The 72,089-nt window shown below is 36.6% G+C and overlaps 2 protein-coding genes and 1 long non-coding RNA gene across 3 annotated transcripts in view; 2 read left to right on the top strand and 1 right to left on the bottom strand.

Annotated features, from left to right (window-relative positions):
* The window catches only part of LOC144346059 (arylsulfatase B-like), an 8,773-nt gene extending 6,017 nt beyond the window's left edge, over positions 1–2,756 (top strand). Inside the window, exons 8-15 of the mRNA XM_078007075.1 lie at positions 4–63; positions 177–274; positions 375–511; positions 875–933; positions 1,072–1,189; positions 1,443–1,513; positions 1,648–1,740; positions 2,268–2,756. Coding sequence (XP_077863201.1) covers positions 4–63; positions 177–274; positions 375–511; positions 875–933; positions 1,072–1,189; positions 1,443–1,513; positions 1,648–1,740; positions 2,268–2,440 — 809 coding nt within the window. The 3' untranslated portion in view covers positions 2,441–2,756. The remainder of the gene's footprint in view (positions 1–3; positions 64–176; positions 275–374; positions 512–874; positions 934–1,071; positions 1,190–1,442; positions 1,514–1,647; positions 1,741–2,267) is intronic.
* LOC146738064 (uncharacterized) lies at positions 1,291–2,452 on the bottom strand. Its single transcript, XR_014930489.1, has 2 exons — positions 2,364–2,452; positions 1,291–1,733 (listed from the first exon to the last, which is right to left on the bottom strand). It is a non-coding gene; the product is annotated as an uncharacterized LOC146738064 (long non-coding RNA).
* An 8,361-nt stretch (positions 2,757–11,117) lies between the features above and the next one.
* On the top strand, positions 11,118–51,612 carry LOC100329036 (jumonji domain containing 2c). Its single transcript, XM_006813305.3, has 18 exons — positions 11,118–11,211; positions 12,944–13,102; positions 14,380–14,555; positions 15,047–15,355; positions 16,097–16,146; positions 17,649–17,752; positions 21,225–21,362; positions 41,582–41,763; positions 42,106–42,953; positions 43,617–43,772; positions 46,015–46,178; positions 46,497–46,683; positions 47,302–47,378; positions 48,204–48,368; positions 48,453–48,641; positions 48,900–49,070; positions 49,439–49,651; positions 50,143–51,612. The coding sequence occupies exons 2-18, from the start codon at positions 12,971–12,973 to the stop codon at positions 50,407–50,409; spliced, it is 3,528 nt and encodes a 1,175-aa protein (XP_006813368.3). The 5' UTR covers positions 11,118–11,211; positions 12,944–12,970; the 3' UTR covers positions 50,410–51,612.
* The last annotated feature ends 20,477 nt before the right edge of the window (positions 51,613–72,089 follow it).

Raw genomic sequence — 72,089 nt, forward strand, 5'->3', positions numbered from 1 at the left:
CAGATGAAAAATATACAGCTCTTTATCCCAATGTCACGGATGACCAAGTCAGGCAATGGTATGGTACGTTGTGCTAGTTGTTTTACACATTTCATCACCCTTGTGCTACATGTTCCTGGGTAATCATGCTGATTGTGGTGCCCTAATAGTTGTTATCATTTTATCTGTATCTGTAGCTACACTATCGTTGATGGATGATGCAGTGGGGCACGTGATCGACGCACTGAAATCACGTGGTATGTGGGAAGAGACTTTATTGATATTCATCAGTGATGTGAGTACACTCTGTCTTTCAACCTTTAACCCTAACATATCTTTGACTTTTATATCGCATATATTATTACATGCCTTCCCTGTGTCGCTTTACTTTTCAGAATGGTGCCTTTGATTTCATGGAGGGAACGAATCTACCTTTGCGTGGAGCAGGAACGACGTTGTTTGAAGGAGGAATGAGGGTACCGGCTATAGCACATGGCAAAATGATCAAAAAGACTGGATACATAAACAACGAGTAAGTGTTACGGTCGTCATATGTCATCTGTATCATAAAACCTGGCGTATTAATCTACTGGAATTGTTTTCTTGTGAACGCTTCACATTAGAATAGGCAAAAGCTTTATAAATCAATGTTGAAACATTTACAATTAATGAATGTTACATTTCTGTAAAGTGACAAATGAAAGTAAAATCGGGAACACCAGTTTTCTATGCTCATGTTACCATTCTACGTGCACGACTTCCTATACAACACATTGAAATATAATCCATGACCGTCTCTGTTATGTTGTAAATTGAGAGAGTAGTTCTACTCATACCCTGAAATATCGCACTACTATACATATCATTTTATTCGATATTATATTTCAATGTTTAGGTTAAATCATATTACAGACTGGCATAGTACTATACTATCACTTGCTGGTATACAACCAGGTAATGTATATAGTGTTAGTAAAGACGAGATAGTTCACAATACAAGTATTCTGACCAGGGTATGTGCATATCCTGATCTTATCCACACATGCAGGAACAGTCACTAATTTGAACGATTTTATTGTTTTCTCCGATCAGAACCCGATCTGGATGGAATTAATATTTGGGGTACAGTTTCTGAAGGGAAAGCATCTGCTAGAAATGAAATAGTGTACAACATTGACGAAATTGACGAGTGTCGGGGTGCGGCATTAAGGTATGGAATTGAGATTAAAATCTGTATTTTGTTTTGTTTCCGATCCATTAGATTTTCTGGTATGTCCCATGCTGTTCAATTAAAAAAACAATCAATCCTGATTTATTCTTCATGTACTTTTATTGCATTACAAGATTATCGATGTATGTATATGATACAATAGAACATAACAAATTAATCTCACCATACTCCCTGTTATACAACGTTACTGCCCGTGCTTACATTCCCATATATTGATTTTATTTCTCAAAAGGTTAGGTGACTGGAAAGTAATAACTGGTAATCCTGGGTTAATGTGTCGTTTTCTGGATCTAAACAAACAAGGTAAATTTTGTCATTTGTCAGAGGTGGGTCAGCTAAATTTTTAAACAAAATCGTTCACTATATGCCACGTGTTTGATATATTTGCATCTAACATTTCCTTTCGTACATAAGACATGTTACTTTGACATTTACAGATGGATGGCTGCAATCTGGAAGACACTCAGATAATCAAGCAATAACAGATTTCCAATCGATATCGAATGTATCTTATCTGTTCAACCTGAAAGGTAAGGGTTCAAAGTTAAGGCGAAACTGAATTATGATATTGTTCAACAATATAATTCACCATTGGAACAAAAAACTTTCATCAAGTTAAGTTTGTGTTTTTCAAATCGATTTTGATGTGCTGTACTGGTTTCGCAGACAAACGTATGCACTACTCGTAATTAAAAGCCATTGTAACCATGACAATACATCAGTGTCGTTGTTGTAACAACGTCAACGCTATCGTCACGCCCCTTGGTTAATGCGCATGTGTAGTAACTCAAATATTACGAAACAGTAACAACCCCATATTGATATATCATCTATGATTACTCATTCCACAACTTATGTCGTCATGGTTATCACAGCGACATGTTTCTTTTGTATATGCAAACCCTCACATTACTAAATGACGATCACATTCCAGTTTCTATTTTGTTTATATGGACACAAGGCATACAACTTATTTTGAAACTCATTTTAGCATTCAGCGTAAAAGGAAACACAATCAATGTATTCATATATTGTCAAACATATCTGAATCTTTCAGAGGACCCAGAGGAGCGTCACAATGTGGCTGAAAAGTATCCGGAAGTATTCAGTGCTCTTTTGGATCGTCTTAATGAATACAGGAAGAATGTTGTACCTGCAATTGATACTTCTCTAGTCAAAGAGGGAAATCCGGAAAACTATGGTGGCGTGCTTACACCGGGCTGGTGTTAATGTATTGATACGTGTTTCCTGGAAAAGATTTACACATTGGTTAATTGGGAGTTAATTGATGGTGGCTTGAATGATCAATATGTCAACATTTTATCCGTTGATATGTGAATGTACATTTGTTTATTTAATTGTTCTAATCGTATGTGAACTTTTAAGATGACATGACCCTTATTTTATGTGAAACAACTTCAATCTGTATAAAAATCAAATTATTTAGTCCGTCACTTGGCCTTATGTAAATGTACCTATTAGGAATTTGACAGTTTTATACTCATTTTTTATTGTCATGATCTTGCAGTCAATGAAGGCAATGTTTTTTTTTATTAAAAAAATAAATAAAAAAATTAAAAGATATAGGTGACTTGAATTGTGTATTGGTTACTTCTTTGGTGTTTGCGACTGTTACTGTTAAGCCCGCCGCACACTAACTGACACACGTCCCGACTCATTGCATCTGAATATGCACACAATCTACGCTCATAGCGTTTAATAGTTCCGGTCTTACGACTGAACACATCTTATTTGCATTCAACTTTCTCACCCTCTAACATTTCTCCCAGCATGCAACATGCCGAATGGCATTTACTTAGGATCACTCTCTGCTTCCTAAATAGCGTTACATTGCCGTGGCGTTAAAAATGGTAGATCTGTGCATTTTGTAATAATTTGTTTTGTTATGTTATACAAACGACATAACATAAAATACCTAAAAAATGTGAAGGAGATAGTAATCATGCTACTCTGATGAGGGCCATGAAAATAGTTCGGAGAATTTAACCATGTCCACAGCTCTTATAAGATTAATATTTAATCATAAACAAAGTTCTACATTTGTAACATGAAATTACATAACAGTAATAAATATATCTGAAATTAATTAGTTGGAAATAATAGCTGTAATTAATGATAAATTAATTAGTATATAGGTTGCCATGAAAAGAATGATTTTGATGATGATCGACTGTAACAGTTGACATAATCTTATTATTGGCGAATTGTTTGAAATTGAAATGTTCGATTTTTGAAATCGAAGATGCAACGGCAAGTATGGAGTATAGATAGTTTATTTAGTTCAATCATGATGATGCCAAGTTGTCAGAATAGTGGTGCAGAGCGGGCCTAAAAATCAGAGAATGTGATAAGTCGGGCACTCTTTTCTTGCAACCGATAAGTAAAGTTGGATAAGTATTTCCCTGGATTCGACGAAGTATATGATGTAAGCAAGTATTAATGTATTGTATAGTAAAACTTGAACAAATCCCGGAACGTAGAGGGCGGATACGTGAAAATCTTACCAAATTTGGGGCAAATTGTCTTACTTTTCTATGTGTGATTTCCACATCATAGACGGCCAATTGCACGTAAACCACGCAGGCGCCCTCAATAGTCCAACTAATCTGGAATCTCATTGTAGAGTTTCTTGTATAGAAGTTGGTTTTGAAAAATTCTTAAAGATCATATAATTTGTTTTCTCTAAGCTCATCGCATATTTGCCTTGCACCAGTCAGAAATTGTTGTTGTTGTACGACTTTACAGCATACAGACGACTTTACAGCATACAGACGACTTTACAGCATACAGACAACATTACAGCACGCAGACGACTTTACAGCACACAGAGGACATTACAGCACACATACGACTTTACAGCACACATACGACATTACAGCATACAGACGACTTTACAACATACAGACGACTTTATAGCATACATACGACTTTACACTACAGATACGACATTACAGCATACAGAAGACTTTACAACATACAGACGACTTTACAACATACAGACGACTTTACAGCATACAGACGACTTTACAGCATACATACGACTTTACAGCACACATACGACATTACAGCATACAGACGACTTTACAGCACACATACAACATTACAGCATACAGAAGACTTTACAACACACATACGACTTTACAACACACATACGACTTTACAACACACATACGACTTTACAACACACAGACGACTTTACAACACACAGACGACTTTACAGCACGCAGACGACTTTACAGCACGCAGACGACTTTACAGCACGCAGACGACTTTACAGCACGCAGACGACTTTACAGCACACAGACGACTTTACAGCACACAGACGACTTTACAGCACACAGACGACTTTACAGCACACAGACGACTTTACACTACAGATACGACATTACAGCATACAGACGACCTTACAGCACACATACGACCTTACAGCATACAGACAACTTTACAGTACACATACGACTTTACAGCACACAAACGACTTTACAGCACACAAACGACGTTACAGCACACATACGACTTTACAGCACACATACGACTTTACAGCGTACATACGACTTTACAGCATACATACGACTTTACAGCATACATACGACTTTACAGCATGCATACGACTTTACAGCACACATACGACTTTACAGCACACATACGACTTTACAGCATACATACGAGTTTACAGCATACATAAGACTTTACAGCACACATAAGACTTTACAGCACACAGACGACTTTACAGCATACATACGACTTTACAGCACACAGACGACTTTACAGCATACATACGACTTTACAGCACACAGACGACTTTACAGCATACATACGACTTTACAGCACACAGAGGACTTTACAACATACAGACGACTTTACAGCACACAGAAGACTTTACAACACACAGACGACTTTACAGCACACCGAAGACTTTACAACATACAGACGACTTTACAGCACACAGAAGACTTTACAACATACAGACGACTTTACAGCACACAGAAGACTTTACAACATACAGACGACTTTACAGCACACCGAAGACTTTACAACATACAGACGACTTTACAGCACACCGAAGACTTTACAACATACAGACGACTTTACAGCACACAAAAGACTTTACAACATACAGACGACTTTACAGCACACAAAAGACTTTACAGCATACAGACGACTTTACAGCATACAGACGACTTTACAGCATACAGACGACTTTACAGCATACAGACGACTTTACAGCACACAGAAGACTTTACAGCACACAGAAGACTTTACAACACACAAGACTTTACAACATACAGAAGACTTTACAACATACAGAAAACTCTACAGCATACGGAAGACTTTACAGCATACAGAAGACTTTACAGCATACAGACGACTTTACAGCATACAGACGACTTTACAGCATACAGACGACTTTACAGCACACATACGACTTTACAGCACACAGACGACTTTACAACACACAGAAGACTTTACAGCATACAGAAGACTTTACAGCACACAGACGACTTTACAGCATACAGACGACTTTACAGCATACATACGACTTTACAGCATACATACGACTTTACAGCATACAGACGACTTTACAGCAAACAGACGACTTTACAGCACACCTACGACTTTACATCACACAGACGACTTTACAGCACACAGAAGACTTTACAGCATACAGAAGACTTTACAGCACACAGACGACTTTACAGCACACAGACGACTTTACAGCATACAGACGACTTTACAGCTATCAGGGGGTAATTCTTCTCCTCGGGGGTTCTCCACACGTGCCAGGGGGAATCTCGTCTCGTCTCTATATCTCGTCCCCTTGAGATGCGGGATCGGGGAAGTCACTTATACTTTACAGTCAAATAAGACACACACAACGAAATACGTTTCAGCTCTCGTCTTAGTCGATCTGTGGAGCACTCTATAAGCCACAGCGCCCTGGGGAAAAATCCCCAAGACTATCGCAAGGCTGACCCAAGACTCTTTTAAACTGCGTCAAGGCTCGCCCCAAGTCTCTCCAGGACTGCGTCTGTTCTGCTGTACTCCCCAAGACCAACTCAAACTCTCTTTATTCATTTTCAAAACTCTAACCAATTACAAAACAGTAAAAAGACTCTAGGGCGTAACCTTCAATCATAAGGCCAATCACACTAAGTACTGAATACGTCATATCTTTGATTAATCGTTCACTACATTAATAACTACGGATACCAACTGACAGAATTAATAGTCAGAATAGCGACGGTTATCTCGTAATTAGTTCCAAATCACTGAGCCAAGTTCCGTCCAAAACTTTTGGAATAGAAACAAAATTTTGAATCTGTATATTTGATCAATAAAAAAATGTTGAAGACGATACGCTCAAACGCCACTTTATCGTCTTCCAGCGACCATTCAACATACATTTTATAACACACACAATGCAAAGTTCATGCCTTTATTCACAATTCTGATTAAGTATTTTAAATTAATGCTAAATGTTATAATTCGATGTGTATTTGACGACTGAATACTACTTTTCTGTCAGACAAAAATATTGACATTTAATTTAGTTTCATTTATGATAGTATAGTTTCACGTTATATACAATGAGTTCTCTCCCATAATGCACTGCGTATCTGATATTATTATTATTATTAATAATAAAGTTTTATTACTCCGTAGTGAAATTACAATTATATATTTTTTTTTTTTTTTGGCTGAAAGTAATAAAAAGAAAGATAACAAGCAGTCGAACGATCGTTCGTACAACTCTCCTGGGATTTCACAAACAGAAATAATAGCATCTTTAAATCGCACAAAAACAAGAGTACATGGTGCCATTTTATTGTCGCGTAGTAGCTTTAACATTTTATATACGAAACATTGCGTTTTTTTAGAGAAACATGCGTGCAGTACACAGTCAATGGTGGTATTATCGCACTACGATAATTGTGAAATATTTGCTTGATGTGTTACCTGAAAACAAATGTGAAACTCCGCTGCGGCACATCTGTCAGATGTGGTTAATCCCGAGTCACTAAACCAGGAGTTTCGAAACTGTGGCGTTTAGCTGAGCGTTCAATCACACCGGTCAAGCACACTGTGGCGTTTAGCTGAGCGTTCAATCACACCGGTCAAGCACACTGTGCGCGGCGCCTATTCGTGATCGTACTTCATAACATTTTGACCCCCCCTCCTCGTCGCATGCGTCACTCACACTCGTTTGGAATTCTGGGAGATTGTATTATGTAATATGTTTATATTGTGTTTGCTATTACACCATAGCAAAACATATATAATTTATCGTTAAAGGGGCACTTCCAATTAATCCTAATCTCACAATGAATTTACTTTCTGGATTAAAATTACAATGGATATCAAAAGATAGATTAACTTTGTAAACAACATAAACAATAGTGTCCAATGATTCTTTGGTGCAATCCATAGGATTGAGCGGTTCCCCTTAAATAAAATAAAACATGGGTTTACTGAGAACACAACATTATTCGTTTCATGAAATACTGCGAACATGACCACATTAGGGAATTTATATATTCTATTGGATGATATACTGCTTAGACATTACTAAAAATGGTTATTATCTGGGGAAAAAAGTTGAAAATTTACTATCGAAATAAAAAAAATCGTCATTCAAACTATAAAACAGTGATTGATGAGTAAATTCATTCAAGCATATGTAGAAATGGTTTAAGTAGATTTGAAACCAAAATCTAAATAATCACAAATTCACTTACTTAATATTTGAGAATTGGTTATTCAATGAAACCAATGATTATGTGTGTCGAGGAATCCTTTTTACCAGAACATTTACGTTGAAATACACAGTCAAAGCATAATACTACATATGCGACTGTAGGCGGAACAGTCTTGGCCGGGCAGTGTACTAGGTACGTGTACTACACACGCGCAAAAATAGAAAACGTGATTTTTGAATATATCACTGTTTACGTACATTGACGGTAGCAACGGCTTCTGCAGTTTTAAAAATTCTCAAAGAACTGAGTGAATAATGTTATTCTGGAGGGCACCGCTGAAAGCAATAGATCGCTGTGCAGTTCATACAATTCTCATAGAATGATGATTGTATCCTGTATCACTCGTCTTACAATATCACAGCAGCTACACACAGGGTACTCAGTTGAAAAGATAGACCCAACTGTCCACAGTCTAGCCTATTTATAGGCATAAATGGCCCAGATTTGGGGACACCACCTGGGTTTCCACATTAGCCAATCAGAATTGGTCTTGCTTGCAACTGTCTCACGCAGGCAAATCAGTAGATCGCAAACATCCTTTGTTATGTAAATCACAAGCACACCTGGTTGATTCAAATTGTCCTTCCAGAGTGGTAAACAAGTATGACCTGTCAATCAACTTTGTGAAAGTTATGACATGGCAATGCACACCGTTTCTTCCCATGATTCCATGCCACATAAATCCTCATAAATTGTGCTCGATTCATTCCATAATTTGGGCTGGGTCTGGATGAAATAGAAAGAATTGCGAAATCTGTTCAGATAGTATCGATGATGAGCTTCATTTGGTATGTCAGTTTATATCAATGGTTACGTATGTCGTCCATAATAAAACATCACTGGTGATATTGTAAGAATGAACCTCTCGTTCCTAGAATGGTGAACATAACTTGCCGATAATTCAGACACGTTTGTAACCGAAGCACGCCGACTGCAAGTAACATTAGAGGCGGCGGCACGAAAATGTGCATGGAGGGGCGAGATCTGCTCACCAGCCTCGCACCGAAGGCGCGACCTTACTAGGGGTCAGGGGGCATACCCCCCCTTAGAAACGCTATTTCCTGCATTTTGATGGGCCAAATGCTGCTGACACAAAAGGTTTAAACTTGATTTTGGAGGGGCGACGTCCCCTCTCCCCCCGTTTCGCTGCCACTGAACATGCAAAGTTATAGATAATTTATACTGTCAAAACTTCAGTATAAATTCAAGGTATGGATATTTTGCATGTTGTGGCTGTTTTTAAATAAATTTAGATCTACATGCAAGAATCGAAACCCCGGGTATATATTGTTACAATCATGCCCCAGACACGTATCTCATATAGCACAGGCAGATATATACAGGTATATAAATAGAGGGCACCAAGGGATTCATTTGGCATAAAGTGTTATGTCCAGTGCCAAAACATCAACTTTGATGCAGTAGTGGGCACGATACGAACTAAACCGAGTCGTGTACGAACTAACTTGACCACATTTCCAGTATGTGCAAGTGTTAATTGAAAACGACACATGTATTGTCAACGTTAGTTGAGTAAAATACTCTATACACTTATATAAGCGAATAACAAACACGTTAACACTGTAAGCGACATAAACAAATAGTAATATTTCATGATTCGTCTGTGCAAGCCCGGTAATGGCGTTCTTTGGTAAATTGGTACACTTGAATCTGATTTTTTTCAAAATATTACCATTTTCTCATATATTTTCACCTTACGTAGTGATCTTTGATAGACAAATAGATCGTAGTTTTATAGAGCACGAAATGATATCGACTGTATCCCAAAATAACTAGTAATTCATTGATACCACAACGAAAAGACTTTTTAAGACGTTTACGACAATGTTTTTACAGTGTTTATACCGAGTAAAATTCTATTTTATTTATTTATTAATTTATTAATTTATTAATTTATTAATTTATTTATTTATTTATTTATTTATTTATTTATTTATTTATTTATTTATTTATTTATTTATTTATTTATTTATTTATTTATTTATTTATTGTTATAGGTTATTGTTCATGCATAAGTTATTTAACACACTAGATGTTTTGGGATTTCATTCACTTGCTTTCAGCCACATACTCAATATATTTCGTTATGAATGAATTTTAATGAATAAATCTTAATTTTAGGATTTTTTCACACAAAAAAAAAAACGAAAGAATTTCACAATGTTGTGTTTTCTCAAGCACAAAGAAACATATTATAACATTGCCCGGAAAAGCACCTCTTAGAAACTGATTATTAGAAAGTCTGGAGTTAAGAGGAAAATTTAGTATATATGTAAGAATTAATTTGAAATTGTCACCACTGAGATACAATCCCTGGTTTAACAGATTCCCCTTGATTTGTCCCCCACTTCATCAGAGTCATGCGTTTGTTTTTAACGGTTATGTGTAAACCACAAGTGTGTATTTTTGAAATGAACATAGTCCGGATGAAAACAAGCGCTACTTCACGCGTGACTGTGATTACAATTTTACGCTGATAAAAAATGGGTTTAACTTTTACCTTTATTGAAACACGTACTTAAAATAAAATAAAATAAAATGGTGATTGTAATGGTAATGGTAAAAAAATAGTATAGGCTCATGGATTGGATGTCTGTCACGGTGATGTCTGCTTGGACAATGTGTTGTATAAGTGATGCGTTTTACTTGCTGTATATATAGCCCCGTCTATTGTTTGTTTGTTTGTTTTTTCATTGGATAAAATATAAATTCACATCCAAAAACATTGCTTGCGATGTACATACCCTGAATGGGCTCTTTATTCTTTAGCAGTTCGATCACTAAAAATTACAAAACAGTGCGCTCAATTTGCCTAACTTATCAAATGTTGCCGAGTTAGGCAATTGAATAGAGTTCCAGATCACCTCAATACATTGCTGTTGTTATGAAAGTAGTCCGCGAGTGGCGAGTGTCTACTTAATGTTATAATTAATAAAGACAAAGCGTAAACGCTTTCTATGGGTAAATATGCTAGATTAGATGTGAATCCAAAACATATCCTTAAACATAAAGTGAATATTGTATTGAAGAATATTCTTTTGTTATTCGAACTATTTTGTTCAAGCTAATTTACAAAATATTTTCTTAGTGTGTGATTTGTCTCTGTGGGAACAAAAAATATCACAGACCTGGCGTTTGCTGCTTTCCGATTTCGAGACAACGTTGGCTGCCGTGAAATTATTTTGTCATATAGAGTTGTGGGTACGTAAGTTGTTTAGTCAATTTTGGTTGGCGTATTTGTTCACGAGATGGGTACACTAGCCACGGGTTTAGCTGGTGATGAGCGACAATGCTTCAACGATCGTACTGTGTCCGTCACGTACGCACGGTTATTACGGGGCTTCACTTTTTGTCAGACCGAAATCCCAACTAAAATCATTGACATTTCGTATTTTATACTGTTTTGCTACTAATATATAGCAAGCACTATTTGTGGCAGCGAATGATTTTAACATTTGCAATGAAAATTTGTGCTATTTGATGGCAATGTTGATGTTTACGGTAGTGTTGTTGTGTCCATTCTGTCCTCCGCTTGCGAGTACTTCTTCCTTGGTCGTACGTCTCTGTTTACATCATATGTTGTCGGCGACTATTGCAGTTGCGATCACATAAAACGATGTTATCGCCATATGTTCGTCGTTCTGACAAATTATTTTGGAATAATAGATTGGTGCTACAAAAAAAATCACTAGAATAGACTTCTGTAGCTGAAATGTGTACGTTTTTACGGTAAGAAATCCGTGTTGTGCTATTCGAGTTGACCTACCAATGGCGGACGCCATGTTGGATTTTGCACAATAAACTTTAATGCAAATGCGAACAACTTCCGCTGATTATATAACTGTAGCTGATGAATGTATTTTGGGTTGCATTGTTTTTTTCCGTAAATGATTCTTGATGTATGATCATTTCTACTTCATTTCGATCGACATCACAAGATATTCGACTCCAGGGTTATATTTTGAAATAGTACATTGGACCAGACCAGGAAATAATACGCACTCCTATCCACGACTGCTTAGTGCTAACATGGAGGTATGCTAAGATAGTCGGGATCATAGTCCTCATTCATTGAAATTCATTGGTTACATGGGAATAGTGAGTATTGTATGTATTATAAAAAATTATTATGTTTATATACGTTTGCTGAGAATTATTTGGAGCTATTTCTGCTTGTTATTGTGTTGTCACACTTGACTCTCGTAGGGCTGCATTCTTGTTGTTGTTGGTAATCGCATGTACCAATTATTAGTAATTCATGCCTGGACGATACATACTCATGTACAAACTAACTGCTTCATGAATTTATTGTAGATGCTTTTGATAAATAAATATTTTTGTTTACTGTTGACTACTCAGTAATGTCCTTATAGCTTTATTCACATCAGTAAAATATTCAAACAAGTATCAAAGTAACCCATAGTAGTGAATGGATGAATTTGATGGAAAAATGAATGATATGAATGACCTGTTAAGATATTAATTACAGTGCCTTGTGTTCATATAAATTATGTCCTCAATTTCCATTGTTGCTGTTTGTATGCATACACATGTGTTATTGTGATGGGGCTCCATTGTATTGATCTCCACTCAGGAAACTTAGTAATAATACATCTACATTCTGCGAATTGATTTGTTTTAAAAAAAATAGTGTACTATATATAAAATATGTACTATATAGTATACTATTTCTGTAGGAACTATCCTTTTTACAAAGGATACATCTGATGAATATGTTCTGTAAGAACAAATATTTACTTCCTATGACCTGTCTCATTCTAATTTGCCATATGAAAATTGTAATCTCAGACCTTTTAATAGTACCACAGTTGAACTCAATCACTTGAGATATTATGTGATAGATTAAGTTAATTTAATGTTTTACAGGTATTATGAATAATGTTATAAATAATTACCTTTTTCTGTGTTGCAGGCCTAGTGCTCCCATTAGGCACCCAACATGACAACGCACGGGTCTTCATCAATACCCCCAATTATGGTTTTTCGACCAACCCTAGAAGAAATGAAAGATTTTGGGGCCTATATTGAATATATAGAGTCTCTGGGAGCTCATAAAGCTGGGCTTGCAAAGGTAAGACAATTCAATATTGTTACATAAAGCCATATTTCTATTCTCTGTACCTGCCAAACTGAACAATTGCATGTTTAGCAGTTACAGATATAGGAATGGGGTTGCTTTCATTGTGAAAATAAACCATGTCAGCTGTGTCATGCTAGGTATGGCTGGCTAGGTCTGTTTTTCGTTTTTCGTTTCGTGTTATTTTACTCATGATTTAAACATGTACACTGTTATTATACACAAAAATAGTAAGACAATAGCTGGCACAATGAAAGTCATTATGAATGCTAAGAACGTGACTAGCTTAGATGTATACGAGACCAGACTGAACATCGCTCTCCATTTAAGGGCCATCAAAATAAAGCAAATTAATTACTAAACATCACAGAGACATGTAGACTGTGATACAGGCAGGTAGTAAGTTATCACACCTTCCAATCTAAGACTGTAAGCAGACTGTGATACAGGCAGGTAGTAAGTTATCACACCTTCCAATCTAAGACTGTAAGCAGACTGTGATACAGGCAGGTAGTAAGTTATCAAACCTTCCAATCTAAGACTGTAGACAGACTGTGATACAGGCAGGTAGTAAGTTATCAAACCTTCCAATCTAAGACTGTAGACAGACTGTGATACAGGCAGGTAGTAAGTTATCAAACCTTCCAATCTAAGACTGTAGACAGACTGTGATACAGGCAGGTAGTAAGTTATCAAACCTTCCAATCTAAGACTACGCAGACTGTGATACAGGCAGGTAGTAAGTTATCAAACCTTCCAATCTAAGACTGTAAGCAGACTGTGATACAGGCAGGTAGTAAGTTATCAAACCTTCCAATCTAAGACTGTAGACAGACTGTGATACAGGCAGGTAGTAAGTTATCAAACCTTCCAATCTAAGACTGTAAGCAGACTGTGATACAGGCAGGTAGTAAGTTATCAAACCTTCCAATCTAAGACTGTAAGCAGACTGTGATACAGGCAGGTAGTAAGTTATCAAACCTTCCAATCTAAGACTGTAAGCAGACTGTGATACAGGCAGGTAGTAAGTTATCAAACCTTCCAATCTAAGACTGTAGACAGACTGTGATACAGGCAGGTAGTAAGTTATCAAACCTTCCAATCTAAGACTGTAGACAGACTGTGATACAGGCAGGTAGTAAGTTATCAAACCTTCCAATCTAAGACTGTAAGCAGACTGTGATACAGGCAGGTAGTAAGTTATCAAACCTCCTATCAAAGACTTTATTAGCAAATTTGATCTACTTATACATAAGTGAATTATTTTACAGGTGATACCACCTAAAGATTATATACCAGCTAGGAGCTATAAAACAGTAGAAGATATCGTAATTCCTGCTCCCATCTCTCAGTTTGTGTCTGGATCTCAAGGATTATATACACAATACAACATACAGAAGAAACCCATGACTGTACGAGAATACAGATTGATGGCAGAAAGTGATAAGTAACTAACTTTTTGTACTTCTATTGTTAAGCTGTTAACTGTTAAATCTGTGCAACCAAATTACAGTTCATGAACATGGGATTTTCTCTGCTTGGAACTATTCCTAGTGGGTATAATCACAACACTCAGCTTTTGGAAAAGATAAATGATTTTTTTGAATAATAGGAAATAGAACTAGTCTATGCAAATTACCAGTATTTGTTAAGCAATGATCAAAAACCAATTTTTAAATTAGTGTCATTTTGAAAGGGGTGGGCACTTTGCCAAATATGACCCGAATATAACAATTTCGCAAAAGTGGGTGGTGGGTGCTTGACCGGGCATGGGCAGTAACATGGTCTAGTACAGTACATCATGTTCACACTTGAGTAATAATTGTTTGTAATTGCATGGCCATTTTTAATGAAATATCAGGGCCAGTGCTTGACTCCAATATGTTCCACTTTGCTAGTTTGTTGTAGTACATATAGCTCACTGTGTTTCATCTATAGATACCGTGCTCCTAAGCACACAGACTTTGAAGACTTGGAGCGAAAGTACTGGAAAAATATCACATATAATTCTCCAATCTATGGAGCTGATATATCAGGATCAGTAACAGACAAAGATCAGCATGTCTGGAACATAAATAATTTGAATACAGTATTAGATGTTGTAGAAGAAAGGCAAGGAATTAAGATAGAGGGTGTTAATACTGCCTATTTGTATTTTGGTATGTGGAAGACTACCTTTGCTTGGCATACTGAAGACATGGATCTTTATAGTATTAATTACTTGCACTTTGGTGAACCAAAATCATGGTAAGACATCATATTGCGAAGTTCATATTGTTCAACTGTTCTTACAAAAAGTATATAATAAATATCACGAATTGTACAGCTATAGGATTGCATCAATCTTTGCTTTATAGCTGATATGATCACTATATTTTAATATATATACTATATTTGTGATGTAAGTTAGAAGCTTGATAGGACTATCACATTGTTTTAATAGGCAAATTTGGGCATAGCTGCTTTTGCCCAAACTATTCTATTGTGGGTATTTTTCTGGGCAAAGTTAAGCGTTGTCTGCTATTGCTTGTGTGATTTGGCTGAAAAAAACACGATCTGGTTAACAATTAAACAGTTACCGGTATGCTGAATGCGATACTATCCTTAGAAAGGACTAACTGTAAAATACCTTATTTTAGGTAGAAAGAAGAGTTTATTTTCAAAATGTAAAATGTAGGCAAAAAGGTATATTCGCTAGATATTGTTTTCACAGAGTCATTCCACCAGCGAAAATAGCAAGGATAAATTCCCGGTGAAAAATAACTATTTTTAAGTATTCAGTCACTCTGCTAAAGGGATTATAAGTCAGATGAGACCAGTGCCTTCAGTTGGAATAACTTAGCAAAGCATCAGAGGATATTACACAGTGATATTGCATGCATTCAAATAAGCAAGTCACTGTTGATAAGTTTTCCAATGTACATTCTGTTCAGAATTCAAGCTCCAAATGAATGAAATTTTATAACTGTTAATTTTTGTATTTGTCAGGTATACTATACCACCAACACATGGAAAGCGATTGGAAAGACTTGCTTCTGGTAAGAGCTATACATTTGTCTAATCACAATTCTGAACAAAGCTGGAAGATGTTTCCATTACAATAATTACAATTGGACTTAAATGAAAATGTTGACTTGTTTTGCAACATTGTAGACAATTGGTTGACTTGGTGTCATCGAAATAGACATCACATACCAGTGTGTGGTTACTTAGGTAACTGTAGGTGATCAAAGTTTTAGACTCCTGACATGTTGTACATTGTTAATTATCTAAAAACATGGAATATGCATTTAATTTAAAGTCATCAAATTTATTAGTCCCCGTTCAGACGAAGTCCGAAAACGGAGACTTATAATTCGGTCTCTGTCCGTCCGTGCGTCATATCTCAGAATCCCTTGGACCGATTCCGTTCATTCTTTGCATGTGCCTAGTACTTTATGTGGGACATGTGCACATGCAGTGGTTTAGCGATTCAATTCAAAATGGCCGACTGACAGCCATCTTGTTTTTTGAAAATGTTGTATTTTGAACATGCTTTGTCAGTTGTCATTCAAACTTGGTACATAGATTATACATGTTAGGATACATGCCCATGACGATTTATTTCGCAATTGGATCAAAGATGGTCGACTAGCAGGCATCTTGTTTTTGTTTTTTTTATTCGATATCTTGGATGTGCCCTGTCAGTTTTCATTCAAATTTGGCACATACATGTACTTTATACATGTTAGAATGCATGTCCATGACAATTTGTTTCAAAACCTGGTTAAGGATGGCCGATTGACAGCCATCTGACTTTTTGGCCTTACTACTATATTTCCACAATTTATGTACCATTTTCATTCGTATTTGGCACATACATCATACATATCAGTGTGTTTCATAATCAGATCAAAGAGAAGCCGAGATTTCACACTGATATCTCAGACATGCCCTGTCCATTGTGAGTCTAACGTGTAATGCAAGCTGGCTGTCAGCTAGCTTTACCTTTGTTTCTATGTCACAAATATCAAGGTCACCAATAAATTTAACTTATCATTAGTAGTATTTTCCCAAGTTACTAATTTAAGACATATTAAGACAATCTAGATGGTGGTTTTAAAAGCAAGCTAAGCTAACTAAATGTTAAGGTTATATTGTTACATGTGTGTGCTATTTCATTTGAACTCCCACATACATTGTGTCACACAGGCCTCTTAAAATGCTTCAAAATCAAGCATTTCTGCCAATTTTGAACCAAATCATACATTAAGTATTCTAATTTAGGCAGTACACAATAATGAAATACCTTAATTTGATTCTAAAATAACATTACAAACAGTTGAATGTTTACGGTCGAGTGATGACAAAATGTCAGTATTTATGCATGATAAAAATCTGAAAAACCTAAGTGGGTCATGATTTTCATCCAAAATTACCTCTCCCAACCACATCAAATGTTGAAATTGTGGATAGGTCAAGTTACATTAATTGAGTATTTAGTTTGATGTTTCAGATATGTACAAAACTCACCACTTTATCATTCTCTCTTTCTTGTCAGGTTTCTTTCCTAGCAGTTTTCAGCAATGTCAGAATTTTCTGCGCCACAAGATGACCTTGATTTCACCCCACATATTGAAGCAGTACTCAATACCTTATAATAAGGTAAGACTTATAACCAACTTTAAGGTAGTTCGATACCATTCAAACAAATGGTCAGATTTTCTTGGTATTTACCATATGCTTTTATTATATGCTGTTGTTTACAAAACCAAAACGCAGGTCAAACATCCATGGTTCTGATGACAGAACCAAAACACAGGTCAAACATCCATGGTTCTAATGACAAAACCAAAACACAGGTCAAACATCCATGGTTCTAATGACAAAACCAAAACACAGGTCAAACATCCATGGCTCTAATGACAAAACCAAAACACAGGTCAAACATCCATGGTTCTAATGACAAAACCAAAACACAGGTCAAACATCCATGGTTCTAATGACAAAACCAAAACACGGGTCAAAGATCCATAGTTCTAATGACAAAACCAAAACACAGGTCAGACATCCATGGTTCTAATGACAAAACCAAAACACAGGTCAAACATTCATGGTTCTAATGACAAAACCAAAACACAGGTCAAACATCCATGGTTCTAATGACAAAACCAAAACACAGGTCAAACATCCATGGTTCTAATAACAAAACCAAAACACGGGTCAAACGTCCATGGTTCTAATGACAAAACCAAAACACAGGTCAAACATCCCTGATTCTAATGACAAAACCAAAACACAGGTCAAACATCCATGGTTCTAATGACAAAACCAAAACACAGGTCAAACATCCATGGTTCTAATGACAAAACCAAAACACAGGTCAAACATCCATGGTTCTAATGACAAAACCAAAACACAGGTCAAACATCCATGGTTCTGATGACAGAACCAAAACACAGGTCAAACATCCATGGTTCTAATGGCAAAACCAAAACACAGGTCAAACATCCATGGTTCTAATGGCAAAACCAAAACACAGGTCAAACATCCATGGTTCTAATGACAAAACCAAAACACAGGTCAAACATCCATGGTTCTAATGACAAAACCAAAACACAGGTCAAACATCCATGGTTCTAATGACAAAACCAAAACACAGGTCAAACATCCATGGTTCTAATGACAAAACCAAAACACAGGTCAAACATCCATGGTTCTAATGACAAAACCAAAACACAGGTCAAACATCCATGGTTCTAATGACAAAACCAAAACACAGGTCAAACATCCATGGTTCTAATGACAAAACCAAAACACAGGTCAAACATCCATGGTTCTATCTTTGACAATCACTTAAAACTTGATGACATTGACAATGACTGGTTCCCCAAGCAAATGTTTAGTACAAGTCATGTGTCATATTCAAACCTAATATTACGAATTTGAAAACAAAATATTGTGATACATTTTTTCGCTCAATCTACCTTAATTTATGTTTGCAAGGTAATATCGCCCTCTATTGACATGGTTAAAACAGTTATTGCATCACTCTTTGAAAAGTTAGGCATGTTTTTTTTTACTTCTGTCTGAAGCTTTTGAATTTTATTACAGTTAGGCAGATTATTCGTAGTTCAGTTACCCATAGGGTTAACATTTTATTTACTATTGTGTGTGAAGTTAGGCAAGTCATAGTCTTGCTATATTGGTTCAGTACCTTTAATTGTACAGTACAGCGTTCTAGTAAATATGGCTTTATAATTTGAAAAGGTTTGAGGCCTTGTTTTGGGGTTGAAATTTTATTATACCAGGGACTTGTTCAAACTGGGATATTCTATGCTAATTGTATGAAAAGATAGAGAACATTTTTCAATTGCTTGTGTTTTTAGTCCCCGTTCGGACGCAGTCCGAAAACGGGGACTTATGTTTTGCCCTGTGTGCGTCCGTGCGTCCGTGCGTCCGTGATCACCTGTATCTCGAACATGCATGGACCGATTAAGTTCAAACTTCACTCATACATCACACATTATATGGGACATATGCACATGCATTTTTGTCATGATCCGATTAACGATAGCCGAATAGCGGCCATTTTAAGGCCGAAAATGCATCAAAATCGCACATTTTCACCATTCCGGACCCGGATCTCAGTTATGCATGGACGGATTTTGTTCAAATTTGGTACATACATTAAACATAATAGGACCTTGATGCACGTCATTTTTTTTTTCGGATCAAGTTCGAAATAGCCGACTGGCGGCCATTTTGTTTTAAAGAATTCAGTTCTGGATCCGTATCCGAGACATGTCTGGATTGATCAAGTTCAAACTTCACACACACAAGGTACATTATGTCACAAATATGTATGTGCATTTGTTTCATGATCTCATTAACGATAGCCGAATAGCGGCCATTTTAAGGCCGAAAATGCATCAAAATCGCACATTTTCACCATTCCGGACCCGGATCTCAGTTATGCATGGACGGATTTTGTTCAAATTTGGTACATACATTAAACATAATAGGACCTTGATGCACGTCATTTTTTTTTTTGGATCGGGTTCGAAATGGCCGACTGGCGGCCATTTTGTTTTAAAGAATTCAGTTCTGGATCCGTATCTGAGACATGCTTGGATTGATCGAGTTCAAACTTCACACACACAAGGTACATCATGTCACAAATATGTATATGCATTTGTTTCATGATCTCATTAACGATAGCCAAATGGCGGCCGCTTTAAGGCCGAAAATGCATTGAAATCGCACATTTTCACCATTCCGGACCCGGATCTCAGTTATGCATGGACGGATTTCATTCAAATTTGGTACATACATTAAACATAATAGGACCTTGATGCACGTCATTTTTTTTTTCGGATCAAGTTCGAAATAGCCGACTGGCGGTCATTTTGTTTTAAAGAATTCAGTTCTGGATCCGTATCCGAGACATGTCTGGATTGATCAAGTTCAAACTTCACACACACAAGGTACATCATGTCACAAATATGTATGTGCATTTGTTTCATGATCTCATTAACGATAGCCAAATGGGGGCCGCTTTAAGGCCGAAAATGCATTGAAATCGCACATTTTCACCATTCCGGACCCGTATCTCAGTTATGCATCGATGGATTTTGTTCAAATTTGGTACATACATTAAACATAATAGGACCTTGATGCACGTCTTTTTTTTTCCGGATCAAGTTCGAAATGGCCGACTGGCGGCCATTTTGTTAAAGAATTCAGTTCTGGATTCGTATCCAAGACATGTCTGGATTGATCAAGTTCAAACTTCACACACACATGGTACATCATGTCACAAATAGATATGTGCATTTGTTTCATGATCTGCTTAACAATAGCGGAATGATGGCCATTTTAAGGCCGAAAATGCATCAAAATCACGTATTTTCACAATTCCAGAACCGGATCTCAGTCATGCATGGATGGATTTTGTTCAGATTTAGCACAATGTGTTGTACATATGCAGGTGCATTTCGGTCATGATCTGCTTTGAATGTATATGTCACTCAAATATGAACGGAACGGGGACGTGTCATTGACAATGACTTGTTTTGTTTCATTTATGTTCTTGGTGTTGTATATGCTCTCAAAGATGCTGTTGTATTTCTTACAGATCACACAAGAGGCTGGTGAATTTATGATAACATTCCCATATGGCTACCATGCTGGCTACAATCATGGATTCAACTGTGCTGAATCAACTAATTTTGCATCATTGCGATGGATAGAATTTGGAAAGAGAGCCACTCATGTAAGTTTATTATCATAAATTACATTGTTCTCTCCTATATGTACTTAGTATTCAAACTTAGGTTTTGTTAAATGTATATTGAATGGATTATTTATTGTTGTGAGTTTAAATAATCATTCATCATTACATAGCTTTACTCTTTCTATAAATGGTATAATCCAGTATTGGAATGAAATGGTTTAAAAACACTGGTTTCATTGAATCATAACATTTATTGCATGTTTTCCGGAAGGCTATTCATTTTCACTATTATTTGGAATCTAGCTATTTTGTCAATGCCATTAAAAAGTGAATTGAGTAGTAAATCTGATGATGTGTGTGTGACTTCATCATGTGTGCAAAATGTGAAGATATCATTTGCATAATGTCATGTATGGTGGGATTATTTCAGGTATGTATGAACAAATGTACCTGGTATTACATCTGCAAAGTGTTTAAAAACTAGACTAATTTACTGATTTATAAATCAAATTCAGTCTGGTCTTTTAAGGACAGCAGAATTATAAGGAGCTGTGGTATTGTTGCTCACACAGCCAGGTAGACAATACTGAGGTCATGACATAGTTGAGTTGAGCATGTGCAGCACATTCATCACCAATCATGCTAGAATTATGAGATACCTCTTTACCCCATAAGCACCGATGGATCTAGGTGATCCAACTAAAACTACCAGTATAAATCTTATTTTCAGTGCACGTTTTCCCTAATGTTGTAATTTTCAAAGGTTTAGCCCACATTTTTAAATTATTACCCTGGCTAGCTTAAACTGTGATGAGAATGCTGCATACCTTCACCTAAATTGTCTAATGTTGACACTACTACAGTTTACGATTGCGTTATGGATTGTAAATCAGTTGATAAATAATAGTAAGGGTATTAATTGTCTCTTACTTAGTATTCAGATGGTTATACATGTGTGTGGAGAATGAGACAGTCTGGCTGTACAGATAATGAAAATAATCATACCATTTACACATCTTTTATTCTTATAAATTGAGATGGATGTTAGATTTTGAAATTGAGGTGAATAGTGTCAACTATTAGTTGTAAATATCCCCCAATTTCTTTATGCAGTTCTAAACTGAAAATCATTTGAACTGCATGCATGAGAAAAGATGATTATACATGGTGGCAACCCATCATTATCGTGAAAGATTAATGACATAAATACAATTTGCCCCAACCCTTTATGTTGTATGTGTGCTAGTTTAGGCACCTCCCTATTGCATGTGTCTCCATACAGCTTGCTCTACCAACCATGAAGATGTTACTCCTCCTAGAGGTAATTATCCTAGTGCTATTGTACACCTAGTTGTACTTATTCAGACTCTATTCATTCCTGTATTTTTAAACGATAGTTCCTTGCTTTATGTCCTGTGTAGAGGTGGTAAAGTTGTTATTGACCCTCATACATTGCAGAACCCCCCCTAAGAATCACAATTATTATCTTGTCTGGCTGTTTTTAAGACTTTTGTTTTCTATCATTATACAGTTGCTGGTTGTAACATGCACATGTTGGATCTTTTCCAGATACTCTGTGGGATCAAATATCTGTTTTCTGGAATTGTCCCATCATCCTAGAATAAGAGAATAGAAACACTGATAAATAAGTTAGCATAATAAAACACTAGTGTGTATTGTGTCCATATATATTTCAATCTAACCCTCAAGTATATCCAGCAACATTCAATCCATTAACTTACTTCATTATGCTGTGTACCATATATAGTTTTGAATAAATGTGTTGACAATTTTTTGGCAGATGACTTCCACTCATTGTGTTGTTAGAAATTACCATATAATCATTGTCAGTGTAATTTGCATGGCTCTTCAAGTGATTAACTTCCCCGACTGCCAACAGTAAAGTGTGAGTTGTCCGTAACTTTGCCTTTTCAAATTACTAATAAATATTAAAACTAGAATTGTGTACTAATTAAAAATTTGTTTAACTAGCCTAATACAAAACCATTACCATTAGTATACTCTTTCTAACTCAAACCTCACATGCCCATCCGTGCAGTGCTTTAACTTCTGGTTTGAAATTGTGCAGTAATTGACAATTTCGTGGGGCACTCTTATATTTCATCTAGGCCATAGCCCCCGTGAATTTTGAACCCTTCAATATCTGTGATTATCTTATGCCTCATACCAGTCTAATCCCATTTTAAAGTTGTATGGTTGTCAACATTTTACTGAAAGCTTTTTAAATCAAGTAACTTTTGTGGCATTCCCAAGCTATCCTGGTCAAAACTGTATTTCCTCATTTATCGACTACAGTGTAGTGCTTTTTAGTTTTGAATTCTTTTTTTGGAGTGTGCTAAACACAATGACTATATTCTGTATTAGTAGCACATACACCTGTGTAAATGATAGTTTTGTCTATCATCATAATAAGTAATATTTCAATAATCAAGTATACAACAAATGCGATTCATTAAGTTGAAAACTCAATCACAACAGAATTTATGCCTTTCTCACTGCTTTCCAGCCCTACAAAGCAGTGTGCCCTCTATCCATTTTGACCTGTCACTGGCACAATGATGCAACCATAAATTGTGATTTTTGAAGCAATCAAAAAATGTGGTTCATTTTTTTTTTGACTCCCATGTGCGAAGCACAAAATGGGAGTCTTTGCAGTTAGTGTGTCTGTATGTGTATGTGTGTGTGTGTGTGTGTGTGTGTGTGTGTATGTGTGTATGTGTGTCCGACTGGTCCACTGCTATCTCAAGAACCATACATCGGTTTTTGATGAAACTTGGTGCATAGATGCTCTGGGCCAATGCGCAGATTTGATTAGGTTTTGGTAAAAATCCATGCTCGTTAATTACCTAATTTGCATGATAATTAGCTAATTTTTAGCTGTTCTATGACTGTTCCACTGATATCTAAAGAACCACTCTTTGGATTTTGATGAAACTTGGTACATAGATGCTTTGAACATGTGCGCAGATTTGATTAGTTTTTGGTAAAAATCCGTGCATATTAATTACCTAATTTGCATGATAATTAGCTGATTTTTAGCTGTTCCATGATTGTTCCACTGATATCTAAACAACCACTCATTGGATTTTGATGAAACTTTGTACATACATGCTCTGAACTAATGCTAGGTTTTGATTAGTTTTTGGTAATAATCCATGGATACTAATTACCTAATTTGCATAATGATTAGTCAATTTTTGGTTTTTCCACTGATATCTCAAGTACTAATCATCACATTTCAATGAAACTTGGTACATAGATGTCATATGACACTGCACAGACCTGATAGTTTTTATGGTAATATCAGTACATATTAATTACCTAATTTGCATAATTAATTTTCAGCATTTGATATAAGTACTAATCATCACATTTCAATGAAACTTGGTACATAGATGTCATATGACACTGCACAGACCTGATAGTTTTTATGGTAATATCAGTACATATTAATTACCTAATTTGTATAATTAATTAATTTTCAGCATTTGATATAAGTAGTGAGCATTACATTTCAATGAAACTTGGTACTTACATACTCGAGGACTATGCAGAGATTGATTGTTTCTGATAAATATTTGTGCATATTAATCACCTAATTTGCATAATTAGTTAATTTTCAGCTTTTCCACGGGTATCTCAAGTACTAATCATCGCATTTCAATGAAACTTGGTACATAGATCCTTTAGGACTATGCAAAGACCTGATTAGTTTTAGGGCAAATAATTGTGCATATTAATAAATAATTTGCATAATTAATTTTCAGCTTTTCTACTGATACCTAAAGTACTAATCATCACATTTCAATGAATCTAGAATTATGCAGACCCAATGAGTTTCTGGTAAATATTTGTGCATATTAATCACCTAATTTGCATAATTAACCAACTTTCACACTGATATCTCGGGTACTAAACATCACATATCAATGAATGTACATGGATGCTGTAGGACAATAGACAGACCTGGATAATTGTGGGTTAAAACCTGTGCATATTAATTACCTAATTTGCATAATTAACCAATTTTAAGCTTTCACACTGATATCTAAAGTACTAATTATTCCATTTCAATGAAACTTAGTACAAAGATGCTCTAGGACAATGTACAAACCTAATTAGTTTGGGGTAAAAATCTGTTCATATTAATTCCCTAATAAGCATAATAATTCATAATTTTTTGGTTCTAGTCACATTTCAATTAAACTTGGAAACATAGATTTTCTGTTACATTGCGCAGACCTCATTAGTTTTACACTCAAATCTGTTCATATTAATTTTCTGATTTGCATAATTAGTTTTCAGCTAAGTAATTTCGAATTATATTTAATGTGTCTCCAATACTCTCAGCACATGGGAGTTCTTTCTAAGCTTTCTTTGATTTAAAAAGTCCTTTCTCCTGAAAAAAAAGGTTATTAACAATGAAGTGTTTCATAATCTAATATTGAGGAATGAATTTATTGATGTAATTGTACATAAATTACCTCGCATGCTGACTAAATGGGGGACACCCAACTATCATACTCTCCCCAGCGCTTGACAAACCAAATGAATGTTGCTATACAGTCCAAATTGAATCACTCAAATTTCTATATTTATTTTTTGATTCACAAGAATCACAAACCACTGAATGTTAGAGGCACTCTGCTACCAAACTACATCTTAGTGTTTTATCAGTTTATTTCTAGATTACCTAATATTGGTTGTCAAAGCATAGTGCTAATGTACTTTTAATTTATCACTCAGATTCTAAATGATCATTTTAATGATTCATTACAAGTCATGTATTTACACTACTGTACTTTAGATGTCAGCTGCCAAATATGTTATAGGTTAAATGCTTTTCAATTGCTATCATATTAAACAGAAAGCTTCTTAGTTGCTATGATTGGCAGCTTTTTCTAATACTTCTCAATTCATTACCTTCCTATTGAGGTAATTGAATTGATGACTTTGATAAAATGTCAATGGCAATCTTTCTGTTCAAAGGTTTAGGTTTAAATTTTGTGATCGTATGCTATTAATAGAGGAATATAGTGGAATGGAATGTAATGTTAATGTATTGCTTTATATAAAAATAATTACCATTACAACATGGTATCTCACAAGATATTATACAGAAACATTATACCTAACTGACTAATAAATCCTGCCGAATGTTTGCAAACATCAGCATCTTGAACAAGCTCAGCATTCAGTGTATAGCAGCAGCTAATACAATATGCAACAATCAATACATACTTGAATGGATCACAATTACCTCCAAATGTTCCTATTCATAACTATAGTTATTACTTTTCCACAGTTTCAGCACTGAAATTAGCAGAAACTGTTGGAATATTTGTGAATTGTGTGGTTTTGAATGAAAAAATAATGGTTAATAGTGTTATCCTCAGCTGTCATAAGAATTTATATTTTTTCATTTTTAGGTGAGAAATGGGTCATAAAATGGATGATGCATTGATTTCACAATGACCGAATTTCACAACTTGTGTTTAGTTTAGAAAAGTAGCAAGGAAAAATAGGGAAAATTAATAGTAGATAGTATTGATAGATTGATTTGCATGACAGCCTTGTAGGACAGTTTTATCAGAGGGTGTAGTTAAAACTTTAGAATTGTTGGCTGTATATCAGAAATGAAGAAAAACCACATTGTGACCAGCATGCTTTGCATCTTTCAGCAAATGACTGCCATACTTTTTGTAACAAAGTTTTGCCAGGGCTCTTTTTGAACAATAGCTGCTAATGCTTAATGTATCACATGTTTTCCTGCTAATGTACACTTCACTGGTGACCTTTTCAAGAATGTAAAGCAAGCTGTAAGTGAGAAAAAAACATGAAATCCTTGATAAGATCTGAGACTTTTGTACATGTGCATGTAGTAGACAAGCACCTGAGAGAAGTGTAGTTAGGTAATGCATTGTTTGAATCACTCTACTTGGCACGCTTTAAACCAACAAGTGATGTATTGTATAACCCCTTGTCAGGGCTACAGTTAGTGTTACAGCTGAACTCTCCCACCTGTATCACTGGATTGCCAAGTAGAGTAAAATGAATGTGATCTGGTAATCACTCAGCAGGTCTTGAACTACGCCATTTGCCAACTTTCAAGGGATAATATTTCTAAAAACTCTTTATATCAATTCAAATTGTGATATAAATGTGTAGCTGTTTTGAGGACATCAAGTTCAATCAGGTGTATCAAATTTATATGCAGGATTTGAAATTTATTGGGCCATGACGACAATTGCTTTGATGACCCACCTTGACGCACTTCATAATTTCAATCAGTCGAAGACATTTTAAGAAATTTTAGACTTGAAAGTACCCATAGAATACCGAATTTGCACCAATTGAGTTCACCTCTCTTTTTTTTCTCAGATTAGAATTATGGTGAAAACAACTATGTTTAATTCAGTCACTCTATTAATGTGTATCATCTTTATATTGCCTGGTAAAGTAGCTTTATATTCTGTTTTCAAATGAGCTTTTCCAGTACTCTTAATTAGTCAAAATGGAATATATAATATTACACATAGTACATGTGTAGTGATGCTAAAACCATCATAGTCATTATGCTGAATAGTTAAGCTACAATAAATTGATTTTCTTTGTAAGCTTTATTGCTCCAGACTGAGTGGATATGTTATTGCATGAAATCCAATATATAATATGATTTCTTAAAGATAATGACATTTATTCACTAAGCTTTTGAAAATAATTATGTATATATACCTTTATTATCTGTGATTTAGTAGACCAGTTTATGAAATATGGTATTATAGAGTCATGGGTGACTTCCTGGCGTCTGGTAATTTCAACAAGACTCATACCCCTGGTACATGCAATTACTGTTTATGACCATGTAGCAATGCCGGTGATAAGAGCAGATTTGTCGTCAAAACTGAAACCTTGTTGATGGCAGGGGTTATTCTAGTGTGGTTTTGTTCATTATGATACAAGTATGGCAATAAACTGAAATGTATGATGGGTATTGACTCAACATATTAACAAGTCTACCAAGTCTACAGTACATTACACTGCTTGTTGCACCCCAAAAAGAGTGCTAAGTAGAGCAGTTTAAACAAATTATGTACTGAAGGATAAAAGATGTGCCAATGATCAGTCATATCCTCTAAATTTCAGATCACATCTTTCATAAATTCAGCAAGAGTGACTCAAAAGATCAGTTTTCACACTGACTTTAGTAGGGATTAATCAGATGGAAGAGGGGGGCACATTCAGTACTTAAAGCCCTGCCCCTTATTTTAGTCGAGTAGTCTGCTCTTTATCAACTTTTAGTACAACCCTGATTGAGTGCTACAGACTGTAAAACTGATAATGCAGGTGTCAAAAGAAAGTTTGCCTCCCCATTAACCTCCAGTCTGGTAATGTGACCAAACTAAACGGAATCGCTAAATATCATGCCAGTACATGTACACAGTTTTTGTGATAGCATTTAAAAACATTCAACCACATTAATTTTACAAGAGTTTGTTCTGTGATACAATTGTTTTGATACTTTATCTCACTTGATAGTATAATGTAATTTCACTACTAACAATTTTTTAGATTTTCTCAGACTTGCAAATTTTGTACCTGATTAATTCCTAATTAAATATACCTTTAATATACAGTTTGCTCCATTAGAAATGCATATAAACTAAAACTTGCACTTATTGTATCCTTGATCATTAAAATATGGCTTATTTCATTCATAAACAAACCTCTATCATTCATATAAGGGCATACACTTCTAATAGAGCAAATACATTAACAGTACCCATTCAATGATTCTAAATAAAATGTCTAAAAGTTTCTATGCCTTTGAAAACTAGCAGAAGTTTGTCCTTGTCTACCCTAGGTTTTTCCTGTTTACACTCACTCTCAGTTAATACCATATTAATATTCAGAGTGCATCAAAATATGACTTGCCTGCACCAGAGTTTGATGGAGGTGATATAGTATGCCTTAGTTGATACTGTAAAGGGGGTAATTATTCACTGGGTTTTAATTTAGCTTATTTCGCTGACTGGAAAAATGCGCTAAATTAAAACACAGTGAATATGTAAAATTTAGCATAGAACACATTATCTAAATGACGAAACAGTGAATTTAAAACCCACTGAATATGCCCGAAATGGTAAATCAGTGAAATTTAAACCCAGTGAAAATTAGTCATTTTACAGTATAACATTAACACAGTTTAATAAAGTAATAATTTAGTGTACATGTGTGTTACTAAACATTGAAAGTGTGCCAAACCACCTGTACATGGATGAATTGATACACAATTATAAAGTCAGTAGTTTCAGGTTGCGGTATTAATTTTGGGAATGTTGTTATTGCTTGTTACGGATCTTGCCGTTACACTGAACACGCACTTAATTAGCTTCAGGGCCTGAGAGTGCAGCATTGGCCGCGCCGGTATTCCACTTTAATGAAGTTTTGGCAGCTTCTACAACATATGCACTGAATAGTCAAAAGATATAGGATTTCATCCAAACAAAAAAACACTCCAGATTGACGTAATGTTTGCATCTAGCACATGATTACATTTGTTCCCGGTCAACATAGCATAAAGGACAAACTGTCAAGGCGCTCTATGGATACCGATGCAAAGTAGCTGTGCTAAAACTTCCTAAAGACCTCTGCAGACACTTGCCAGAAAAGAATGCTTTTCATAGGTTGTAGTCTAAAAACTATTTGCCACAACTTATGTCAAGAAAGAATGATAAGCAATAGCAAAGGAATGCAGATAATTCTACTCTGCTAGACTGTTTGGAAAATTCTTTTATTCGTATTTTGCTTCAAATGGGCAGTTGAAAGCCATATTCCACTATTGTGTGTTTGCTCTTGACATTCAGAGTTTTTGAACTCTAAGTTGAGGTTAAAATATTCATGTCCTGGATTGAGGACATGAACTATAGTCATTATGTTTTTGTTATCTTTCAATTCAGTGTATAACAAATCGTGATAAAAATTAGTTATTCGGTGTAGGATACTGTCAGACCGAGTCTGTCATGGTTAATTGAACATTGTTGTCTTTATGTGTGTTATTGTATGTAAATCAAATGTCAGATTTTCTTTCTCTGTGATTGATCCTCTTCATGTACTTTACATACCTTTCTAAAAAAAAACTTATTATTGCTCTAATATACAATAAGAATAATATTTTCAAGAAATCCAGACTTGAATGTTTTATCGTGCATCTACTGCTGTAACCTACATGTATGATAACAGTAATTTCTACTAACTTCATCCAATAACTATGCAAATTTATTATGTTAAACTTTTTTTTTAAACCTAAAATAAATATTTTAGCAAACACTTTTGTAATTTGATCAAAAACATTTCTTTTTTTTGCTAGGCCTAATCGGGTTAAAGGGTGATGGTTGTTGTGCCGTTTCCTGTTTGATATGGGACTCATAGCGACATACACAACACATGTAAAATACATTGTTTATTTACATGAAACTTGAACATGTACAACTGTTTAAGGTTCATTCAAATATATATTTTTGTATTCCAAATAAAATATGGGTGAATGCTGACTGACTATATCATGTAACTTTGTATGAAATTTCGACAGTGGTTATCGGTCTCAGTGCTTATGCAAATTATTAATCTGTCGCTGATAGTGACTGGTTGTGATCTTCAAAAGCTGTAGTTAGCTGTACTTACTTGTAACATTTGCTATGGGTTTCAGGCAATATCTTTGTTGTACAATGTACTTTACATAAATTTTGTGAATAACCTCGTATATAAATTAAATTATATGGCCATTGTGATTGGTCAGAATGTCAGATGCACTATTCATATATAAATATTTAACATGCCCCTTTGTAGATCTGTCCTAATAATTTGTTCTAAAAGCAGAATCTGGGCTAATGTGGTTGTTGTAATGGATAATTTCCCTGAGTCAACAAATGAGAATCAATTTGATGTAGATGTACTGCTTAGTCTCAAAACCACACATTCATTGAAATGATTTATAATAGTGCTAATAGAGATTTATTTCTGTAGTTCTGTATTTCCATCACTTGGTTCACTTCACATGTGTATGCATACAAGATAAGTGCTTTAAAAAGTTTTGTCCAAATGCTCTCGATCAAAGATAAAGATCTGCCTTTTTATTGTATGTATGGTGGGAACATTGCCAATACCAGCTCACTTCACTGATGGTAAAACACTGATAAATAAATAGACAAAGCTGGAAATGAATTGTGCGATGTAGAGCGTGTTAATAGGAATGGAGTTGAGATGTAATCACAATTAATGCTTCCTTAACGGACAATTTAATAAGTAATTAAACTTTTTGATACCATTGTGAGTGGTATGCTTGCTGAATGAATGTGTGTATTTACTAATGACGACCACATTTCAACTTCAGTTAGTGGCTATACTTTCTTAGTAAGCACAAACATGCATGTAATATGAGTAATGGTTTAGTCAATAACAAATACCAATTGATTCAGTATTGGCTGACATGAAAAGTGGATAATTTATATAAGTTGATGTTAAACATGGTTATTTGTATACCATATTATAAGCTCATCTCAAATAAAAGCACATATAAACCAACAATTGCATTATGACCATGTTAATGCAGCATCTACTGAAAGGTAAATAAAGCAACTTTTTTCTTGTTTGATAGATAAGGATTGATTAGCAAATTTAAACATTTCATTTGTATCTAAATACTAAATAAAAGAAACTGGTAGTTTGGAGACATTTGTGACTTTCTTATAGACCATTTGAATTGAAACAATTTGGAATGTAGATTTTTAGCTCTTTGCTTTGTGTAGTATGAAGGACCATGTTTTGATTTCATAAAGTTGTCTACATTGAACATTCATGCAAAGTTTCAGAGAAAAATGCTTGAATGCCTAAGTATAAAATAAATATTTATTGATATTTCACTCTGAATTTCTGTCTACTTTATTGCATACTGTGCTTAACAAGCCTTATACTATAAATGTCTAGAGGCTCGAAAATCACTCAGATATTTCAGAATGACGTTGTAACAAAACATGATGCATTTCCTGTAAAAGAAGTTGTTTATTGACTTGCATAATAAGTTACGTGTAAATGTAACTCCTTGGTGTTTGTTTATTGCGTGATAATTCACACCTGTCTCTACACAAAGTCTACACCACTCATTCTAACTCACCGAACCTTAACAAGGTTAACAAATTTTGAAATTCCAGAGGGAAATGCATCCCTACTTTCCTTGTCACTTCCAACAAATACCTTTGGATTTGTTTTCAAGCTTTAGCTGTGACTGGAATAATTTTCATCCTGCGTAACGTCTTCCGTTGACAGCTTGTTGATGTTTTTTCCACTATTAATATATGATATTATTTAGTTCTCTACCGTTTTTCAGAATTGTTCAATTGTAGTACCATCTAGGTCAGAGTGTCCTTGGTTCTCAAAATGGCTACCACCATTAAGGTGGTTGGCTACCATTAAATCAGTTGATCAGATTTCCTTTATGTTTACACTATGGTTGTATTATATGCTGTTATTCACAAAATCCAGTTATAAATATATGGTTACCGAAATACCTGCTGCACAAAACACAAGTCTAAACATCCATGAAAATGGTGATTTTTAGTCATTGAGCCATTGGTTCTTCAGGCAAAAAAAGTCCCACCATATCTCAAAGTGTTGGTTATGTATGTTGAAATAGTATGTAGTTGTAGGCTTGTGACTTTAAATTATCAAGAGTTAGGAAATTCCAATGTTCACATTTTTTGTGAAATGATGCTTTAACATGGCTTTATGGATATTTCCCACAATCTTATTGATAAATTCACAATTATAGAACATATAAAGTTGGAATTATGATTCTGAAGTCAATCGAGATTTTAATTTAGTTAATTTCTCATTTTATTCTATTTCAAACATTCATAAAAAAAAAAATTATTTTTAAAATTTGAACTGCCTGTTTTCTTGAAACATATCAGTATTTGTGATTGCAGGTACAGTATGTATGTGGATTATTTGCTGACTTTGGTATTATGATTGTGTTCTTGTACAGCAATGTTTAGACAACTGAATTGTGATCAATGTACTAATACCACACCTTAGTTGACTGAATAGTTGATTAGAATACTTGAAATACTCCATCAGACACGGTTTATTCAATTTAAATGCAGCAAGTATTAGCAGCAAGTAGTCCATTCTTTGTATGATTCTAATATCCCCTTCAGTCTACCATCTACTTGTGGTTGGCATCTATTTTATTTCAAACTTGCACCATTCAGCTTGGTACATACTTGGCCATGTACCGATATAACTCGTTTCGTTTACCTGTGTTCTTGAATTTCTATGTAGTAATGTACAATAGCATGCATCAAGGGGGTCAGTCCAGAGTGATGCTGCTTCAACCTAATTCTGAATAAAATTTGTTGGTGTCTCACTCATTTTTACTGAGAATAGTGGATTATCAATTTCACATACACACTGAAATTTGTATTTCTATGTGTCAAGGCACAAAGGGAAGTCTTTAAGTTCACCCTTTGTGTTACATGGATATCTCTAAAGCCACTTTCTTAATTTCAATGTAACTTAGGATGTGGGTGCTATGGAAAATGCAATATACAGAAATATATTAATTACCTAATTTCATAATATTAAGCAGTTTTCAGCATTTCAAAAATCACTCAATGTAGTTCAATAAAACTTGGTACATTGGTACACTTGAATTATCAGCAGACTTAATTAATATTTAGCTTGTAATCCGTACATTAATTATCAATTTTAAATTTTCACTCTTGTATGACATATGATTATAATAAATGAATATTGTTTTCATACATGTATAATTAGCTGTTCAATTATGATTTAAATGGTGATGGTAATGTTGTACATATATATATATATATATACTATTTGTGTGAAAACTGTGGAACATTCCATGTACACAGTTGAATTATACCATCAGAAATCAGTAATTTGGGGTTTATCAACAGATTGGCTTTGCTTGGCACCTTGAATGAATCAGTGTTTCAATTTGTTTTCACAGATAGCTAGTAAAAGTTAATGTTCTGTTTAGTGTTGTATCAGTTTCTTTAACTGCTATTAAAATGTAGGATGGCATATTATCTTGTGGATAATGAGTTTAACATATTACAGCAATGTACTGAGGCACACTAGGTTACCAGCTAATTTGCATTTGAATGAACATGTTAAACATATCTATTGTTATGGTAACATTGTGCATGTTTTGTCAGCTTTCTATGACCATTGCCACTACTCTTTGTATACCCTTGGAGATAACTCTTTATTTCAATATAGACCCTTAAATATTTCTTTCAATAGTTCGTGTTAAAAATCAAGTCATCTCTAATAACTCATCTTTCCAATTAACAGGTTTGAACTTGGTAATGGTATTAAAATGCAACTTGCTTATTTGAAAGCAAAGGCCATCTTTTCAGTGTTATACTATTGTGGAAGGTTTTCCCCCCAGGCTATGATGGTCAATAGTCACTATAGCATGTTTCCTTCCAACATGATTGACATGAAAAGAACTCTATTCATCAACTTAGTACTTCCATTCTTTCAGTTTTAGTTCCTAGTAATATCCGATATTTTGTATTGGCATTTCCACATCCTACACTGTGACACTAGTACTGGGCTTCAGCTCATCTTACATCTCACACTATACATGCTCAGTAAGGTGTGGATGCCATTAAGGCAAAACTCCTCCCTAAACTCCTCCCTTGACATTCCTCAGAAAAGTAGTCCCGTACTTGCGCACATTGGTCATTGAATATGCATTACGTCCAGAGTAAACAGAACTGGAATCCCTGTCCCACAGAGTTTGTGCTATTTATAACTAGATATTAAGAGATGAGAAAATAATGAAGCCCTGGATAGTGTCCTTCCAACCAATTACCTCTCTGTATTATAAGTAGACATTCCACAACCACTGGGCTTCTCCATTCAAGTCATTATCCAAAACCAATCTATGTTAATGTTACTTTATCAAAGTTCTAGCTAATTTAGACATTTAAAATATATATATATATATATAAACCTCATCTTGTGTTATTTTATAATTGGAATTTAACTGTTATTTCTGCCTATATGCAGTGAATTAATCTGTGTGTATGTATTGCATAATTGTGTTAGTGTAGTATTACTAGTGTTTATTATATTATCAACACACTGCTCAACTTGTACAATATAGGGAGAATGTTGTGAGCGTAACATGTCCATGTGAAAATATGTCACTCTGATGTTTGGTAGGTTCTGGCCACCTCACTTGTAATTGCAGCTATCACAAACTTTATTATAATATGATAGTTTAACATAATGTTATGTGTGGTCTGAATTTTTTACCTCTCCTTATTGTGTCTATAACACATTTACTACATCATATAATGCAGTACACGTTACTATGGCAGACTAACATAATTTCTAATAATTTCTGTGAAACTGATACGCTAAAAATATGGTTATTTATGGTGAACACCTTCATTTGTTCAATAACTTACTCTGTAACCATTTTGTAAGTCAGTTATTAAATAATTGTAAATAAAAGCCGAATTAGTGAAAGTTTGTAATGACAGTCTCTGTGTAAGGTGTTGTATCATTACCTCTAACTGCTCTATTGGTACTGTGTATATATTATTATATCAATTATTGATAGTTGAGAATTGAGGTGCCAGTGAGTGGAACAATACAGTAGTGTAGTTGGCCAAACATTTACTTAAGTCTGGTCTGATCAAACAAATGCTTCTCACTTTGCAAGTGCCAGTGGATGCTTGTTGTGTGTACTATTGTTGTTAGGTTTGTTATTTCATTGCTGCATTCTTTCCATCGCTCAACACATTCCGCTTACCTATTCTTCTGTTAAATACTGGTTTCAAAAGGGGTGTGAAACTTGCAGAAAAAAGAAGAAAAAAAGGGGGTTGTACACAGAATTCCATCTCACCTGGTTTCGTCTTCTGCCTTGTACAAACTCACTGTAGCTCCTATTTATTCGTTTTCATATGCCATGCATATTTAAAGGGAATTCTCACCAACTCTAATTGGGTTATCTTCAATGTTTCCATGGTGATTAAATGTTTATTTTTCATACACGGTATCAGCTGATCAACAGGTGTCAATGTTAATACACTAAAACCTACTGTAGAATACTTCATTTTCGCTTGGAATTTATTTTCGCTAGTTTCGCTGAATGGATGATTCTGCGAAAATAAAATCCAGCGAATATACTTTTTTCCTATATTTCACATTAAATTCATCAAAAATCAGTGAAAATAAGTTCCATACAAAACGCCCAAAAAGCCTTTTCAGCAAAAATTAGTTCCAGCGAAAATAAAGTATTCCACAGTATTTTACATTGGTACATGCTGTGATTCTCACTTTATTGGAGACCTGTAATCATACCACTGAATGCTTGATAAGGTTGATGCATTTTGTCAAGGTTTAGTTACCTTTTTGAGATGATACGTTTCTGATTATTACCCAGGACTCCTTGTCTTTGTTTCCACATATTCAATCTTGCAGCACAACTTGCAACTTGTGTGACACTTTGAAGTAATTGCCTCTATGATGATTTATAAAATTAAACTACGTGATAATTGTCATCTGTGTGTTTTGTGTTGCGGTATATACTAAGTACTTTTATTTGAGTTCTACTATCATCACTGTTTTTATCCTGGTCTCCTTCTAGAATTTTGGAATAATATTACTTTACCTGATCTACTTTCCTCAAGTATTAAGTGTGTGAATAGACAGACATGTTGCCATGTGAGTGCAGTGATTGAAACAGGCTGAGTATAAGTGGCTCCACAAGTCTTAGTTCTATTCACCATAGAGATAATTATGTTTCTTTAACCTGGTGATCGATTCAATTCCACCTGACCTCTTCTAAGACTGGGTGTTCTTAACTGTCTACTAAATAGTACAGGGAGGTCTTACTATTCTCTCCGGCATTGACTATAATTTATGATGTGTCTTTTCTGCCACTACTCCGTGTTTCTATTGTGTAATATTACAGTGCTGTGATTGATAAAATTTACATCATTTATCATGTTATGTTTAATTTCCTGTGTATTCCCATAAGACGTGGATTGCACATAAATCTGCTGTACAGAAGCCGTAGATTCCCTTCTTCCATCTAAATTAAATTCGAAAAATTGCATGGTGTTCAAAACAGCATTTAGTCCCTGTTCAGATGAGCCAATGTTATCCATCGCTGTCTGTCTGTCTGTCTGTGCAGTTGCAGTATTTTAATAATGCAGCAGATATCAAAGTTGCATGTTGATGACGAATAATGTTTCAAGAGCTCTGCAATTTTTAAACCAAATTTTGTTATTATAATTGTTGTTTTTTTCATGATTTTTAACTATTAATCTCTTCAAACCCATTAATGCTTGTGCAATACAGTGCAGCATCATTTCAGCTGCATAAGCAAAAGGTATGCTTTGCTACAGTGTGATATTGCCATTACTTCGTGTCAGCTTTGAATAAGTTTTGCCTAAAATTTCTATAATTATTTTTCTCTGTCTGAGTAAATGAGTTAATCTGCTTTAAAACTCCAACTTCAATCAATAAGTGTAATAAATGACAATAAAACTACTTTATTACAACAGTACTCTTTTGAGATAACCTCTGGCTTGCTTAGGTGTGTTCGACTGTTAATTTCCTATCTTGCATTCACATCGATATTTAATTATACAAAATGGAATAAATATTTGTTCTTCAAACATCATTATTAATCACAGTAAAAAACAGTATTTTTATTTATTTTATAAACCTTTTTTGTCCCAAGTTACATTTAACATTCACTTTTGTCACTTCTAACTTTTATTAAGTACACAACAAGTGCCTGCATAAAGTTCATCTTGCTACGGAAATCACATTCCATGTTTGTGACCATCTTCCTATAATAATGGCATTATGGCAATTTTATTTCCACATTGAATAATAATTTTTTGTAATGTAAAACTAATTCATAATAATTCATAAACTGGTTCATAATTTTTTTTTATGGGAAAGTTTTAAAAACTCTTAAAGCAACTGTTGTTTCAACAATAGTAAATTCAGCTAGTGAAAATTTGATTTTCTTATTTACATGTTGATATGGACAGGCAGTTTCTTACCTATCTCAGGTAAACAAGTCCTAATTTAAATGCCTGCAACTGTTATAAAAAAAATTAGTTATAGTGAAAAAATTGTATTTGTGACACCCAGGATAGTTAACATTGTAGTATAGAATGAACTGTAAATTCAATGAAATACATAACAACATAAAGGAGTATGTGAAGTGTACTGGAATATGGCCAGGGGATTAAATCATAATATAACTGAATGGTGTCTGCTCTACACTTTCTCACGGTAAAGCTTTCGTCACCTACTGCATTGGACAATTTATCCCACACATGACCAAAGTGTCCTCACGAATTGGCAACTAGTTTCCAGCATTCTATGGTTACGGAAATTCTTCAAGTAGGTTTAGGATGTTGACAAACTTTAAATAACCCCCCCCCCTCCCCCTCCCTCTCTCTCTCCCTCTCCCTCTTCCTATAGCTATAAACTTTAGTTAATCACTGGTACACAGGAAGCATGTGATGATCCGTTTAGTTATCCACTCCCTTGTGATGTATCGTTGACATTATGCATGACATTTGATGCTATACTCCATCTGAGAGAAATAATTGAACATCTGTTCAGTGAAAAGGTCAGTGGCAATGTACAGATTCCTGTCTGTTCCACCCAAAATTTTCTACTCTTTCGCCACAAGTGTAAGTCTATTTTAGGTAATTTGTAAACCACCTATTCTTTTTACAGCTATTTCAGGCTGACCACAATATAGATGAACAATGCAAGTTACTACCATTCATGTGTACAGGCTGGGAAAGATTTATTCTGCCTTACAAACAATAACTTTAAGCATAAATGGTTTGTAAACAAGTGGGTAGAAAAATAAGAAAGGAAAATTAAGCTATTTACTGATGGACTGATTGATTGCTACCTGAATAAGGTGTTATTTTGTATTGTGATTCTAAAGTTCATTGACATGATCAGGTCACCTTCCTCTTCACAACTATCAACAATCTTACTCTAACAAAGTTGTTGGAATAGTAATGATTCTTTCGTCTTCATTGTATTCGTACTGCCTGATGATTATTAATGGTACAACCGTTGAACTTTCAATCTTCATTGTGTTAATCTACTTCAAAATCCTGTATTAATTAAAAGGGCTGTTCATTGAAATTCCCCGGATCCATACTCAGTTTGTTCTATTGATGTATGAGTACAAACGTGGATTTTCAACATCAATAAACTTGAGAATGTTGAAATACAAACTGTACATGTATAAAAAGCGGTACTGAAAGGAGAAAGAAAGTATGGGTAATCTAATTTCAAAGACTTCTTTCTTCAGTAGTACACAAAAATTTCAACTTTTTAAACTGTTATTTGGTTGGCTATATTTGTAATCAGAATGTCTGTTGCTGGTCCGTTATCTATTCTTGACCTGTCTTAACAGTACAAGAAAAATGTTATTTGTGGTAACTAACAATTTAATATATTCCTTTAGTCATGATCAAATTGCTTTGATGTTCTTGTAATAACATGCATGTATGATATGTGTATGTGTGTTTAATTGTACCAGGTGTAATACAGTAGCATAGTTACCTATAGCCATATACCGCAAAGGTAGGTTCGATTATAACAATAGGGTAGGGAAGCATGATAGGCAGTGGGTGAAATATGATCTGCTGCTGTTACATTCCATTCCTTTATTTATCCCCTAACTGATCCAACCTGCCAGGTGAATGTAAACTGGCGAACATTTTTTGTGTAAATGCAATTTCCAAAGCTTTGTCATTTCAGTTCATAGATAGTTTCCACTTAGGAAAAACAAAACTGGAAATAAAGTCTTACTTTTGATCAGTGGAGGATGAAACCTTAATATATCAAATAAAGTCACCCAGTATTGTGATTGTAGATTTATCTGCATCTCAAACTGTAATACACAAATTGTAGCTTGGTAAAAGTGAGCCTGAATGTCAGATAGCACATCTATTCAAATAATAGGGAAATAAATACACCCTACACCTTCCTGTTAACTCAGATTAGATTTGCTAGTATTAGTATCTAATCTTTTCCTGTTTTCAAAATGAACTTACTTACTCACCAAATGGTGTTGTGTCCCATGTGTGTATGTGTCTTGGTTGTTTACATGTTCGTGATGTTGTTAAGATAAAGAGAATCAGTGTTTAACAGGCATGATATGTGGAAAAGCAGGTCAATGTCATGAAAAAGACATTTCATGAGAACTGAAAGTTTTAGGTAAACCATTATATGTAAAGTTTGTTTTTGATTTTTACATTACTGTATAATGAATTTATTGCATCCTTAGAAATAGTTTCCATTGGTTGACAGCAATAAAATGTTAGTAGTAAAATACAATACATATATTACTAAAATAAGATGTCAGTTATTGTTATTTCTCATTTCAAAAAATTATCACCTGATCACCTGTCAGTTAATCATCATTTGACTTCCACTTTCATTACTGCAAAAGTTATTAGAATACATAAAATAAGAAACAAAGGTACAATTGTTTGAGAAACAAGTCCAAAATATGCACATTTGCACCCGCTGGTTTCTATGATGAAGTTATTTGTTCATATCTCAAAATTGTGCTCATTGACATGAAATGAAAAAGTCATTAACCATATATACAATATACCAAAAATTACATAGGTTACATAGAGCAAATACATTATTCTTGTTGATAAGAATCGTTATATTAGTAAACATTTCAAAATAATTAACACTTTAATAAATTTAGTGAGTTCCCGGTGTGATAATACTATTCCATTATACATGTGCACAGCGAGATGTTCAGTGGTGCAAAATTTAAATTTGGCTCTAACTGCTTTAAAGGGTGTCTTTTACTGATTATAACTCACCAGAATTATCATCAAGCTTTAGATATTAGACGCACAGTGGCAGGTTGACAATTACTAGTCATTCACACATGAAGATAAAATAATGGTGTTTTCCTATTCAACTATACATGTAAATGTGTTCTGGTAATAGAACAACTTACAGGCAATGTTGTCACAGCAGATGTGAACTAGTGCTGATCAGTGAGACATTTGCATGGTGGTTGGCAAAAATGAAAACAAACTGCTTCTTAGTGTGACTGCCTTATAGGTGCATGTTCATTGTTCCAGTACTTATTATTTATGTTTGATTCATTGTAGACATTGTGTCGATGCACCAGAGATAATGTCAAAATCAGTATGGATTTGTTTGTAAAGGAATTTCAACCACATCGTTATGATGCTTGGAAAGCTGGGAAAGATCTGATGAGTATAGAAGAATGCCTCAATCATGTACCTGAGAAACGTAAGAGATTAGCAGCAGTTAATGCCACAGAACAGACGTAAGTACACTTCAGTATTTTACCTGCAGCCTACTCTCTCCAAATAAACTAAGTAGTAGTTGAACCTTCACAGTGGAATCATTCAACTTTCCGTGGAGTTCCATGTGCATCATTCAAACAGCATATTGACCAACAGTATCACAGCAGCTCACAAAAATTTGTCTTGCAAAACTAAAGCGATTCACAGTATCTAAAACAATACTTTGAGCATTTTCACTCCACCTATGCTAAGTCTTTGTATGTTTCCTATAATTAGAATAAAAATAGCCATTCACCTCACCAGAATTAATTTCTGATTTTCTGGTACTTTCTGGAGTTGTAATACGTCTTATTTGTCCACAGGTCACCTGACAAACATCAGAAATCTACTACACCCAGGAGGCATGGTACCCACTCACCACAATCACCAAAGAAAGAGAAAAGAACAAAATTATCAACACCTGGAAAAAGACGAGGAAGACCACCCAAATACTTGAAGATTAAAGAACTGCAGGAAAAAGTAGAGAGAGAAATACAGAAAACTATTCCTGTTCAAGGGGAAGAGACTAAAAAGAAGTCGAAAGAAGAAATAAAAGAACCTATTGTTGAAGAAACTGAACATCCAGTTGTTATTGCAACATGCACTGCCAAAGTTAAAACAAACACAACCACAACTGAAGAAGCACCTCCTCTTTTGGACAAGTATTCAATAGAGGAACCTATCCAAATGAGATCTGAAGAGGAAATTCCAGAATTGGATAGATACCCATTAGAAGAAACTAAAGAGCCTCGAGAGAAGAAGAAGAAAAGCAAAAAGAAAGACTTGTCTCATAAAAATGGAGATAGTCATAAAAAGAAGAAAAGAAAGAGGAGTGAGAGTGAAAAAATACTGAGTGTGCAGGATTTGGAAGAGATAGATGAGATTGCTGAGAAGGTACGAGATGAAATTGAACAATATGATAGCCTGTCAGATGAACCACCACCCCTTGTTATTGTAGCTAGTCATCAAGCTGACAGAGTTGTAAGATTAGTTAAGGAAAAAGATCATATCAAATCAGATAAAAAGAGGACTGTTGAAACAAAAGAAATAACTAGTGATGACCCTAGTGTAGAGAGAGTGAGTCGTGAAGAACCAGAAAAAAAAAAGAAAAAGAAAAGGAAGAGGAAAGATGATACTGGAGAACACATAATGCATCGCATGGCAACGACAGGTATGTCATTAACTTGTTATCATTTATCAGGAGTTGAAAGGTCACCTTTTTGGAGGCGAAAATTGATAAGTGGCATAATTGCTATATTAGTTGTTTATGCACTTGCTTAAATGACTGTGGTGTGTGTCTATGGTTATAAATTAATCACATTTACATGATCTAGTTTATAATATTTTTTTGTTTATGTGCTTTTATGGGAAATTGTTTTTCATATGGTGTAGGAATAATATAAAGAATACAAAAGGCACTGAGACAAACTCATTGGGCATCAAGGATATTGATGTCTTCATGGAGTTTAAACCTTGCTTCAACAGGAGCTTTACTGAAGTGTCTTTTCTCATTCTTATTGCAGTGATTCATTTAGGCATTTGGTCTGTGGCCAGTGATGTATAAATTGTGCTTTAAGGCAGATCACGGGCATTTGACCTGAAAAAAATAGGCGCAAAAAATTATCACAATTTTTTTTTTTAAGAATGTGCTTGTTTAGTTTAAGTCTTTACTCTCTTTACATCACCTTTGTTTAATAGACTATTGAGAATACATAATAAAGGTAATAATGATAGTATATCCCATTGTGCTCTTTCAGAGTCTGAATTACAGTGCAATTAACAGTAAAACTTGTCTTGTATGCAAATATTACAGTTAAAGTTTCTTTATTTAAAGATGATGGCACAAGTGCAGATGAGGCAGTCACCAAAATGGAGAGTGATCAACAGAGAGTTAAAAGTAAGAAGAATCCAATGTTTCGAAGACATCCAATAACAAAACCACCTCAGTCACCATTACCAGTGTCCAAAAATGATGCCACAAGTGAAGAAGGTAAGATAGCTCTGCTCTCTATAGTGTCATGTTGCTTTACACAAGTTCATTATTATATATTATATTATATTATATTATATTATATTTTATTCAAGCATGATCAGCAAACAGACATCACAGACAATGTTGATTACCTAGTAGATGACATCAATGCTTGCTAAAACAAGTAAATCAGGCATTTTAGTTTTTTAATGAACCAATTTCCAATGTATTTGCGTCGAGATAAACATTATATTGCTTCGTTCAAAAAATATAAAAACACAAATTTTGTGACAATTTTAAAATAATGAATGTATGCATCGATTTGGGGGAAAACAAATTGACAAACTTGTTTGTCTTTCTCTGGACTCTATCATTATTGGTAAACAACTGATCTAGCTATGATGAAGTTCTCATTTCTGTTGTGTATTAAATAATTACCGTAAAATTCCTAATTCAGGCCGCCGCTTTAATTAAAATTCATTTTTTCAATGGACGAATTCAGATGTGTGAAGTGTTGGTGCGGCTTTAATTAGAGCATTCACTTCGGTAACAGTGGGAATTTTTTCAGAAAACAAAGGCCAGAAGGGATAATGATATGCTAATGAGATGCACGACACTCGATTGCAACTTTGTTGCGATTCTGAGGCACTTTCGGATTTTTACACACAGACAAACTTGTACACAAACAAAATTTCACACTGTATAACATACTGCACAATAAATAATATCTACAAATATATTTGTATGCATTTGCAGATTACGGTACTGTATACTACAATCTCTTGAATAGACTAATTCGTTAGCACCGGTCACTCTTCTAGTAACCGTGCAGACAGCCGTCTGACACAGTCGATTGCGGCATGTTTGACTTCCGGCAGCGTGACTGTACATTCCATGTTTAATCTAGACATCGAGGAAATTAAAAGTCAATAAAAAAAAATGTTAGCATGATAACAAAAAAAATACTCAGTATATTATTTAATGTAATATATATTTATTTGCTTATTTTTTTTTTGATAACGAAAAGTATATTCTAAAAGAAATCAAAACAAAAACGAATGCATTCTTAGTAGCAAATGATCACAGTAACGGTCATGCTGCGTTTCACACAAGTGAATAACTTACTTGTTTTCGAAGTGTTACAATTGCTGATTATTAATCAGTAGTGATTACAATAATGTACAAAAAATAAATTCGTTGAATTGTTGTGAAAATTCAACTTAGTTTCACTGCAAGCGAATGATTTTGGTCACATATAAATGCTCGATCCGATACGATATCCGCCATGTTAGTTCAAACATCTGTAGTGACTTGAAACTGTTATGTTGACCTGATAGGTCAAGTCGCTAATTAACTAATCGAAACGCTGGATGGTGCCAACGTGATTAAATTACCATAGCTCATTTAAATATGTTAATGTTGTTCAGCGACCTCATGTAAACGAAATACAGAAGAGATTTACCGTTGTTGTAGTGCGATCGTTTGGCTTTGATTTTGATGGGAAAACGGCATGATTTTTTATTTAAATCAAGAAATTAGTTGTTTTCGAAAGATAAGCTGAGCATTGAAGAAGAATTTAACACTTTTGAAGATAATAACAGCTCATTGTCGAAACGCAGTTTACCCATTCACGCTACCCACAATAAACCTGTACTCTGGAATAAGCGTCAATGACTACGGAAAACCTTAATTAGACTCTAATTTAAGCGTCGGGAATCATTGAAATGTTCAAAAAATTATGCCTTAATTTAAAACTAAATGGTACATCTTTTTCTGAATCATGTGGTGGCTGTTTGGTTTGTGAAAGTTTGGGGTGCGGCTTATATTGCAGACTTTTTCCTGGGATCAAAACTTGTCAATTTCAACATGAAACAATGTCTCAATTTAGGGGTGCGGCTTCTATTAAAGTTGCGGCCTCAAATATGATTTTTACAGTATTATCAGCTTTTATTACTGTCACCAATAAAACTAACTGCATTTGTAAATGAAATATTGTGAAATTAATTTGGATATAAAAAACAATGTTGATTGTATTAAAGTGCTGAATGTATTGCCAGATAATATGTAATATGAATATGCAATTGTACAGTAGATTGGTTTCCAGTATTTCAACATCCATGCCAATTACTATAATTTTATTGACCCCATCCTTTGATAGATGCTCCTCAGTGTGCCCTGTTTAAGTTTTCAAACTGTAGAGAACTCAGACAATGTTAGATTGTATTTCACAATTGGCATACTTTTATCTGAATATTCTTAGATATCTCATCGGGTAGTGAAGATAATATTGATGGATGGGCAAAGAATCTGAATGGTCTTTGGGTCACTCAACAACCTGACTTCAGTAGTGAAATAGATTTCAATGCCACTGTTGCTCTTGAAGATCCACACTGTGCTATATGTCAGTTATTCAAACCTAAAAGTGTAAGTATTATGCACACATCCTGTAATAGTGAAATTACAACTTGATTATTGATATTTTATTTGGCAATTGACGACACAATGCTATGCCAATCGATACATCCCTTTTTGAGTGCATCAAAATGTTGTCTTTGCCTTCTGTAAATCTCTCAAAATAATAGTTTATATCATCTTGTTATTGATCAGCAAATATCCTGTTTGAGCCAAAGTAATAATTTGAATTAGAAATGCATGAAAAGTTGTCCTCAGACTATCCTCAGGTAACCTTTGCAGTCAGTGCTTTATCAAGTCTATATCGTTGTCTAATCTGTTTGGTTTCAGAATCAAACATCAATAACTGTGATGACACCACCATTATTGGGCCAAAAGTCAACAGTTCTTGTCTCAGAGATGTGTTTTGCCAGCAATAGCTCTGATAGGGCACCAATTAATACAAGTCAATTAATATCTAGTGATGGTACCAGTGAAATCCTTGTGTGTTTTACTTGTAGTGTTGCTGTACATGCAAGTAAGTTGTCACCTCACATTTATCCTATTAAGAGAGAGAACAAAATTTCTTTTAAATTTTTTTCAAAAATAATTGTTGATTTACACACAAATCATCATTTTTACCAATATGAATTATGGTATTTGAAAGAAAAACTGCATTAAAAATGCCAAAAATGTTTTTTTTTTAAACTATTCCCTTTGGAATTCTTATAATAAATATAATAGTATTAGCAGTTGAATAGTATTTTTCAAAGAAGGAATCAATGATGAATGGTTCAAAATTTTACATATTTTTAAGTAATTTTCTAAATTTTCTTCAATTTTGAGCCAAATGGGCATAATTTTGTATTGCCTGCAGCTCTTGAAAAAAAAAAAACACAGAAACAATGATTCAGATTTATTTTGGGTGTCTATTCAACTTCAGTCAACATTTTTTCCGAAAGTCAAAATGAAGAGTTTTCCCATAATTATCATCAATATACTCATATTTTTTTACCTTGAGGACTAAAAATGTTATCATGCATCATTTCTTTCCCTGCCTATCACAGTTGGTTAGATGGCCTAAGTTCCTTTAACTCTGTTATTACTTGCATGTGATTTGAGAGTAAATTGAGTGTTTATGTTATTGTCCCCAAAGGTTGTTATGGTGAATTTGAGATATTAGATCGTGAACATTGGCAATGTCGACGATGTGCAAGAAATGCTTGGGAAGCTGTAAGTATATTAGCTGTGTTTATACTGACTATATATTATCTATCAATAACTTGCTTTATCTTGAATTCCAAAAGCAAATTATCTGCAATGCTTGAGCAATCTAGCTAAAGAGAAAACTGTCATATTGTTTAAAATATTTAACAATGATTTATCATTTAATTTGACAACATGGAACAAATTTGTTAGTCCCATTTGGACAAAATCTATCAAGTACTGCAACATCATATGCTTTTTGCATGTGTAATTCTTTGAGATAGTAATAGATAAAATAGTAATTTTATCCTAATAATTTGTGTAATTCTTTGAGATAGTAATAGATAAAATAGTAATTTTATCCTAATAATTTGTGTAATTCTTTGAGATAGTAATAGATAAAATAGTAATTTTATCCTAATAATTTGTGTAATTCTTTGAGATAGTAATAGATAAAATAGTAATTTTATCCTAATAATTTGTGCTATGCTGTTGACATTTGTTTTGTTTTCCTATAAACGTGATGTGATTCATTATCACATGCATAACACATGTATCTCCATATTGAAAAATACCATGAGATACAGGTTTTTACTCTGCTGTTATATTCTATGACACACACCAAAACTATTTTTATTACTCACTTTAAAACAAACAGAATTTTATGTTGTTATGGTCTTTAACATTAAGTATACAACAGGGATTGTACATTGCAAAGTGCATAAATAATCAACAACTTCAAAATATTTTTTCTACTATATGTTCTCGAATAGCTTTGTGCTCTCATAGATTAGTGACTGCTAAGCACTAATAATGAATCTGATTATTTCTGTTATTTTTCTTCTTACTTAGACGTGTAAATTATGTTGTTTGCGAGGAGGAGCATTGAAGCCTACTACAGATAATAACTGGGTACACATGGTGTGCTCTATAGCCATTCCTGATGTGTCATTTGTTAATGTCAGTCACAGAGAACCAGTTGACATCTCAAGGATACGACCTGCAAGACTACGCTTGGTGAGTGGCCATTGTACATTGTACGTGTAATGTCCTGATTGCAAATTGATTTCATTTGTAATACTCAAAATGTTACTTTTACAGAAATGTGGCTACTGCTATCCTATTGTCAAGCAGCCTCACATAGGTGTGTGTATACAGTGCTCATTAGGCAAGTGTGTGTCATCGTTTCATGTCACTTGTGCCTATGCTGCTGGTGTAACAATGGAACCTGATGATTGGCCTTATCCAGTATCTGTCATATGTCTCAAGCATTCAAGTAGTAAAAGAAGGGTGAGTCACTGTTGCAGTATTATAATGTACACTTTATGAAATGTATATAATTCAGACACCCAATATTTCAATTTCACCGCAAGTCTATCATCCCCAACACGTATAATTTTCAAATAAGCACTTTACTACATGTAGTAGTAATTATTATAAAATAAAGATGCAACTCTAGATCATGATTTAGATGAAGTAGACTGCCAGCTCTCATCCATTAAAATGGTTGGTATAGCACTGTATTTATAATTCAATGATTTTGTGTAGGAGGAGAAGCGACCACTGCCAGAAGTCAAGATAGGCCAGAGAGTGATTGCTAAACATACAAATCGTCGCTATTATCATGCTGATGTGACAGATACAACACAGCAGATATTCTACCATGTAGACTTTGAAGATAATTCACGAAGTGATGATCTCTATCCGTGTGATATTGTTGTAAGTATTTCACAATTTAATATACTGGTGTAGACCATTGTTCTGTTTTATCCTTCTCACCACCTGTTATCTCTTTTCTTCTCAAATTCACACAATAGCCCTGTTTATAGTTTGCACTTTCCTTCAAAAGGCTCGGACAGAAATAGCCAATTTTTTGAATAATAGCTAATGGCTCCAAAATTAAGGTTCATTTCTAGATATATTGAAGAAAAAAAATGCAGAAAAATTTGGGTGAAAAAGTCTGGTGGTTAAAAGGTTAGCAACAGAATAAATAATCTACCCAGTGACTAATAATAATACTAGTAATAGTGTGACTTTAATGAGTCTTGTCTAGATATGTAATAATGATAATGTGGATCATTATACAGAGTCATGACTGTGAACACTATGGACCACCACCTGAAGGAAGTGAAGTAGCTGTGAAATGGACGGATGGAGTCACCTACAGGGCTACATTCAAGGGATATCATACAGTTACTTTATACCATGCTGTCTTTGAAGATGGTTCTCTTGTAACTTTGAAAAGGGAACTTCTTTACACTGAAGATGAACCACTGCCAAAAAGAGTTCAGTCAAAACTGGTAAGTCATTGGGGTTGTTTTTCTATGTTCTGTGTGAACAACGTCAATCTGGTCACTCCATCATAAACAGTTATACTCTGGGGTAACCAGTACATTAGTCACATGCATACTACACACAAATGAATACATGTTAAATGTCTTGTCTTCTGCCAGTTGTTAGCTCAGCTATCGACAAAGTTGAGTGGAGCTATTCATATTAATGATTGTCCGTCTGTCATCGTTGTCAACTTAAAAACTTATTCTGTGCGAGTTTTATACCCTCTACAAATTTACCACGGGTGGTTCTTTCTCAGATTTGTTCTTTTGTGTATTTTTTTTTTAAATAGCTAAACCTGATTGATTTGATATTTCTTTCTTATTATGCACCTAGAAAAGTGGAGCTATGTCACACAGCTGGCTGCTTACTTATTTATGTAGTCTTTTAGCTTTGTCATAGAGTATAGAATTGAATTCTCTTATTCTCATTGATAACTATTATCTCTCTCCCTCAGTCAACAGCCACAGATATGCAACATGATATATTCTATACTAGCCCTATAGTGGAAGAGAAACATAGAAAAGTTAACAGTCGATATGCATCATTGACGTTAAGAGATGGTAGTACAACAGATGAAAGTTTGACAGGGGATTATGTTACCATGCATGGTGATGAAGGTGGCCATATGTACTTTTCTCATTCGTCTGCGTTGCCGGTAGACTGGTCAATGCCATCCGGTTCTGCTTATGAAGGTGACTCCACAATGTACCACCAAGTTTAAGTTTCATGTACAAATCAGTTTGTAAGATATTAAAGTTTGACTATAAACTTATTTTCTATGATGTTCGCAGATTATCTGTTGATGTGCTTGTATATGTACTAATATGTAGTGCTGTCTGGCTTTAGTTAATCACATACTACAATGTAGTTTCAAATTTGTTATGCAGTCACTATTCCTTTATTATTAATTAATTAGAGGAACTGTATGCAGTTTATGAATTGCGGAGTGTATTCAAATACATGTGTTCCTGTACATGTTTAGCGTTTTGCTGCCTCTTGTATAATAGATTATTAGTCCACGCTTCACAGTGATTAGACTAGATAAGATTTTCTACCAAATTGGACAAGAATTTTTTCTTCTAAAATCGTAACCTTGTACAAAGTGTGATGGGATTTTTTTTAAAATTATTTTTGAAAGAAGTTGTATTTTTCAGTGATTTTGTTGACTTTTTCATTTCTAGGCAGATAGCTCATTCAGGGATGTTTTCAGTTGTCAACAATGTGACTACTCTTTGTTATTCAAGAAGAGTTTCTTGAACTTCAAATTAAACAAATTTGTAGTAACTTTGACTGAATGTGGAACAGCTTGTATATATTGTTTTCAATGCGACTGTATTGCATGGAAAAGCATGCCTCGTTTGTTGCTTGTGATGAAATGCAGCAATCCATTTCTCAACTTGCTATTCAAGAATCCAGCAAGGTGCCAGTTTCCATTGTAAACTTTTCTTGAAATTTAAAACTTGTATTAAGCTCAGTTACTAACATTATTTTTGACCTGATTAAATATTATTTTTACTGTTTATACCAGTGATAAACCATTCGTTCTGTACATATAGTACTTTTTTTCGTAGTTACTCAAAATTTGTCTCTTTATAGACTGATTTCATAGATTCATCTCACATATGGTTTCCTGAAAAATAATATGTGCAAGGGATTGTATTATTGAATTTAATAAGTGGGTTGACTGGAATAAAAAAGAGCAACAACTTTTTAAATTAATACTTCTTCATGAACAGTAGTATTTTTACTGGTAAATATTGCGAATATATAGTTGATGAGTGGAGTTAGACAGGAGGGGGATTTGACATCTTTCATACACGTACATATTATATCAATGGTCAAGTTATTGCTCATTCAGCTGTTTGCTTTATTGTCAACATACCAAATTAATATAACAAAATTAAATTATCCAAAAAAAAAAAAATTTGAAAAAAAATGTATATGTTTTATGTTGATATTGACAATATATGTGTCATGTATTCCCCTGTCTGAATATGGGGGGTTTCTACATAAATTATTGGTTAGCTTCATTTGAAGGGAAACTGCTTAAAATAATTAAAATTATTCTCCAAGACTGCATTGAACAGCTCATGCTGTTAGTCACAAAATTGTCTTGTTTTAGTATTCAATACAACCAGTCTCTCTGCCATAAACTCTATGTAGTAATGTTTTTTTTTCTAATTTGAATGTACATTGCACTACAATAGTAACATTTTGTACATGACAGATCATATGAATTGAAAAAGTCTGTTAATTTATTTTTTGGCTTTTCTTTATGCAAAATATGTTAAGCTCCTTATATCCAAGTGCGTAGATATATATTTTTTGTTTGGAAGCTGATAGTTTTCCTGTATTTGTATCTTAATGTTTTCTTATACTTGAATAAATGGCATTGAATTCAAGTAAACACTATATATGCATTGTTGCATTGTCTGATTTCAAATGCAATATCGGCTGATGAGTTATGTGAGATAGAACACTGCTGATTCCAAATACAATATCGGCTGATGAGTTATGTGAGATAGAGCACTGCTGATTCCAAATACAATATCGGCTGATGAGTTATGTGAGATAGAGCACTGCTGATTTCAAATGCAATATCGGCTGATGAGTTATGTGAGATAGAGCACTGCTGATTCCAAATACAATATCGGCTGATGAGTTATGTGAGATAGAGCACTGCTGATTCCAAATACAATATCGGCTGATGAGTTATGTGAGATAGAGCACTGCTGATTTCAAATGCAATATCGGCTGATGAGTTATGTGAGATAGAGCACTGCTGATTCCAAATGCAATATCGGCTGATGAGTTATGTGAGATAGAGCACTGCTGATTCCAAATGCAATATCGGCTGATGAGTTATGTGAGATAGAGCACTGCTGATTCCAAATGCAATATCGGCTGATGAGTTATGTGAGATAGAGCACTGCTGATTCCAAATGCAATATCGGCTGATGAGTTATGTGAGATAGAGCACTGCTGATTCCAAATGCAATATCAGCTGATGAGTTATGTGAGATAGAACACTGCTGATTCCAAATGCAATATCGGCTGAGTTATGTGAGATAGAGCACTGCTGATTCCAAATGCAATATCGGCTGATGAGTTATGTGAGATAGAGCACTGCTGATTCCAAATGCAATATCGGCTGATGAGTTATGTGAGATAGAGCACTGCTGATTCCAAATGCAATATCGGCTGATGAGTTATGTGAGATAGAACACTGCTGATTCCAAATGCAATATCGGCTGAGTTATGTGAGATAGAGCACTGCTGATTCCAAATGCAATATCGGCTGATGAGTTATGTGAGATAGAGCACTGCTGATTCCAAATGCAATATCAGCTGATGAGTTATGCAAGGTAGAGCACTGCTGATTCCAAAAGCAATATCGGCTGATGAGTTATGCGAGATAGAGCACTGCTGATTCCAAATGCAATATCGGCTGGTGAGTTATGTGAGATAGAGCACTATTGATTTAAAATGCAGTATCGGCTGATCAGTTATGCAAGGTAGAGCACTGCTGATTCCAAATGCAATATCAGTTGATGAGTTATGCGAGATAGATCACTGCTGATTCCAAATGCAATATCGGCTGATGAGTTATGTGAGACGGAATACTGCTGATTTCAAATGCAATATCGGCTGATGAGTTATGTGAGATAGAGCACTGCTGATTCCAAATACAATATCGGCTGATGAGTTATGTGAGATAGAGCACTGCTGATTCCAAATACAATATCGGCTGATGAGTTATGTGAGATAGAGCACTGCTGATTTCAAATGCAATATCGGCTGATGAGTTATGTGAGATAGAGCACTGCTGATTCCAAATGCAATATCGGCTGATGAGTTATGTGAGATAGAGCACTGCTGATTCCAAATGCAATATCGGCTGATGAGTTATGTGAGATAGAGCACTGCTGATTCCAAATGCAATATCGGCTGATGAGTTATGTGAGATAGAGCACTGCTGATTCCAAATGCAATATCGGCTGATGAGTTATGTGAGATAGAGCACTGCTGATTCCAAATGCAATATCAGCTGATGAGTTATGTGAGATAGAACACTGCTGATTCCAAATGCAATATCGGCTGAGTTATGTGAGATAGAGCACTGCTGATTCCAAATGCAATATCGGCTGATGAGTTATGTGAGATAGAGCACTGCTGATTCCAAATGCAATATCGGCTGATGAGTTATGTGAGATAGAGCACTGCTGATTCCAAATGCAATATCGGCTGATGAGTTATGTGAGATAGAACACTGCTGATTCCAAATGCAATATCGGCTGAGTTATGTGAGATAGAGCACTGCTGATTCCAAATGCAATATCGGCTGATGAGTTATGTGAGATAGAGCACTGCTGATTCCAAATGCAATATCAGCTGATGAGTTATGCAAGGTAGAGCACTGCTGATTCCAAAAGCAATATCGGCTGATGAGTTATGCGAGATAGAGCACTGCTGATTCCAAATGCAATATCGGCTGGTGAGTTATGTGAGATAGAGCACTATTGATTTAAAATGCAGTATCGGCTGATCAGTTATGCAAGGTAGAGCACTGCTGATTCCAAATGCAATATCAGTTGATGAGTTATGCGAGATAGATCACTGCTGATTCCAAATACAATATTAGTTGATGAGTTATGTGAGATAGAACACTGCTGATTCCAAATGCAATATCGACTGATGAGTTATGTGAGATAGAGCACTGCTGATTCCAAATGCAATATTAGTTGATGAGTTATGTGAGATAGAACACTGCTGATTTCAAATGCAATATCAGCTGATGAGTTATGTGAGATAGAGCATTGCTGATTCCAAATGCAATATTAGTTGATAAGTTATGTGAGATAGAACACTGCTGATTCCAAATGCAATATCGGCTGATGAGTTATGTGAGATAGAGCACTGCTGAATCCAAATGCAATATCGGCTGGTGAGTTATGTGAGATAGAGCACTGCTGATTCCAAATGCAATATCGGCTGATGAGTTATGCGAGATAGAGCACTGCTGATTCCAAATGCAATATCGGCTGATGAGTTATGTGAGATAGTGCACTGCTGATTCCAAATGCAATATATGCTGATCAGTTATGCAAGATAGAGCATTGCTGATTCCAAACACAATATCGGCTGATCAGTTATGCAAAATAGAACACTCCTGATTCCAAATGCAATATCGGCTGATGAGTTATGTGAGATAGAGCACTGCTGATTCCAAATACGATATTAGTTGATGAGTTATGCGAGATAGAGCACTGCTGATTCCAAATGCAATATCGGCTGATGAGTTATGCGAGATAGAGCACTGCTGATTCCAAATGCAATATCGGCTGATGAGTTATGTGAAATAGTGCACTGCTGATTCCAAATGCAATATTGGCTGATGAGTTATGCGAGATAGAACACTGCTGATTCCAAATACAATATTAGTTGATGAGTTATGCGAGATAGAGCACTGCTGATTCCAAATGCAATATCAGGTGATGAGTTATACGAGATAGAGCACTGTTGATTCCAAATGCAATATCGGCTGATGAGTTATGCGAGATAGAGCACTGCTGATTACAAATGCAATATCAGCTGATCAGTTATGCAAGATAGAGCATTGCTGATTCCAAATGCAATATCGGCTGATGAGTTATGTGAGATAGAACACAGCTTATTCCAAATGCAATATCAGCTGATGAGTTATGCGAGATAGGGCACTGCTGATTCCAAATGCAATATCGGCTGATGAGTTATGTGAGATAGAACACTGCTGATTCCAAATGCAATATCGGCTGATGCGAGATAGAGCACTGCTGATTCCAAATGCAATATCGGCTGATGAGTTATGTGAGATAGAGCACTGCTGATTCCAAATGCAATATCGGCTAATGAGTTATGTGAGAGAGAACACTACTGATTCCAAATGCAATATTGGCTGATGAGTTATGTGAGATAGAATACTGCTGATGAGTTATGTGAGATACAACACTGCTGATTCCAAATGCAATATAGGCTGATGAGTTATGTGAGATAGAGCACTGCTGATTCCAAATGCAATATAGGCTGATAAGTTATGTGAGATAGAATACTGATGATTCCAAATGCAATATAGGCTGATGAGTTATGTGAGATAGAGCACTGCTGATTCCAAAAGCAATATAAGCTGATGAGTTATGTGAGATAGAGCACTGCTGATTCCAAATGCAATATGGGTTGATGAGTTATGTGAGATAGAGCACTGCTGATTCCAAATGCAATATCAGCTGATGAGTTATGCGAGATAGAGCACTGCTGATTCCAAATGCAATATCGGCTGATGAGTAGTGCGAGATAGAGCACTGTTGATTGCAAATGCAATATCGGCTGATGAGTTATGTGAGATAGTGCACTGCTGATTCCAAATGCAATATCGGCTGATGCGAGATAGAGCACTGCTGATTCCAAATGCAATATCGGCTGATGAGTTATGTAAGATAGAGCACTGCTGATTCCAAATGCAATATCGGCTAATGAGTTATGTGAGAGAGAACACTGCTGATTCCAAATGCAATATCGGCTGATGAGTTATGCGAGATAGAACTCTGCTGATTCCAAATGCAATATCGGCTGATGAGTTATGTGAGATAGAATACTGCTGATTTAAATGCAGTATCAGCTGATGAGTTATGTGAGATACAACACTGCTGATTCCAAATGCAATATCGGCTGATGAGTTATGTGAGATAGAGCACTGCTGATTCCAAATGCAATATCGGCTGATGAGTTATGTGAGAAAGAGCGCTGCTGATTCCAAATGCATATCAGTTGATGAGTTTTGCGAGATAGATCACTGATGATTCCAAATGCAATGTTGGCTGATGAGTTATGCGAGATAGACCACTGCTGATTCCAAATGCAATATAGGCTGATGAGTTATGAGAGATAGAGCACTGCTGATTCCAAATACAATATTAGTTGATGAGTTATGCGAGATAGAGCACTGCTGATTCCAAATACAATATCGGCTGATGAGTTATGCGAGATAGAGCAGTGCTGATTCCAAATGCAATATCGGCTGATGAGTTATGTGAGATAGAGCACTGCTGATTCCAAATGCAATATAGGCTGATGAGTTATGCGAGATAGAGCACTGCTGATTCCAAATGCAATATCGGCTGATGAGTTATGTGAGATAGAGCACTGCTGATTTAAAATGCAGTATCAGCTGATCAGTTAATCAATATAGAGCACTGCTGATTCCAAATGCAATATCGGCTGATGAGTTATGTGAGATAGAACACTGCTGATTCCAAATGCAATATCGGCTGATGAGTTATGCGAGATAGAGCACTGCTGATTCCAAAAGCAATATCGGCTGATGAGTTGTATGAGATAGAGCACTGCTGATTCCAAATGAAATATCGGCTGATGAGTTATGTGAGATAGACCACTGCTGATTCCAAATGTAATATAGGCTGATGAGTTATGCGAGATAGAGCACTGCTAATTCCAAATACAATATTAGTTGATGAGTTATGTGAGATAGAGCACTGCTGATTCCAAATGCAATATCGGCTGATGAGTTATGTGAGATAGAGCACTGCTGATTCGAAATGCAATATCAGTTGATGAGTTATGCGAGATAGATCACTGCTTATTCCAAATGCAATATCGGCTGATGAGTTATGCGAGATAGACCACTGCTGATTCCAAATGCAATATCGGCTGATGAGTTATGTGAGATAGAGCACTCCTGATTCCAAATGCAATATCGGCTGATGAGTTATGTGATAAAGAGCACTGCTGATTCCAAATGCATATCAGTTGATGAGTTTTGCGAGATAGATCACTGATGATTCCAAATGCAATATCGGCTGATGAGTTATGCGAGATAGAGCACTGCTGATTCCAAATGCAATATCCGTTGATGAGTTATGCGAGATAGAGCACTGCTGATTCCAAATGTAATATCAGTTGATGAGTTATGCGAGATAGAGCACTGCTGATTCCAAATGTAATATCAGTTGATGAGTTATGCGAGATAGAGCACTGCTGATTCCAAATGCAATATCAGTTGATGAGTTATGCGAGATAGAGCACTGATGATTCCAAATGCAATATCAGTTGATGAGTTATGCGAGATAGATCACTGATGATTCCATATGCAATATCGGCTGATAAGTTATGCAAGATAGAGCACTGCTGATTCCAAATGCAATATCAGTTGATGAGTTATGCGAGATAGATCACTGATGATTCCATATGCAATATCGGCTGATGAGTTATGCGAGATAGAGCACTGCTGATTCCAAAAGCAATATAAGCTGATGAGTTATGTGAGATAGAGCACTGCTGATTCCAAATGCAATATGGGTTGATGAGTTATGTGAGATAGAGCACTGCTGATTCCAAATGCAATATCAGCTGATGAGTTATGCGAGATAGAACACTGCTGATTCCAAATGCAATATCGGCTGATGAGTTATGCGAGATAGAGCACTGTTGATTGCAAATGCAATATCGGCTGATGAGTTATGTGAGATAGTGCACTGCTGATTCCAAATGCAATATCGGCTGATCAGTTATGCGAGATAGAGCACTGCTGATTCCAAATACAATATTAGTTGATGAGTTATGCGAGATAGAGCACTGCTGATTCCAAATGCAATATCGGCTGATGAGTTATGCGAGATAGAACACTGCTGATTCCAAACGCAATATCGGCTGATGAGTTATACGAGATAGAGCACTGCTGATTCCAAATGCAATATCGGCTGATGAGTTATGTGAGATAGAACACTGCTGATTCCAAATGCAATATCGGCTGATGAGTTATGTGAGATAGAACACTGCTGATTCCAAATGCAATATCGGCTGATGAGTTATGCGAGATAGAACTCTGCTGATTCCAAATGCAATATAGGCTGATGAGTTATGCGAGATAGAGCACTGCTGATTCCAAATGCAATATCGGCTGGTGAGTTATGTGAGATAGAGCACTATTGATTTAAAATGCAGTATCGGCTGATCAGTTAAGCAAGATAGAGCACTGCTGATTCCAAATGCAATATCGGCTAATGAGTTATGTGAGATAGAACACTGCTGATTCCAAATGCAATATCGGCTGATGAGTTATGCGAGATAGAACTCTGCTGATTCCAAATGCAATATAGGCTGATGAGTTATGCGAGATAGAGCACTGCTGATTCCAAATGCAATATCGGCTGATGAGTTATGTGAGATAGAGCACTGCTGATTTAAAATGCAGTATCAGCTGATCAGTTAATCAATATAGAGCACTGCTGATTCCAAATGCAATATCGGCTGATGAGTTATGTGAGATAGAGCACTGCTGATTCCAAATGCAATATCGGCTGATCAGTTATTCGAGATAGAATACTGCTGATTCCAAATGCAATATAGGCCGATGAGTTATGCGAGATAGAGCAGTGCTGATTCCAAATGCAATATCAGCTGATGAGTTATGTGAGATAGAACACTGCTGATTCCAAATGCAATATCGGCTGATGAGTTATGTGAGATAGAGCACTACTGATTCCAAATGCAATATCGGCTGATGAGTTATGTGAGACGGAATACTGCTGATTCCAAATGCAATATAGGCTGATGAGTTATGCGAGATAGAGCACTGCTGATTCCAAAAGCAATATCGGCTGATGAGTTGTATGAGATAGAGCACTGCTGATTCCAAATGAAATATCGGCTGATGAGTTATGTGAGATAGACCACTGCTGATTCCAAATGCAATATAGGCTGATGAGTTATGCGAGATAGAGCACTGCTAATTCCAAATACAATATTAGTTGATGAGTTATGCGAGATAGAGCACTGCTGATTCCAAATGCAATATCGGCTGATGAGTTATGCGAGATAGAGCACTGCTGATTCCAAATGCAATATCGGCTGATGAGTTATGTGAGATAGAGCACTGCTGATTCCAAATGCAATATCGGCTGATGAGTTATGTGAGAAAGAGCACTGCTGATTCCAAATGCAATATCAGTTGATGAGTTATGCGAGATAGGTCACTGCTGATTCCAAATGCAATATCGGCTGATGAGTTATGCGAGATAGACCACTGCTGATTCCAAATGCAATATTGGCTGATGAGTTATGAGAGATAGAGCACTGCTGATTCCAAATGCAATATCGGCTGATGAGTTATGTGAGAAAGAGCGCTGCTGATTCCAAATGCATATCAGTTGATGAGTTTTGCGAGATAGATCACTGATGATTCCAAATGCAATATCGGCTGATGAGTTATGCGAGATAGAGCACTGCTGATTCCAAATGCAATATCAGTTGATGAGTTATGCGAGATAGAGCACTGCTGATTCCAAATACAATATTAGTTGATGAGTTATGCGAGATAGAGCACTGCTGATTCCAAATGCAATATCGGCTGATGAGTTATGCGAGATAGAGCACTGCTGATTCCAAATGCAATATCGGCTGATGAGTTATGTGAGATAGAGCACTGCTGATTCCAAATGCAATATCAGTTGATGAGTTATGCGAGATAGATCACTGCTTATTCCAAATGCAATATCGGCTGATGAGTTATGCGAGATAGACCACTGCTGATTCCAAATGCAATATCGGCTGATGAGTTATGTGAGATAGAGCACTCCTGATTCCAAATGCAATATCGGCTGATGAGTTATGTGAGAAAGAGCACTGCTGATTCCAAATGCATATCAGTTGATGAGTTTTGCGAGATAGATCACTGATGATTCCAAATGCAATATCGGCTGATGAGTTATGCGAGATAGAGCACTGCTGATTCCAAATGCAATATCCGTTGATGAGTTATGCGAGATAGAGCACTGCTGATTCCAAATGTAATATCAGTTGATGAGTTATGCGAGATAGAGCACTGCTGATTCCAAATGTAATATCAGTTGATGAGTTATGCGAGATAGAGCACTGCTGATTCCAAATGCAATATCAGTTGATGAGTTATGCGAGATAGAGCACTGATGATTCCAAATGCAATATCAGTTGATGAGTTATGCGAGATAGATCACTGATGATTCCATATGCAATATCGGCTGATAAGTTATGCAAGATAGAGCACTGCTGATTCCAAATGCAATATCGGCTGATGAGTTATGCGAGATAGAGCACTGTTGATTCCAAATGCAATATCGGCTGATGAGTTATGCGAGATAGAGCACTGCTGATTCCAAATGCAATATCGGCTGATGAGTTATGTGAGATAGAGGACTGCTGATTCCAAATGCAATATCGGCTGATGAGTTATGTGAGAAAGAGCACTGCTAATTCCAAATGCAATATCGGCTGATGAGTTATGTGAGAAAGAGCACTGCTGATTCCAAATGCAATATCAGTTGATGAGTTATGCGAGATAGATCACTGCTGATTCCAAATGCAATATCGGCTGATGAGTTATGCGAGATAGAGCACTGCTGATTCCAAATGCAATATCGGCTGATGAGTTATGCGAGATAGAGCACTGCTGATTCCAAATGCAATATCGGCTGATGAGTTATGTGAGATAGAGCACTGCTGATTCCAAATGCAATATCGGCTGATGAGTTATGTGAGAAAGAGCACTGCTGATTCCAAATGCATTTCAGTTGATGAGTTTTGCGAGATAGAGCACTGATAATTCCAAATGCAATATCGGCTGATGAGTTATGCGAGATAGAGCACTGCTGATTCCAAATGCAATATCAGTTGATGAGTTATGCGAGATAGAGCACTGCTGATTCCAAATGCAATATCGGCTGATGAGTTATGCGAGATAGAGCACTGATGATTCCAAATGCAATATCAGCTGATGAGTTATGCGAGATAGAGCACTGCTGATTCCAAATGCAATATCAGTTGATGAGTTATGCGAGATAGAGCACTGCTGATTCCAAATGCAATATCGGTTGATGAGTTATGCGAGATAGAGCACTGATGATTCCAAATGCAATATCAGTTGATGAGTTATGCGAGATAGAGCACTGATGATTCCAAATACAATATCAGTTGATGAGTTATGCGAGATAGATCACTGATGATTCCAAATGCAATATCAGTTGATGAGTTATGCGAGATAGATCACTGATGATTCCATATGCAATATCGGCTGATGAGTTATGCGAGATAGAGCACTGCTGATTCCAAATGCAATATCAGTTGATGTGTTATGCGAGATAGAGCACTGCTGATTCCAAATGCAATATCAGTTGATGAGTTATGCGAGATAGAGCACTGATGATTCCAAATACAATATCAGTTGATGTGTTATGCGAGATAGAGCACTGCTGATTCCAAATGCAATATCGGCTGATGAGTTATGCGAGATAGAGCACTGATGATTCCAAATGCAATATTAGCTGATGAGTTATGCGAGATAGAGCACTGCTGATTCCAAATGCAATATCAGTTGATGAGTTATGCGAGATAGAGCACTGCTGATTCCAAATGCAATATCAGTTGATGAGTTATGCGAGATAGAGCACTGATGATTCCAAATGCATTATCAGTTGATGAGTTATGCGAGATAGAGCACTGATGATTTCAAATACAATATCAGTTGATGAGTTATGCGAGATAGAGCACTGATGATTCCAAATGCAATATCAGTTGATGAGTTATGCGAGATAGAGCACAGCTGATTCCAAATGCCATATCGGCTGATGAGTTATGCGAGATAGAGCACAGCTGATTCCAAATGCCATATCGGCTGATGAGTTATGCGAGATAGAGCACTACTGATTCCAAATGCAATATCAGCTGATGAGTTATGTGAGATAGAGCACTGCTGATTCCAAATGCAATATCAGCTGATGAGTTACGTGAGATAGAGCACTGCTGATTCCAAATGCAATATCAGCTGATGAGTTATGTGAGATAGAGCACTGCTGATTCCAAATGCAATATCAGCTGATGAGTTATGCGAGGTAGAGCACTGCTGATTCCAAATGCAATATCAGTTGATGAGTTATGCGAAATAGAGCACTGCTGATTCCAAATGCATTATCGGCTGGTGAGTTATGTGAGATAGAGCACTGCTGATTCCAAATGCAATATCGGCTGATGAGTTATGTGAGATAGAGCACTGCTGATTCCAAATGCAATATCGACTGATGAGTTATGTGAGATAGAGCACTGATGATTCCAAATGCAATATCAGCTGATGAGTTATGTGAGATAGAGCACTGCTGATTCCAAATGCAATATCAGCTTGTGAGTTATGTGAGATAGAGCACTGATGATTCCAAATGCAATATCAGCTGATGAGTTATGCGAGGTAGAGCACTGCTGATTCCAAATGCAATATCAGTTGATGAGTTATGCGTAATAGAGCACTGCTGATTCCAAATGCATTATCGGCTGGTGAGTTATGTGAGATAGAGCACTGCTGATTCCAAATGCAATATCGGCTGATGACTTATGTGAGATAGAGCACTGCTGATTCCAAATGCAATATCGACTGATGAGTTATGTGAGATAGAGCACTGCTGATTCCAAATGCAATATCGATTGATGAGTTATGCGAGATAGAGCACTGCTGATTCCAAATGCAATATCGGCTGGTGAGTTATGTGAGATAGAGCACTGCTGATTCCAAATGCAATATCGGCTGATGAGTTATGCGAGATAGAGCACTGCTGATTCCAAATGCAATATCGGCTGATGAGTTATGCGAGATAGAGCACTGCTGATTCCAAATGCAATATAGGCTGATGAGTTATGTGAGATTGCGCACTGCTGATTCCAAATGCAATATCGGCTGATGAGTTATGCGAGATAGAGCACTGATGATTCCAAATGCAATATAAGCTGATGAGTTATGCGAGATAGAGCACAGCTGATTCCAAATGCCATCTCGGCTGATGAGTTATGCGAGATAGAGCACAGCTGATTCCAAATGCCATATCGGCTGATGAGTTATGCGAGATAGAGCACTACTGATTCCAAATGCAATATCAGCTGATGAGTTATGTGAGATAGAGCACTGCTGATTCCAAATGCAATATCAGCTGATGAGTTATGTGAGATAGAGCACTGCTGATTCCAAATGCAATATCAGCTGATGAGTTATGTGAGATAGAGCACTGATGATTCCAAATGCAATATCAGCTGATGAGTTATGCGAGGTAGAGCACTGCTGATTCCAAATGCAATATCAGTTGATGAGTTATGCGAAATAGAGCACTGCTGATTCCAAATGCATTATCGGCTGGTGAGTTATGTGAGATAGAGCACTGCTGATTCCAAATGCAATATCGGCTGATGAGTTATGTGAGATAGAGCACTGCTGATTCCAAATGCAATATCGACTGATGAGTTATGTGAGATAGAGCACTGATGATTCCAAATGCAATATCAGCTGATGAGTTATGTGAGATAGAGCACTGCTGATTCCAAATGCAATATCAGCTGATGAGTTATGTGAGATAGAGCACTGATGATTCCAAATGCAATATCAGCTGATGAGTTATGCGAGGTAGAGCACTGCTGATTCCAAATGCAATATCGGCTGGTGAGTTATGTGAGATAGAGCCCTGCTGATTCCAAATGCAATATCGACTGATATCTGTATATTTCAAGCCAACCAATAGTTCATGAGATATGGTTGGAACAAGATTGGACACTCATCAGCATGACATGGTACATATGGGCTAAAAAAAGGTATACAACACTCTGAAATAAGTTGAATAATTCACACAATATGCACAGACACACTATAATTGGTCTTAATAGACTATGTAAAAATTCAAATGACCCTCTCTCTTTAATTATATACAGACATGTAAAACTTAATAGCTGTTAAGTATCAGACTTGTAGGTATGTGCTTTTCAAGGTCGCTTCAGGTAATTTATTTTCACTCCATAGTATCCATGTTACGATAACAGATACTGATCTGGGTAGTGGTTTAAGTGCCGTATAATAGCAGTGTACACAGCCATAAACTACTGGTTTACTATCAGTGTATAAACGGACAATTACAACATGTTATCACCTATTTCTAAATTGAAGAAACTGTAATCTTGGTTGGTTTTGTTGTTTATTAGTAATATTTAAATTCAACTAAAAGTGCTAATAAATATATATTCTAAGCTTTTTCTCTCCAACTCTGATGATCAGCAATAATCCTCACATAAATTAAGAGCATTGATCTCTATTTGGAGTTAAAATGACAAACTTTATCCCATATGATTTTTGCATACTTAATACATGTAACCATAGACAACAAAATTCCGATATTGCATATGGAATCATCAGTGATCTATCTCGCATAACTCATCAGCCGATATTGCATTTGGAATCAGCAGTGCTCTATCTCTCATAACTCATCAGCCAATATTGCATTTGGAATCAGCAGTGGTCTATCTCGCATAACTCATCAGCCGATATTGCATTTGGAATCAGCAGTGACCTATCTCGCATAACTCATCAACTGATATTGCATTTGGAATCATCAGTGATCTATCTTGCATAACTCATCAACTGATATTGAATTTGGAATCATCAGTGCTCTATCTCGCATAACATTTAATCTCTGTGCAAAGAACATAGAGTTTGATAAATTTTGTGGAATTAAATTACTGTCAGCAGATCAAAACTGCTGTGAACAAAGTGGTTCAGGTACCCATTACAAAGCAATTTTATTCACGGAATATTATCGTAAAATATTGCATATCCTGCAATTGACAAAAACACTTAAGAGACTGTGCTTATTTTTTCAGTAAAATCTTCACACTAATTTGGTTACACATCCCAAGCCTACTCACCACGAGACCACATTACCAAGCCTACTCAGCTATAGACCACATCCCCAGTCTACTCAGCTATAGACCACATCCCCAGTCTACTCAGCTACAGACCACATCCCCAGTCTACTCAGCTATAGACCACATCCCAAGTCTACTCAGCTATACACCACATCCCCAGTCTATTCAGCTATAGACCACATACCCGGACTACTCATCTCCAGACCACATCCCCAGTCTACTCATCTCCAGACTACATCCCAAGTTTACTCATCTCGAGACTATACCTCCAGTCAACTCATCTCGAGACTCCATACCGAGTCTACTCAGCTATAGACCACATCCCCAGTCTACTCAGCAATAGACCACATCTCCAGTCTACTCATCTATAGACCACATCCCCAGTCTACTCATCTCCAGACTACATCCCCAGTCTACTCATCTCCAGACTACATCCGAAGTTTACTCATCTCGAGACTATACCTCCAGTCAACTCATCTCGAGACTCCATATCGAGTCTACTCAGCTATAGACCACATCCCCAGTCTACTCAGCAATAGATCACATCTCCAGTCTACTCATCTATAGACCACATCCCCAGTCTACTCATCTCCAGACCACATCCCCAGTCTACTCATCTCCAGACTACATTCCAAGTTTACTCATCTCGAGACTATACCTCCAGTCAACTCATCTCGAGACTCCATACCGAGTCTACTCAGCTATATACCACATCTCTAGTCTACTCAGCTATAGACCACATCCCCAGTCTACTCATCTTCAGACTACATCTCCAGTCTACTCATCTTCAGACTACATCCCCAGTCCACTCATCTTCAGACTACATCTCCAGTCTACTCACCTATAGACCACATACCCAGCTTACTCAGCTATAGACCACATCCCCAGTCTACTCATCTCGAGACTCCATTCCAAATCTACTTATCTCAAGACTCCATCCCCAGTCTACTCATCTCGAGACTCCATTCCCAGTCTACTCATCTCGAGACTCCATACCGAGTCTACTCAGCTATAAACCACATCCCCAGTCTACTCAGCTATAGACCACATACCCAGCTTACTCAGCTATTGACCACATCCCCAGTCTACTCATCTCGAGACTCCATTCCAAATCTACTTATCTCAAGACTTCATCCCCAGTCTACTCATCTCGAGACTCCATCCTCAGTCTACTCATTTCGAGACTCCATCCCCAGTCTACTCATCTCCAGAATTCATCTTCATTCTACTCATCTCGAGGCTCCATCCCAAATCTACTCATCTCGAGACTCCATATCGAGTCTACTATAAATCACAACCCCAGTCTACTCAGCTATAGACCACATTCCCAGTCTACTCACCTATAGACCACATCTTCAGTCTACTCAGCTGTAGACCACATCCCCAATCTACTCAGCTATAGACCACATCCCCATTCTACTCATCTCCTGACTACATCCCCAGTCTACTCTTCTCGAGACACCATCCCCAGTCTACTCATCTCGAGACTCCATTCCAAGTCTGCTCAACTCGAGACTCCATCCCAAGTCAACTCATCTTGCGACTCCATACCGACTCTACTCATCTCCAGAATACATCTTCAGTCTACTCATCTCGAGACTCCATCCCAAGTCTACTCATCTCGAGACTCCATACCGACTCTACTCAGCTATAAACCACATCCCCAGTCTACTCAGCTATAGACCACATCCCTAGTCTACTCAGCTATAGACCACATCCTCAGTCTACTAAGATATAGACCACATCCCCAGTCTATTCAGCTATAGACCACATACCCGGACTACTCATCTCCAGACCACATCCCCAGTCTACTCATCCCCAGACTACATCCCAAGTTTACTCATCTCGAGACTATACCTCCAGTCAACTCATCTCGAGACTCCATACCGAGTCTACTCAGCTATAGACCACATCCCCAGTCTACTCAGCAATAGACCACATCTCCAGTCTACTCATCTATAGACCACATCCCCAGTCTACTCATCTCCAGACTACATCCCCAGTCTGCTCATCTCCAGACTACATCCGAAGTTTACTCATCTCGAGACTATACCTCCAGTCAACTCATCTCGAGACTCCATACCGAGTCTACTCAGCTATAGACCACATCCCCAGTCTACTCAGCAATAGATCACATCTCCAGTCTACTCATCTATAGACCACATCCCCAGTCTACTCATCTCCAGACCACATCCCCAGTCTACTCATCTCCAGACTACATTCCAAGTTTACTCATCTCGAGACTATACCTCCAGTCAACTCATCACGAGACTCCATACCGAGTCTACTCAGCTATATACCACATCTCTAGTCTACTCAGCTATAGACCACATCCCCAGTCTACTCATCTTCAGACTACATCTCCAGTCTACTCATCTTCAGACTACATCCCCAGTCCACTCATCTTCAGACTACATCTCCAGTCTACTCACCTATAGACCACATACCCAGCTTACTCAGCTATAGACCACATCCCCAGTCTACTCATCTCGAGACTCCATTCCAAATCTACTTATCTCAAGACTCCATCCCCAGTCTACTCATCTCGAGACTCCATTCCCAGTCTACTCATCTCGAGACTCCATACCGAGTCTACTCAGCTATAAACCACATCCCCAGTCTACTCAGCTATAGACCACATACCCAGCTTACTCAGCTATTGACCACATCCCCAGTCTACTCATCTCGAGACTCCATTCCAAATCTACTTATCTCAAGACTTCATCCCCAGTCTACTCATCTCGAGACTCCATCCTCAGTCTACTCATTTCGAGACTCCATCCCCAGTCTACTCATCTCCAGAATTCATCTTCATTCTACTCATCTCGAGGCTCCATCCCAAATCTACTCATCTCGAGACTCCATATCGAGTCTACTCAGCTATAAATCACAACCCCAGTCTACTCAGCTATAGACCACATTCCCAGTCTACTCACCTATAGACCACATCTTCAGTCTACTCAGCTGTAGACCACATCCCCAATCTACTCAGCTATAGACCACATCCCCATTCTACTCATCTCCAGACTACATCCCCAGTCTACTCTTCTCGAGACACCATTCCCAGTCTACTCATCTCGAGACTCCATTCCAAGTCTGCTCAACTCGAGACTCCATCCCAAGTCAACTCATCTTGCGACTCCATACCGACTCTACTCATCTCCAGAATACATCTTCAGTCTACACATCTCCAGAATACATCTTCAGTCTACTCATCTCGAGACTCCATCCCAAGTCTACTCATCTCGAGACTCCATACCGACTCTACTCAGCTATAAACCACATCCCCAGTCTACTCAGCTATAGACCACATCCCTAGTCTACTCAGCTATAGACCACATCCTCAGTCTACTAAGATATAGACCACATCCCCAATCTACTCATCTCGAGACTCCATCCCAGTCTACTCATCTCGAGACTCCATCCCCAGTCTACTCTTTTCGAGACTCCATGCCCAGTCTACTCATCTCCAGAATTCATCTTCAGTCTACTCATCTCGAGACTCCATCCCAAATCTACTCATCTCGAGACTCCATACCGAGTCTACTCAGCTATAAATCACATCCCCAGTCTACTCAGCTATAGACCACATTCCCAGTCTACTCAGCTATAGATCACATCCCAGTCTACTCAGCTATAGACCACATCCCCAATCTACTCAGCTATGGACCACATCCCCAGTCTACTCATCTCGAGACTCCATCCTCAGTCAACTCATTTCGAGACTCCATCCCCAGTCTACTCATCTCCAGAATTCATCTTCATTCTACTCATCTCGAGGCTCCATCCCAAATCTACTCATCTCGAGACTCCATACCGAGTCTACTCAGCTATAAATCACATCCCCAGTCTACTCAGCTATAGACCACATCCCCAGTCTACTCAGCTATAGACCACATCTTCAGTCTACTCAGCTATAGACCACATCCCCAATCTACTCAGCTATAGACCACATCCCCATTCTACTCATCTCCAGACTACATCCCCAGTCTACTCATCTCGAGACACCATCCCCAATCTACTCATCTCCAGACTCCATTCCAACTCTATTCAACTCGAGACTCCATTCCAAGTCTACTCATCTTGCGACTCCATACCGACTCTACTCATCTCCTGAATACATCTTAAGCCTACACATCTCCAGAATACATCTTCAGTCTACTCATCTCGAGACTCCATCCCAAGTCTACTCATCTCGAGACTCCATACCGACTCTACTCAGCTATAAACCACATCCCCAGTCTACTCAGCTATTGACCAGATCCCCAGTCTACTCAGCTATACACCACATCCCTAGTCTACTAAGCTATAGACCACATTCCCAATCTACTCATCTCGAGACTCCATTCCAAGTCTACTCATCTCGAGACTCCATCCCCAGTCTACTCATCTCCAGACTACTCATCTTCAGACTACATCCCCAGTCTACTCAGCTATAGACTCCAACCCAAGTCTACCCATCTCGAGACTTCATACCGAGTCTACTCAGCTATATACAACATCTGCAGTCTACTCACATATAGACCACATCACCAGTCTACTCATCTCGAGACTAGATTCCAAGTCTACTTATCTCGAGACTCTATCCCCAGTCTACTCATTTCGAGACTCCATTCCCAGTCTACTCATCTCCAGACTACCTCTTCATTCTACTCATCTCGAGACTCCATTCCCAGTATACTCATCTCGAGACTCCATCCCCAGTCTACTCATCTCGAGACTACATCCTCAGTTTACTCATCTCGGGACTACATCCCCAGTATACTCATCTTGAGACTACATACTCAGTCTACTCATCTCAAGACACCATCCCCAGTCTACTCATCTCGAGACTCCATCCCCAGTCTACTCAACTCGAGACTCCATCCCGAGTCTACTTATATCGAGACTCCATCCTCAGTATACTCATCTCGAGACTTCTTCTCCAGTCTACTCATCTCGAGACTCCATCCCGAGTCTACTTATATCGAGACTCCATCCCCAGTCTACTCATCTTGAGACTACATCCTCAGTCTACTCATCTCGAGACTCCATCCCCAGTCTACTCATCTCCAGAATACATCTTCCATCTACTCATCTCCAGAATACATCTTCAGTCTACTCATCTCGAGACTCCATCCCAAGTCTACTCATCTCGAGACTCCATACCGACTCTACTCAGCTATGAACCACATCCCCAGTCTACTCAGCTATAGACCACATCCCCAGTCTACTCAGCTATAGACCACATCCCCAGTCTACTAAGCTATAGACCACATCCCCAATCTACTCATCTCGTGACTCCATCCCAGTCTACTCATCTCGAGACTCCATCCCCAGTCTACTCATCTCCAGAATACATCTTCAGTCTACTCATCTCCAGAATTCATCTTCAGTCTATTCATCTCGAGACTCCAGCCCAAGTCTACTCATCTCGAGACTCCACACCGAGTCTACTCAGCTATAAACCACATCCCCAGTCTACTCAGCTATAGACCATATCTCCAGTCTACTCAGCTATAGACCATATCTTCAGTCTACTCAGCTATAGACCACATCCCCATTCTACTCAGCTATACACCACATCCCCAGTCTACTCATCTCGAGACTCCATCCCCAGTCTACAAATTTCGAGACTCCATGCCCAGTCTACTCATCTCCAGAATTCATCTTCAGTCTACTCATCTCGAGACTCCATCCCCAAATCTACTCATCTCGAGACACCATACCGAGTCTACTCAGCTATAAATCACATCCCCAGTCTACTCAGCTATAGACCACATTCCCAGTCTACTCAGTTATAGACCACATCCCAGTCTACTCAGCTATAGACCACATCCCCAATCTACTCAGCTATAGACCACATCCCCAGTCTACTCATCTCGAGACTCCATCCTCAGTCTACTCATTTCGAGACTCCATCCCCAGTCTACTCATCTCCAGAATTCATCTTCATTCTACTCATCTCGAGGCTCCATCCCAAATCTACTCATCTCGAGACTCCATACCGAGTCTACTCAGCTATAAATCACATCCCCAGTCTACTCAGCTATAGACCACATCCCCAGTCTACTCAGCTATAGACCACATCCCCAGTCTACTCATCTCGAGACTCCATTCCAAATCAACTTATCTCAAGACTCCATCCCCAGTCTACTCATCTCGAGACTCCATTCCCAGTCTACTCATCTCGAGACTTTGTCCCCAGTCTACTCATCTCTAGACTCCATCCCCAATATACTCATCTCGAGACTCCATCCCCAGTCTACTCATCTCGAGACTCCATCCCCAGTCTACTCATCTCGAGACGACATCCCCAGTATACTCATCTCGAGACTACATCCTCAGTCTATTCATCTCGAGACTTCATCCCCAGTCTACTCATCTCGAGACTCCATCCCCAGTCTACTCATCTCCAGACTACATCCCCAGTCTACTCATCTCCAGACTACCTCTACAGTCTACTCATCTCCAGACTCCATCCCAAGTCTACTCATCTTGAGACTCCATACCGAGTCTACTCATCTCCAGAATACATCTTCAGTCTACACATCTCCAGAATACATCTTCAGTCTTCTCATCTCGAGACTCCATCCCAAGTCTACTCATCTCGAGACTCCATACCGAGTCTACTCAGCTATAAACCACATCCCCAGTCTACTCAGC

Source organism: Saccoglossus kowalevskii, chromosome 9 (assembly GCF_978046115.1).
Source record: "Saccoglossus kowalevskii chromosome 9, keSacKowa6.1, whole genome shotgun sequence".
In the NCBI taxonomy this organism is placed as follows: domain Eukaryota; kingdom Metazoa; phylum Hemichordata; class Enteropneusta; family Harrimaniidae; genus Saccoglossus; species Saccoglossus kowalevskii.

Excerpts from the sequence above, each read along its gene's own strand:
- LOC100329036 (XM_006813305.3), top strand. The coding sequence starts at position 12,971 with ATGACAACGCACGGGTCTTCATCAATACCCCCAATTATGGTTTTTCGA. Across the intron at positions 41,764-42,105 it reads GTTAATGCCACAGAACAGAC|GTCACCTGACAAACATCAGA; the intron begins GTAAGTACACTT and ends ATTTGTCCACAG. Across the intron at positions 47,379-48,203 it reads CAAGAAATGCTTGGGAAGCT|ACGTGTAAATTATGTTGTTT; the intron begins GTAAGTATATTA and ends CTTCTTACTTAG.